At 44.8% G+C, this 59,356-nt stretch overlaps 1 protein-coding gene, 1 long non-coding RNA gene, 1 other non-coding gene and 2 pseudogenes across 5 annotated transcripts; 1 reads left to right on the top strand and 4 right to left on the bottom strand.

Moving 5' to 3' along the window:
- Positions 2,697-4,006, bottom strand: Ptmal5 (prothymosin alpha like 5; annotated as a pseudogene).
- On the bottom strand, positions 13,851-13,966 carry LOC120096440 (U5 spliceosomal RNA). Its single transcript, XR_015636463.1, has one exon. It is a non-coding gene; the product is annotated as a U5 spliceosomal RNA (small nuclear RNA).
- Positions 13,967-14,172: 206 nt separating this feature from the next.
- Positions 14,173-40,199, top strand: Itln1 (intelectin 1). 3 transcript variants are annotated; one of them, XM_087581406.1, is made up of 11 exons: positions 14,198-14,337; positions 19,622-19,693; positions 29,010-29,063; positions 30,007-30,140; positions 30,341-30,404; positions 31,052-31,150; positions 32,759-33,006; positions 33,315-33,473; positions 34,043-34,163; positions 35,319-35,422; positions 39,926-40,199. In XM_087581406.1, exons 4-11 carry the CDS (start codon positions 30,075-30,077, stop codon positions 40,076-40,078), a joined length of 1,014 nt encoding a protein of 337 aa, XP_087437532.1. In that variant the 5' UTR covers positions 14,198-14,337; positions 19,622-19,693; positions 29,010-29,063; positions 30,007-30,074; the 3' UTR covers positions 40,079-40,199. The 3 variants fall into 3 exon arrangements, with proteins under 3 accessions (XP_087437531.1, XP_087437532.1, NP_001030118.2); XM_087581405.1 differs by lacking the exon at positions 29,010-29,063 and having other exon boundaries at positions 14,173-14,337; NM_001034946.2 differs by lacking the exons at positions 14,198-14,337; positions 19,622-19,693; positions 29,010-29,063 and having other exon boundaries at positions 30,081-30,153.
- A 4,882-nt stretch (positions 40,200-45,081) lies between these two features.
- Mif-ps9 (macrophage migration inhibitory factor, pseudogene 9) lies at positions 45,082-45,609 on the bottom strand (annotated as a pseudogene).
- Positions 45,610-45,894: 285 nt separating this feature from the next.
- On the bottom strand, positions 45,895-47,809 carry LOC148001811 (uncharacterized). Its single transcript, XR_015636148.1, has 2 exons — positions 47,136-47,809; positions 45,895-46,070 (listed from the first exon to the last, which is right to left on the bottom strand). It is a non-coding gene; the product is annotated as an uncharacterized LOC148001811 (long non-coding RNA).
- Between the last annotated feature and the right edge of the window lie 11,547 nt (positions 47,810-59,356).

Here is a 59,356-nt window from a genome sequence, read left to right on the forward strand (position 1 = left end):
CCTTCTGGGTGCTAGGAATGGAACCTCAATTTTCCTTTCTTTGTGTGTTTTTAAGACAGTGCTCACTAAGTAGCCCTGTCCTGATTCACTATACAGACTAGGGTGGCCTTGAACTGGAGATGTGCCTGCCTTTGCCTCCAGAGTGCTGGGATCAAAGGTGAGGGACGCCATCCGAACTATACTCACTTCTTTTTTTCTTTTTTTTCCGGAGCTGGGGACCGAACCCAGGGCCTTGAGCTTGCTAGGCAAGTGCTCTACCACTGAGCTAAATCCCCAATCCCTATACTCACTTCTTGATGGGAGAGTGCTTGTGTGTGGGTGTGGGGGTGTGGGGGTGTGGAGGTGTGGGGGTGTGGGGGTGTGGGGGTGTGGGGGTGTGGGGGTGTGGGGGTGTGGGGGTGTGGGTGACATCCTTGGATTTGACTCCGTCTATATTAGGTGAAGCCTAGTTGCAAGAGCAGTGAGGGGGCACCTGGCATTTGACTAGTTTTGAATGGTAGACTTCGAGCAAGACGGACATATTTCATTAGTAAACTCCATGTTCTTGCAGATCTGCAAGGCCTATGGTTCACTCCCTTCCGCAAACCCAAAGGCCTCAGCGGGAAGTGAATTGAGATGGTTTCCCTGCAGGATCAAGCAGACCTGCTTGCGATGCCGTTGCATTAGTAAGCACAAAAGCCCTGTCGTATTAAGTCACTGGGGTTTCGAGTTTGTCTGGGCAGCATATTTAATGGGCCCATTCCTGTTGCGGCAGGTGGCTTACATTCCTACCTGACCCCTGCCTCAGTCACCGACGCTGCTCTGACTTCCGGCTTCCTCTTTGGGTTTGTCTATTCGTGTAGCCTTTTCTGTCTTCTGTGGATCAAGTCTGCCCGATCCCGTGTCGGTGCGCAATATAGCTTCCGCCTCGGGTGTTTTTCTCGAGCCAACTATGAACCACCATGGTCTAGGAACATGGACTTCGGTTGCCTTGGAAAACATGTTCTAACAGGAAGGTAGTTTCATGAAGTTTTTATAGTTCATGAAATTTTTATGGCCACGAAACAAAAGAAAGTTATAAAGACACCTTTCAGGCAGGTTGATGGGAACCCCAGGCAGGCAGATTACAGCACGGCAGGAGGCCGTGTTACAGGTGTTAGATGGTCTCTGCTTTTTATTTAGGAAGCTACCGGTTTGCTAAATTCATATATTTTAAAGGGTTTATGGTTTTTTTGGACTGCTAGTTGAAAAGATGTTAGGTAGATACAGATGTGGGCAAGGAAGGTCTGTATAAAGGGATTGAAGATAGCCCAGGATCATTTGGCTTTGAATTTGCAGCATTCTAACTCTCCATAAGCTGGGAGTTCTGATATGACGACCGGCCTGGAGGGATCTCAAGTTAGGTTCACTTTTCAATCTGGAAACTTCAGTCTTTAACAGCCTGGCTTTGGAACTGTACAGCCTTGATGGGTTGGTTTTAGACTCCACTAGAACCTGGTGTAACCTGGTAATTTGTTTCTTGTGACTAAGTAAGACAAAGGTGTCCCAAAGTTGTTTTTATTATTATTATTATTATTATTATTATTATTATTGTTATTAATTTTATTGTTTTCAAGATAGGGTATCACTATGTAGACCAAACTGGCCTTGAACTCACAAAGATCTACCTGCCTCCACTTTCTAAGTGCTGGGATTAAAGGCATGTGCTGCTACATTGGACCTTGTCCCAGGGTTTTTTTTGTTTTTTGTTTTTGTTTTTTTTTTTTTTGGTTCTTTTTTTTCCGGAGCTGGGGACCGAACCCAGGGCCTTGCGCTTCCTAGGCAAGCGCTCTACCACTGAGCTAAATCCCCAACCCCAGTCCCAGGGTTTTAATGTGAAGAATAATTTGGACAAAAAAAAGAACGGGGTATTTGAAACAGATCTGTGCCAAGGAGGGGCACAGGGAGTAGTTTGCTGATGGAAGCAGGGCACATGGCAGATATACTGCAGACTGTGGGGTGAGGCTGAAGAAAGGGGGATCAGTTAGGATCATGCAGTTCTTCAAGCTGAAGGCGCTAATGATTAGATTTGTGTAATCTTTTAAACCGAACTTTCACTGCATCGTCAATGACTAATCCATGTAATCCTGTGCGATATTGTTCCTTCTTTGCAGCTCGAAAATCAAGTCCTAGGCTGGTGACTGTCATTACCAAGAGGCAAAGCCGGCACTTTGGTTTGTTCAATCACACGCTCTTCATCCATTGATCCATCCATCCATCCATCCATTCATTCTTCATTCACACCGCCTTCTCTTAAATCCTGCTGGACTGATGCTTTCAAACTTTTGCATCATGGAGCATGTATACAAGCCTCATCTCTTCCTTCTGTTTCTGGGAGTTTCTTGGTGTAGCCAATGAAATACAGCCTTCTGGGGTGAGTGTGATGCCTGAAGACTTTTGCCAAGAATGGACACAAAGTATATAGAAGGATCCATTTAAATAATATTCAAATACTGGTGGCTTTTTTTCCTCCTCCTGGTGTTGAATTGAGGGACTTGAACCCGGTAGGCAGATGTTCTGTTACTTAGCTGAACCTAGCCTCTTTTTTTTTTTTTTTTCCGGAGCTGGGGACCGAACCCAGGGCCTTGCGCTTGCTAGGCAAGCGCTCTACCACTGAGCTAAATCCCCAACTCCTGAACCTAGCCTTTTAAATGAGAGTTTTTTTTTTTTTTTAAAGGAAAAAAAATCTTTTTATCTTTGGCCTTTTTAACCATCTCATACAAACCAACTACTTATAGTACAGCTAGGTACATACACAAAAAAAGTTACTGGAATGCTCAGAATAAGATTTTTTTTTAAATATTTTATTTATTTATTTATTTATTTATTTATTTATTTATTTATTATGAGTACACTGTAGCTGCCTTTAGACACACCAGACAAGGGCATCAGATCTCATTACAGATGGTTGTGAGCCACCATGTGGTTGCTGGGATTTGAACTCAGGACCTCGGGAAGAGCAGTCGGTGCTCTTAACCACTGAGCCATCTCTCCAGCCCAAGATTGTTTTTTTTGTTGTTGTTTTTGTTTTTTTTTACAAGGTTTTTTTTCTCCTTTGAGAGTATAATGAACATGGTCACACCACAAGTAAAGTCTGAAGTAGGACAGAAAACGCTCTGAAGGCTGGTTTGGTCACCCGTTATCATTAAAAATGGCTGACCCCTAACAATATGTACAAAAATATAAAATGTAAATAAAAAAATACAAACAAATTTTCCTTTTAAAGTATTTTTAAGAAAAAAAGCAGGGCCTGGGAAGTTCTGGTTCTTTTCTCCTCCCATGTTGCCAATTCATGTTGTGGTTTTGGTGGGGTGGTGAAGAGCGCATGTCATGTGTGGGTGGCACTGCCCGCAGTGGGCGGGCGGGGGCCTGCTTCTCTACTCGAAGGTGACCACGTTTAAATTCTGAGACGGGAAGTGGAGGGTGAATAGGTCACGGTGCGTAAGGTTAGCTTTTCCTTTTGCTGTCTAGTCATCCTCATCAGTCTTCTTCTGCTTCTTGGTCTCAACATCATCATCCTCATCATCCTCAGCTACCCGCTTGCCCGTAGGAGCCTCAGCTTCCTCATCTTCATCTCCATCTTCTTCCTCACCATCACCTTCTTCTTCCTCCTCCTCTTCCTCCCCACCTTCTTCCTCTTCTTCATCTACCTCATTGTCAGCCTCCTGCTCCCCATTTTCCTCATTTTGAGCGTTCCCATTGGCAGGTGCGTCTCTTCCATTCTCTGCCTCCTCCACAACTTCCTTCTTCTCCTTCAAGTCCTTGGTGGTGATCTCGGAGCTGGTGTCCACTGCCGCGTCTGACATGGTGGGGCACGCCGGTGGTCTGATGCTACGCGTAAGGAATTAGTGGAGTTTCGAGGACTCTGGCGAGAAAGCTGCCGGAGTCCGCGTTGGAGGAGACGGTGGGCGGCGAAGGTGGCTGCAGTGAGCGCGGAGCACGACCCGGGAACAATGCAAAGATGGCTTTTCGGAGCAGCCAGTGGGGGGGGGGATGAGAGTTTTTTAAAAATATATATTTACTATAAATAAGTACACTGTCCCTCTCTTCAGACACACCAGAAGAGGGCATCAGATCCCATTACAGATGGTTGTGAGCCACCATGTGGGGGCTGGGATTTGAACTCAGGACCTCTGGAACAGCAGTCAGTGCTCTTAATCACTGAGCCATCTCTCCAGCCCTTGGCTTTGATTTTTCAAAACCTACTTTTCATAAGTGTTCTTGAGTGCTTTAACCTCTCTTCTAGCCCACCACCACCAGAGGTAGTGGGAAGGAAAGGTTATTAGGATGAAGGGAAAGTGGAGCTGTTGAGAAACAGTCTGTGTTGGAGCAAATCAAGTCTGCGTTGTCAGCCGTCCAGTTCAGTAGAGTCAGGATAGCAAACAGGAATCAGCAGCAGTGGTGCAGCCCAGCAGAAACAGCCGCGCCTCTGCCAAGTCAGCACGTTAGCAGGAGCAATCAGGACCACCAGGGATGCCGGGAAAAGTTCTCTGCCTCTCTCAACCAAGTGAAGATCGTTGAAGACTGAAGAAGCATTTCAAAGCCAGCTATGCAAGCTCGCCATCACTGTCCGTTGAGTCCTATTTAAACTCCCTCCAAACAGCACAGGTCCTCCCACGGTCTTTCCTTAGCAAAACACCTTGTGAGTCTGTCTTAGTAAAACTCCACGTGAGTCTGTGTCAGCTGACACCACTCTGCCAATCAGCTCAAGTCCTCAGAAGCAGTGAGAGAAGCCTCCGGAGAACACCACCAGAAGTTTTTTGGTGTGTTTCCATGAAGTCACGACAAACGATGACTAATAAGGAATGGCCCGGCATCCTGCGCCATCTGTAGGGTTATATTTGTATTCCCCCCCCCCCCCCCCCCCCGGAGCTGGAGACCGAACCCAGGGCCTTGCGCTTGCTAGGTAAGCGCTCTACCACTGAGCTAAATCCCCAACCCCTTGTATTCCTTCTTAACGTCACGTGTCCGTTCACATGTTTGCTTTAGCAAAACATCTTTCCATTTGCGTCTGCTTCAGTGAAAACACTCCTTCACATGTTTGCCCCAGCAAAACACCATCCGACGCAACCAACTTCCCAAAGAAACCCTAAGTTCCCACTTCATATCGTTATAAGAACTTATAGCCAGCAGTGTCACTGATGTGAGCCACAGGAGACTCGGCCTGGAACTTGTGCCAGCATCGGAGAAGTCTCTGATTGTTTTCAGACTGTCACTCAGTAAAGCCAGATCCTTGGCTTTGTCACAGAAGAGGATTTCAGGATGAGTCAATCCAGTGCAGAATTGGAGTTTGTTTGTTTATTTGTTTATAAAATATTTATTTTACTTGTGTACGTGCGTGATTATGTGTGTGTGTGTGTGTGTGTGTGTGTGTGTTTATGTGTGTGTGTGTGTGTGTGTGTGTGTATGCGGATGCTCTCAAGGGCCAGAGGATCCTCCTAGAAGGTGCCTTGGAACTGGAGCTACGGGAAACTGTGGGCTGTCTCAAGTGGGTGCTGGGAACTGAACTCCAGTCCTCTGCAAGAGCAGCCCGTGCTCTTAACCACTGGGCAACCCTGAAGAATTCAGTGAGACGTGATCTGGGCCGTGTTTTAGAGTTTACAAAGTGTTACTCAAATTGTTCCGTTGGGCCTCAGCCTAGCTCTGTGAGGCGTGTCACTATCCCCCTTTACACAGAAAACATTTTCCCTAAGGACAGGCAAGGGTTTGCTCTCCTAACCCTGTCCCGCTGCTGTCTCAGCTGCGTTCTTACTTCTTGGCCTTGTTCCTGGGTCCATGCGCCCTCGCATTCCCGCTCAGGGGCCCCTGTTGCTTCTGTATCTTCCCTTGTTTATTACCCAGGAGTGGGTGCTTCACCTTACTGCCTTACTCCTCAGTGAGGGGCCCCTTTGGTCAGGCATTAACAAGCTCTACAGATTTTAACTTTTCGGCTACTCTTTCAACGTAGACAAAAATGGAAAACGAGTCTATCAAGGCACTGAGATTTTCTTCAGGAAGAGTGACAAGGCTTCCTGGGGTGACAAAGAAGGCCTGACGACTAATTCCTGGGTTCTCTGGTGTATTCTTGCCTGGCGTTTTCCTTCGGTCTCTCATCAAACCACTCTTCTCATTCATTCTGCCGACCCCCAGAGAATCGCGATCCCTGGCAGAACGCATACATCCAGCCAGAAGCAGGTGTAACTGCTTGTCTTCCCAAGCAACCAGGCTGTGAAGGAAATGTGCAGAATCAGGAGGAGAAACGGACTCTCAGGGCAATTTAATTTTTGGAGCAAAGAAACGAGCTTTATTTCCTGGATTTTCAGGGCATATTTAATAATTTAGAACAATTGGGATTACCCAGTTTTTGTCACAGATAACAAAGCATTGACATTAATAATTAAATATAGTTAATAATAAATGCGCTCCATGGAAACACATGCCATGTGACGATTGTTATTCTTGCTTCTCAGGCAGTCCTTATTCCTTTAGGTTTTACAAGGATTTTATATGACTGAGTAACCACGGAGTTTGACTCCTGTTAAAAGTTTTTATTACTGGAGAATGACACAAGACAGTACTGTGGAAGTTTACAGAAGGTACTATCTTACAAACTTGTAAGACCACCTGGTGATCCCTCAAAATAAGGCATTGTGGTACGTTGTCCCATTGGTGTTCTTTTGGTTCTTTTTTTTTTTTTTTTTTGGAGCTGGGGACTGAACCCAGGGCCTTGCGCTTCCTAGGCAAGCGCTCTACCACTGAGCTAAATCCCCAACCCTTCCCATTGGTGTTCTTGTCAACTTGTCCCATGCTGCAGTCATCTGGGAAGAGAAAGCTCCATTGAGAGAATGTCTCCATAAGACTGGTCCTTAGGCAACTCCACGGGTCATTTTCTTTCTTTCTTTTTTAAAGATTTATTTATTTTATGTATATGAGTAAACTGTATCTGTCTTCAGACACACCAGAAGAGGGCATCAGATCCCATTACAGACGGTTGTGAACCACCATGTGGTTGCTGGGAATTGAACTCAGGACCTCTGGAAGAGCAGTCAGTGCTCGTAACCTCTGAGCCATATCTCCAGCCCCACGGGTCATTTTCTTGATTAATGATTGATGTGGGAGGGCTCGGCTCACCAGGGCTGGTACTACTGCTGTGCAGAATGCCCTGAGCAGCCCATAGGGAGCAAGCCAGCAAGCAGTACTCTCTACAGCTTCTGCTTCAGCTCTAGCGTTCAGTTTCCTGCCCTGACTTCCTTTTGTGTTGGACTACCACTGTAGTCAGAAATAAATCCTTTCCTCCCCAAGTTGCTTTTGGTCATGGTGAGTGTAGTGGCTATCCCTGGTGGTCAACTCCACTACATCTGGAATGAACTACCATCCAGAAACGGAGAATCCAGATCTTGAGGCTGGAGAACACAGGTTTCTGACCTGGATCTTGGTGAGGAGATCTTGAGGCATAATGGCCGTGAAAAGCTTAGGCCCAGGCAAGGGAGTACACACCATTAATCTCAGGAGACTGAAGCAAGCAGATCTCTGAGTTCAAGGCCAGCCTGGGACAAAGCAAGTTCCAGATTCAGGCCCGGTGGTCACCTTTAATCTGAGCTACACCTTCTGCAGGAATAAGAACCATAAGAACCATGGGAGATTGTTATATGTTGGAGCATCTTTTTGGGTATATGCCCAAGAGAGGTATAGCTGGGTCCTCAGGTAGTGCTATCTCCAGTTTTCTAAGGAACTGTTAGGCTGATTTCCAGAGTGGTTGTACCAGTTTGCAATCCCACCAACAATGGAGGAGTGTTCCTCTTTCTCCACATCCTTGCCAGCATCTGCTGTCACCTGAGTTATCTCAGGGGTCCAGGTTAATTGAGACTGCTGATCCTCCTACTGGGTTGCCCTCCTCCTTAGCTTCCTCCAGCTTCTCCCTAATTCAACCAGAGGGATCAGTAGCTTCTGTTCGTTGGTTGGGTGCACATATCTGTATCTGACTCTTTCAGCTGCTTGTTGGGTCTTTTGGAGGGCAGTCATGGTAGGGCCCTTTTAGTGAACACCCCATAGCCTCAGTAATGGTGTCAGGTCTTGGGGCCTCCCCTTGAGCTGGATCACACTTTGTGCCTGTAGCTGGACCTTCTTTTCCTCAGGCTCTTCTCCATTTCCATCTCTGCCGTTCTTTCAGACAGGGAGAATTGTGGGACAGAGCTTTGGCTGTGGGTTAGCAACCCCATCCCTCACTTGATGTCCTGTCTTTCTGCTGGAGGTGGATTCAATAAGTTCCCTCTTCCCACTGTAGGGCATTTCATCTAGAGTCTCCCACGTTGGGTCCTGAGAGTCTCTCACTTCCAGGTCTCTGGTACATTCTAGAGGGTCTTCCCAACCTTCTTCCTCCTGAGGTTACCTGTTCCATTCTTTCTGCTGGCCCTCAGGGCTTCAGTCCTTTTCCCCCTCCCATTACCCGATCATGTTCCTCTCTCTCCAAACCCCAAGCCCCTTTCCTTCCCCTGACCCTCTTTCCCCCCCTTGTAGTTGCTTTCTTCTCCCTCCCAAGTGGAACTGAGGCATCCTCACTTGGGCCCTTCAGCCTGTTGCCCTTTTTGAGTTCTGTGGACTGTATCTTGGGTATTCTGTACTTTTTCTTGTGGCTAATATCCACTTATTAGTGAGAACATACTGTGCATGGTGCATGTCCGTTTGGGTCTGAGTTACCTCACTCAGAATGACATTTTCCAGTTCCATCCATTTTCCTGCAAAACTCAGGATGTCCTTGTTCTTAATAGCTGAGAAGTATTCCATTGTGTAAATGAACCATATTTTCTGTATCCATCCTTCTATTGTGGGACATCTGGGTTGTTTCCAAAATAAGGTCGCTATGAACATAGTGGAACCTCCAAATTGATTTCCAGAGTGCTTGTACCAGTTTGCAATCCCACCAGCAATGGAGGAGTGTTCCTCTTTCTCCACATCCTCGCCAGCATCTGCTGTCACCTGAGGTTTTGGTCTTAGCCATTCTCACTGGTGTGAGGTGGAATCTCAGGGGTGTGTTGATTTGCATTTCTCTGATCGCTAAGGACTTTAAACATTTCTTCAGGTGCTTCTCAGCCATTCAAGATTCCTCTGTTGTGAATTCTTGGTTTAGTTCTATACCTCATTTTTTTGATTGGGTTGTTTGTTTGTTTTTTTTTTTTTGGTGGTTAGCTTCTTGAGTTCTTTATATATTTTGGATATTAACCCTATATCAGAAGTGGCATTAGTGAAGATTTGTTCACAATCTGTAAGTTGCCGATTTGTCATACTGACTATGTCCTTTGCCTTACAGGAGCTTTCTAGTTTCATGGGGTCACATTTGGAGTTCTGTTCAAGAAATTTCCCCTGTGTTGTGTCAATGAGTTCCAGGCTCTTCCCCACTCTCTCCTCTATTAGATTCAGTGCATCTGTTTTTTTTTTTTTTAAAGATTTATTTATTTATTATATATAAGTACACTGTAGCTGTCTTCAGATACACCAGAAGAGGGCATCGGATCTCTTTACAGATGGATGTGAGCCACCATGTGGTTGCTGGGAATTGAACTCAGGACCTCTGGAAGAGCAGTCAGGTGCTCTTAACCGCTGAGCCATCTCTCCAGCCCCAGCGCATCTGGTTTTATGTTGATGTCCTTGATTCACTTGGACTTGAGCTTTGTGCATGGTTACAAATATGGTTCCATTTTCATTTTTCTACATACAGACAGCCAGTTAGACCAGCAACATTCACTAAAGATGCTTTTTTTTCCATTGTATATTTGTGGCTTCTTTGTCAAAGATCAAGTGTGCATAAATATGTGCTTTTATTTCTGGGTCTTCAATTTTATTCCATTGATCAACCTGTCTGTCTCTGTACCACTGCCATGTAGTTTTTTTGTTTGTTTGTTTGTTTGTTTTTTGTTGTTGTTTTTATCACTATTGCTCTATGGTAGAGCTTGAGATCAGGGATGGTGATTCCCCCAGCCGTTCTTTTATTCTTAAGAATGTTTTAGGTTGGGGATTTAGCTCAGTGGTAGAGCGCTTGCCTAGAAAGTGCAAGGCCCTGGGTTCGGTCCTCAGCTCCAAAAAAAAAAAAAAAAAAAAAAAAAGAAAAAAAAAAAGAATTGTTTTAAGAATGTTTTAGCTATTCTTGTTTTTTTTGCCTTTCCAAATGTTTTAATAGGGGTTTATGTCCTCTCCCCCAGTTCGCTCCCAGTTCTTACGTGGCCCTTGGAATTTTCTCTTTAAGGATCCATCTATTCTTTTAGTTAAACCAATAATCATACTTCTCTTTCAGATCACAGTCATTCTTTTTTTTTTTTTTTAATGGCTGAGAAAATGAGGCCACCTCATGAGTCATTGACAGTTACTATTGACTGTGGTGGGTTTTCATGAGTGATAAGTTACAGAACATGTTCCGTTCAGGATGCTGAGCTATGTTAACTGCGCTCAGGAATATGTATCATTTAAAAGAGTCTAACATTTTCTTCCTTGTGAAAAAAGTTACACTGGAAAATTTCAAGTATGTACAAACGTAAACAACACAATTGTGTCAGTCTGTCTTCTACCGTTATAATTGACACTGTGTACTCAAGTATCTGTACTTGATTGTTTCTGTCCTAAAGTACAAATATAGTACCACCTTTTCATGAAACAGTGTCTCTTTTATAGGCAAAACTATTCTTTTTTTTTTTTTTTTTTTTTGGTTCTTTTTTTTGGAGCTGGGGACCGAACCCAGGGCCTTGCGCTTCCTAGGCAAGCGCTCTACCACTGAGCTAAATCCCCAACCCCTAGGCAAGACTATTCTTAAAACATAACTGCACCCTATTATCACATTAATAATTAAATTAACTTATTTTTGTTTTTTGAGACAGGGTTTCTCTGTGTGGCCGTGGCTACGTGGAACTCACTCTGTAGACCAGGCTGGCCTCAAATTCAGAGCTCCACCTGCCTCTGCCTCCTAAGTGCTGGGATTAAAGGCATGAAACAGGCCAGGCTTATTTCTTAATACCATTAAATATTTAGCATTTAGAATTTGCTATTGTCACACCACCTTTACTTTTTCTGTCTTCCCTGGTCTGTTTCTCATTTCACACATCTTTGATCTCCTCACCTCTTTTGCTTGTCTTTTCCTCCTTCTCTGCTTAACTCTTCTCTTTCCCTCCTTCTCATTCCACCTCCCCCTCTCATATCCTTCCCTCTCTTTTCATATCCTCTTTTATATTTCTTCCTTTTCCTCTCTCCCTCTTCTCCTCTGTCCTTTCTTATCTTGAATTTCCTTGAATAAAGTTGGTTGGTATGAAGACAGTATGGTTTTTTTGGATTAATTTTTTTTTCTGGGTGGCTCTATCACTAACAAGAATTGGGCTGGAAAGATGACTCAGCGGTTAAGAGCACTGACTGTTCTTCCAGAGGTCCTGAGTTCAAATCCCAGCAACCACATGGTGGTTCACAACCATCTGTAATGGGATCCGATGCCCTCTTCTGGTGTGTCTGAGGACAGCTACAGTGTACTTATAATAAATCAATCAATCAATCAATCAATCAATCAAGCTTTAAAAAAAAAAAGAACCATGGGAGAAGGAAGAGTCTCTCTTCTTCAACTGTTTGTACTTACTTGCTAGCACATCTGTTGGAACCTACTTGTACAGAAGACCAGCCAAACACACGGAGCCTCGTGGGACTGACTAGATTCCTGAACGTCCCACCCACAGCTGACCGTTGTTGGGTCAGTTGGACTGCAGACCGTAAGTCATTACAATAAATTGCCTTAATCTATAGGAACATCCCGTGATTTCTGTGACTCTTAGAGAATCCTGACTAGTGGTGTTTTATCACAGCCATAGGAACCCTAACTAAAACTTGTAGAGTAGACCTTGGGTGTTCTCTGACCCATGGCGCTCCTTACTGACATCTGGCCCCTCATCTCCAACCAAGAAGTCTTGCTTTGGCTTTCCTTTAATTGTATTTTTAGCCATGGATCAGGTGCTAGAGAGCAGGTGATGAGGCCAACACTGAAAAAGCTAAAAATGATCTCACATGTCCTTGGTGTGGCACACTGTACAAAGTACTTGTCTATCCTGAATTTGTAAACCGTAAAACAACCCTTAGAGGTCAACCCAAGCTTACAGTTCTCCATAGAAGAACCACATGCCATTACTGTGGTGGGTTGAGTGGGAAATGTCCCCCATGAGCTGGGGTACGTGAACACTTGGTCTGTAGTTAGTGGTGCGGTGTAGGGGAAAGATACAGAACCTTTCGGTCTGCCCCTGTTGGTAGAAGGATGTCAACTGAGGGGTGGGCTTTGAGAGTTTATAGCCTTGCCTCGGCTTATTCTCTCTGCCTGTGTTAAAGGTGAAGATGTGGTCTGCTTTCTGCTCCATGCCCCTGTTGCTGTGCCTCCCGCTACGGTTATGGACTCTCCCTCCAGATTCCTAGGCCAAAACGAACTTTTCTTTGGCTTTGGTCAAGGCATTTTATCGGAGCAACAGAAAAGGAACTGATGCGATTATGAACTTTTGTTTTCTGCCTCACATGTTAGGTTATCCATGGTGTGTCCATCCTGGGTTTTTATATTTACTTTCCCTTTAGGCAGGTATCCCAGGCTGGACCTCGAACTCCCTGTACTCCTGTCCTGACCTGTTGATGATACCGAGGATGATAGAGAAAAGTGGGGTGTCCTTGGAAATGACAACTGCCTTGCTCCTTGGAGTATTAAGGTACAGGACAATTAACAGTCACTAGAGTCACCAAAACCATGACCTTCAGGTCCTTTGTGTTGCAAACTCAGAGAAGGAATTCCAGAGAGGTAGAAGGGAGATTTGTTATAGGGTTTCAGGTGGGAGTTGTAAGAGAACTCGCAGAGCTCCTATCCAGCACAAGTGGGCCCTAGATGGGCACTGCCGAGAGCTTTTTTTGTAGAAACAGAAGTGAGGCACAAGGAGGGCAATGAGCTGGTCGGTCCAGGAGGCATGCAAGAGCCTTCCCGTTCCCACTGTGTTTCCAAGTCTGTCCTAGGCAGGGAGAAACATCAAACCAACTTCCTCTCCTGCGTAGGCTGAGGGGAAGATAGAACTTCCAAGCAGACCAGGGCGTTTCTGGCATTTGAGGTCCCTGCCCTAAAACTTCTGGCCACTCTGTTACCTGTTCTTATAGTCTCTGTCCTTAAGGGAAAGGACTTGGGTGGGAGGATAGGCTCTAGTTGATGGTAATTTTCATTTTTGGTGGTGGTAGCAGCATGGGGAATTGCATCCTGGGCCATTCCCTCCCATAACCCTGAGGGTAACCTGCCCCTTTTGCTTGAGTGTCTTCTGCACTTCTTTTTTTCCCCAAAATGGAGAGGCTTAATGAGAGAAGAGTAGGAGAGGAACAAAGGAGGCCGACCACCAGCACGTGGAGGGAAGTGGGGGACGAGGAGAGAAGGGACAGGGAAGGGGGCCTTTCTTTTTTTAGATTTATTATATATAGGCACACTGTAGCTGTCCTCAGACACACCAGAAGAGGCCTTCGTGACCCATTACAGAGGGTTGTGAGCCAGCAAGTGTTTGCTGGGATTTGATCTCAGGACCTCTGTAAGAGCTATCATTAGTCTTAACTGCTTGTCTGTGTACATGAGCGTTGCTTGGTGCTGATAGAAACCAGAAAGGGGCGTTGGATCTTTGAGCTATAGAACTCTGTTAGCCACTATGCGAGTGATAAGAAGCTGCCTGTCCTAGGCCCTTAACATATTTTAAACAAGTTAAGTAAGAAATTAAAAACTAGGCCATATAGACGCTACTAACGAGATAACACAAGGTAGCCCACCATACAAGGCTCAAACCAAAGAACTAAAACTTATCGTCTACCTTTTTAACAGCATTAGTAGCCTTACAAAAGTAAGGCCTCAAAAAATTGGTTTAAGACTCAGAATTGTTCCTCTCCACGGAAATCTTTAGTAAAAGGCGAAAGATTTATACGATCTGAAGAGAAACCAGAGTATGCCAGATAACGTTTGGGGTACAGTACTCGGCCGACTCTATCTCATAGATCACCAATGGTAACTACTACGTCCCAAAGACAGTGACTACTTTATTTATATCAGATAAATCTCAGAAGCTTCTATCACATTAACGAATAAGATGAATAAAACAGAACAACAAAAAAGCACGTTACTCTTTTAAATTATGTAACCGCCTGTGCGCACTGCATTGTGGGTATGCAAATATCGCCGAGAAGCCGCGTGTCTGCCTCGGTTTCCGGAAGTGCCCTGAAATTGTCCCAGATGTCGCTAGGCGCTGGGCCGCCACCAGAGGTCAGAACAAAAGCCAAATTTACAAGCGTGCAGACTTCCAATTTCAAAGTGTGGTTTTGGTGAGTTTATAATTCCAGCACTGGTAGTAGAGGCAGAGTCAGAGGCAGGGGAATAATTGAATTTGAGGCCTATCTGGTTTGCGTAGCGAGTGTCAGGCCAGCCAGGCCTTTACATAAGAAAAAAAAAAAAGTAAACATAAGAAAAATTTACAGAAGAAAAAAATTAAAATCAAAATATGACTTTTATGGGCAGAGCCCACTATAGAGCACGTGACTACCATGCACGAAGAAACGAGGTTCATTCACATAAAAATAAAACAAAAATTGAAAAAGAATCCCACTTGCTTTTAATACAGCTCAGCGGCAGACTGCCTGTTTGCCACGCAGCAAGGAAGGAGATGGGTTTGATTCCACTGGAAATCTTATTTTGCCTGGCAAGGGGTGGAACATGCCTGAACTCTCGCCATTGGTAAGGCTGAGATGGAAGGACTGTGAGTTTTAGGGACATACGACTAAAGTAAAATCAAATGCAGGGGCGGCAGGGGCGGCAGTGGTGACGGTGGTGGCACACGCCTTTAATACTAGCACTCAGGAGGTAGTGGCAGGTGGATCTCTGAAATTGAGGCCAGCCTGGTCCTCACACCAAGTTCCAGGTCAGCCAGGCTTCACAGAGAAACCCTGTTTGAAGCCCCTCTCCCCAGACCCCCCTCCCAAAACAAACAGCAACAACAAAACAAAAACAAAACACCAACTTTCTTTTTGTCAGCCTAATATTTTTATTATTTGGGAATTTCACGTCGTGTACCCTGATCAAGCTCACTCCCCAGTCCTCCCATTGTATCTTTAATTTTTTTCTTTTTTCTTTTTCTTTCTTTTTTTTTTTTTTTTTTAAAGATTTATTTATTTCATGTATGTGGGTACATTGTCACTGTCTTCAGACACCAGAAGAGGGCATCATATCCCCATGACAGATGGTTGTGAGCCACCATGAGGTTGCTGGGAATTGAACTCAGAACCTCTGGAAGAGCACTCGGTGCTCTTAACCACTGAGCCATCTCTCCAGCCCCCCTTTAATTTTTTTCAAATCCTATTTTTAATGATGATTTTTTAAAATGCTTTAACCTCCTTGTAGCCCACCGCCCACCAAGGTAGTGGAAAAGAAAGGATGGGGGCCGGGCAGTGGACCTTTTTAGAAAGGTTCTTTGGAGCAACTCTCACCTGTGTTGTCTGGAAACCAGCAGTTCAGCTCATAGGTCAGCAGGGGCAGGGTAGAGTTGGCTTATCGATGTCGGTGACATGCCCTAGCAGAGAGAGCTAGGCCTCAGCCTTGGCTTGAGTCAGCAGGAGGGACCAGGAGGAACACCAGGAGAAGTTCTTAGCTGTGCGCCTCTCTCTCAGGGAAGTGAAGATCAGTGAAGACCTGAGACCCACAAGTCAGCCAGCCAAGCTCAGCCTTGGTCGCTGTCAGCTGAGTCCTATTTATTCCCTCCAAATATCACATGTCCTCCATATGTCTTGCCTCAGTACGTGTGCTTGTCTTTCTCAGCTGACATCACTCTGCCAATCAGCCTGAGTCTGCAGAAGCAATAAGAAACTGCGGCACACCACCAGAAGTTTTTGGTGTGCTTCTCTCAATGGAGTCCTCACAAATGCAGCTCAACTATTCAGTGTAAGGCAGACCAATATGTGCATGTTAGCAAAGAAGCCATTAACACGTGCCTTTTCACATGTTTGCTTTAGCAGAACATCCTCTCTCCTGTGTCTGCTTCAGTGAGACATTCATGACACGAGTGTGCCTTAGCCTTTCACACCTGTGTGCGCCTCAGGAAAACACTCCATCACTTGCTTGCCCCAGCCAAAACACCATCCAATTCGGCTGACTTTCCAAAGAACCCTTAAGTTTCCATTTCACATCCCATGTCTGCTGGATCCTCCTTGGGTCTCAAAAAAAAAAAAAAAAAAAAAAAAAACCAAACTTGAAGAAACCAAAATCAAAACAAAACAAAACATCAAACCCACAGAATCAAGTCCATTTGGTGCTGTCCATATGCTCACTGGAGCACAGTGAAAGTCCCAGGGGCAGCCCCTAAGGAAAGCTGAGTCCTTCACCTGTACCCCCGTCACCTGCACACCCTCAGCTGTGGAGAGCTTCTCTTCAGCATCCCTCCCTGTCTCACAAGTTTTAAGTTCTCTTTGATGGCTTCCTTTTTATGTTTTCACTTTGGGGTGTGTGTGTGTGTGTGTGCGGAGGTAGGTGTTGTCACAGAAGTGTCCCTCTTTCTCAACTGTGAGTCTACAGTCATGATACCTCTGCAAAAGTAGCTTCCCTACCCTTGCAGTCAGCTTAATAAGCATGGGTCCTGAGCTTCTAGGTGGTTTCTGGCAATGAATGGCACAGGCCACGAACATCCACAGGGCCTCCAGCATCGGCACCAAGGACCTTCGCTTGGTCTCTGGTGGCAGTATGGCCCCCAGACATCAGCATGACCCTCTGCTGAAGCATGGGCCATGGACCAGCACAGCCTCTTTGAGAAGAACAGACCAGGGATGTCCTTCCAGGAAGTCCAAGCCAGTAAATGAGCCATTCTTCATCTGAAACCTCTTGTTGCTGTTCAGAGCCAGGGAGACCACGTGGCCCAGCTCTGATGACTCTGTGAAGGCATAGATGCCCTGTGAAGTTGCTACTATTGTTATGTCTCTTATTTTTGGCACATTGCTTTTTTCTGCTCACACTCTAGAGCGTTAGCAACTGTATGCTTCCCTTAATAAAATTTTTATTTTATTATTTATTTTTTTTTACTTTTAAAAGTTTTGATTCTTTGTGAATTTCACATCATGCTCATCCCCTCATCTCTTTGTATTTGCCCTCCACCCTTGCAAACACAGCCCCCCCTCCCCAAAGAGAATAAAATAAGATAGGATTTAAAAAAGATCTTGTCCTGGAAGCTGGAGTATGTCACAGGGGGTCAGGGAGGACACCCTTTTCTGCACCCATCTTTAGCGAATGTTCATTGCTGTGAGTCATTGGTCTGTCTTGAGGTCCTGGCTTGTGCTACACTTATCTATACTGGATAACCACAGATACTCCTTCTGGATATCTTCTTTCTGTTTTGTGTCAAGGAGATTTAGAGCTTTGGATCTGCAGGACCAGCCCTTTCCCCTGTCCCAGCAGGTCACAGAAGGGGTGGGTGTTAGGGTGGGTGTAGGCATATATTCTTTTTACAGTCTAAAAGGGTTCAACCTCTCCTCTAGCCCACCACCCACCAGAGGCAGTGGAGAAGAAAGGTCATTAGGATGTGGGAGATGAGGACCTGTTTAGGAATAATTCTTTGGAGAGATTCCAATCTTCGTTGTTCTTAGTCCAAACACCAAACACGAATCAGCAGCTGCAGCCCAGTCCACTTGGCGGACACCACACACGAATCAGCAAGGGCAGTTCAATCCAGAAGAAACTGGAAGGCTCATCAATCAGCCAGAGTCCATGCACGTGGCAAGAAGCCACAGGAAACACCATGAGAACTTCTTGGGCAAGTTTCCCTGTATGAAGTCACCACAAGCAAAGCTTAGCAACACAGTGTAAGACAGAGCAATGCACGTGTGGTCAGAGAAGACTAGCGAGGTGAAGCGAGGCAAACCGTGGCTCCAGCTCCCACCGTCTGTGGGGCCACATTTACATTCCTTCTAAACATCATGTCTCCCCTCTCACATGTCTGCTGTAGCAAAACATCCTCTCACCTGTGTACCCCAGCAAAACGTCACTTGATATAACTGACTTTCCAAACAAACCAGACGTTTCCACTTCAGGAGGGCCAACTTAAGGCCCTGAACCTGGGCCTGGGAGGTAGCTGAGTTGGGTCTGCCTGCCAGCTCTTCTGGGTCCTCACCACCAGGGTGAGTTCAATTCACCCAAGGCTCCAACCAGCAAGGAGCAGGGTCAGTTCTGTTCTTGTGTCCTCAGGGCCAGCTTACCCACACCTTCATCACCAGGGCCACCTCTGCTGTGCTGCCCAGGTGAGGTGCAGGGCCCCACTCTTCCTAGTGCTGCAGCCAGTGAAGGGCAGGGCCAGCTCTCCTGCTCTTACAGCCTGGGTGGGGCAGCTCGACAGTCTGCCCCAGGTGAGGAGTGGGGCCAGCTCCCCCACATTCTCATGTTCTCTGGGTCTTAGGTGATGAAGTTCCAGGGCGGCCATTCAGGAATTTAAAAAAAATACTCATTTATTTATTTTATGTATATGAGTACACTGTCGCTGTCTTCATGCACACCAGAAGAGGGTATTGGATCCCATTACAGATGATTGTGAGCCACCATGTGGTTGCTGAGAATTGAACTCAGGATCTCTTGAAGAGCAGCCAGTGCTCCCAACTGCTGAACCATCTCTCTAGCTTTCAGGTTTTTTTTTTCTTCCCAGACCCCCCCCCATCCCCATCAGGTTTTTAAATAGAATTATTTTTCATATTTCTGGAGGGTGGGAAATCCTAGATTAAAGCACTGGCAGATTTGGATTCAGATGTCTTCCTCAGGCACAACTCTTGTCTCACCTCATATGGTAGACGATGTGAGGTATCTCGTTGGAACCTCTTTTAAAAGGGTAAGAATCCCACTAAGGAGGGTCCTTCCCTATGACCTTTTCTTAGACAGCCACACCCTCAAAATATTACATTGGTGTTAGGTTTCAGCATATGGATTTTGAGGGGGACAGAAACATTCAGACCACAGCAGACCTGGACACCAGAAACAAATGTGTGACTTCCGGGGGAGATATGAACAGATGCCTATTCACTCCAGGTAGGCATTGATGATAGACCAAAGATGATTCTATGCAAGTCCAGTTTATCAAACAACTGAGTTTATCTGAGTCTTGCAGGAACGGGTAAGGAATTACTTATAGGAGTGTAGATGACTCAAAAAGGCAACCGTACTTCGCCAAAGCTCCCCCTTCCCATCATGGTTGACAACTCATAAATCTGCTTCTTATAGGATCCCTGCTTGAGTCTCTGTGTCATTATTTGGGAGCTGACAGTCCCAAAGAAAGCCACATTGTACATAACTTCTTGTGACTCCGGATCCAGGGACTTCAGTGCCCTCTTCCGGATTCCATGGACACCTGCACTCACCTGTATTCATTCCCACACCCACATATATATTTAAAAATTCTTGAAGAGACATTGGATGATGACTGTTGGTGCGTTGAATCGTGGTTTCCAGTAAGGTATGTCACAGTCCTTATCCTAAGTGTGCAATGATGTAATTTTATGTAGAAACAGGGATTTGGAGATGCAATTCTTTTAAATAGGACTATGCTAGATAAGGGTTCTAATTCCAGTCTGATTTATATCCTTTTAGGAAAACAGAGGAGACACAGAGACACATGGAGGTGGAGGATCACATGACTGGTCCAGGAACCAATCTCATCAGGTTGGACATCAGAATTCCCAGCTGTTGCGCTTCCTCTTTTCTTTTACTAGACCCCATTGCAGGATATTTGATCACACTGTGAACACCCGAGATTGTGTTATTTATTGACTAAAACCTTTTTAGTTGAAGTGTGGCTCAGCCTTATATACCTTTAATCCTTCTGGCTAGAATAGATACACCCTCAGCACACCTTTTCATCCCAAACAATGAAGGTAAAGTGAGTTTGTAGAAGGAAGCACACATGTTTGTCTAATTGAGTGGCAGACAAAGTGATGAACCAGAGAGAGATTTGACAGAGTAGGATATGTCCAACTCTCAAAAGACAAGGGAAGAAAGGGAACCTACATAAGGGGCCATGCAGAGAGAGAGAGAGAGAGAGAGAGAGAGAGAGAGAGAGAGAGAGAGAGAGAGAAAGAAAAGAAGGTGGTTTTACAGAGACAGGTTGCAGAGCTCTAGCAAGCTAGACACAGGTGAAGACAGAACAAGCCAGAGAATGAGAAGGAGCCAGAAGATTAGAACAGATTTCCAGAGTTGGTTTGAGGCCAAACAGAGCAAAAAGTTAGAGACTGACAGATTGAATCAGTGTGGAGAGGAACTTGATTTGAATCAGCCAGTCAGAGTTCAGAAAGAATTGGGGAGGAGTGCTTTTATTCAGCAGTAAGTCTGAGAGGTTGGAAACATTCTAGGCCTGGATGAGATTGAATGGAGGGTAGAGACTTTCAGGTCTAGGCCTAGGTTAGCAGATCGAGGCAGTGAGCCTTGGGTATGACAATTATTATAGAAGAATAAAAGTTACTTATAGGACCTTACTTCCTAAAATTTCCAGAACCACCCCAAATGGTGTCACTACTAGGGCCTAAGCATGCAACACATGAAGCTGTATTGGACATTTTATTTTCAAACTGTAATACTTTGCCTCTTTATCAAGGGTCAAAATTCTGGGCCACAACATCCAATTGATAAACTTAGCCCACTTACATATATTATGGGCTGGCAGTGGAGGGTGTTGTATGAACAAGAATCGGCTCCTCCAGCTCCAGAGGATCTATGGCCCCTTCCAGCCTCCTTGGGCATCTGCACATGTGAGGCACACAGGTGCTCACACACGTAAGAGTAAACCTGAGGGGACTGGGATGGCTCAGCAGTTAAGAGCACCGACTGCTCTTCCAAAGGACCTGAGTTCAAGTCCCAGCAACCACATGGTGGCTCCCAACTATCAATCGTCTGTAATGGGATCTGATGCCCTCTTCTGGTGCGTCTGAAGACAGTGACAGTGTACTCATATACATAAAATAAATAAATCTTTTTAAAAAAGGGGGCAGGGGCTGGAGAGATGGCTCAGAGGTTAAGAGCACTGTCTGCTCTTCCAGAGGTCCTGAGTTCAATTCCCAGCAACTGCATGGTGGCCCACAACCATCTGTAATGGGATCTGATGCCCTCTTCTGGTGTGTCTGAAAATAGCAACAATGAGCTCACATACATAAAATAAATAAATATAAAAAAAAAAAAAGAAAAAAAAGAGTAAACCTGAGATCTGCCAACCAGCTATCAGAATAACTGCAGGAGGAACGTTTTCACTGGATAGAAAGTCAATGTGGAAACCAATTGTATCTAATTAGTATCAGGCCTTGGATTGGAGCTCCAGTCTTCAGGCTTGCAGGATGTCCTTTTCCTCATTATAGCGACCCTCTGTGATGTGAGAGTTACCAGCCACCAAATCTAAGAGGTCATGGGTGAACTGAACGGCACATTGCTTCATATATCACATGCACACTATGATACGCCACTGGACGAATGTGAAAGTGTAATGTGTTAGGTTACAGGAGGTATATGTTTTATTTGAACACTGGTCACAGACCCAGAGTCTATGGAGCTGTGTAAATATACAAAGAAAATATTGGGTTAACAACTACATAAAGGTTTCCTGGAACTGTCAAAGGAGCCATGTGAACAATGCAACAGCCATGCTATGGCACTGAGACAACCCTGTGCACAAGCATGAAACAGCACCTAGGAGGAAGGGATCCATTCCACTGAGGGGAAGTAGCAGTGATGCTCAGGAAATGATGGAAAGACACGGGGCAGGAGAGATGGCGCAGGGAATGGAGCACCAGGGAGACGGAGCACCAGGAAGATGGAGCACCAGGGAGATGGAGCAGGTGATGGAGCACCAGGGAGATGGTACAGGTGATGGAGCACCAGGGAGATGGAGCAGGTGATGGAGCACCAGGGAGATGGTACAGGTGATGGAGCACCAGGGAGATGGAGCAGGTGATGGAGCACCAGGGAGATGGTGCAGGGAATGGAGGACCAGGGAGATGGAGCAGGTGATGGAGCACCAGGGAGATGGAGCAGGTGATGGAGCACCAGGGAGATGGAGCAGGTGATGGAGCACCAGGGAGATGATACAGGTGATGGAGCACCAGGGAGATGGAGCAGGTGATGGAGCACCAGGGAGATGGTGCAGGGAATGGAGGACCAGGGAGATGGTGCAGGGAATGGAGCACCAGGGTAAGTCTGCATTGGTCAGTGATTAGACATGTACTCTGGGGACCAGTGCCACTTGAGGATGAGTCCGTTACACCACTCAGCCATCTTCTTCTTCACTTCTTTTCCAAAGGTGCTGGGCTCTGTCTCCTCCTCTGCTAGGAGCAAACCAAGCGCATTATGTTTAATAGCTTGTCCCCTCCGCTTGTCCCCTCTGCAGTGGGGAAGACGGTGGGGTGGGGTGGGTGCTGTCCAGGAGCACTCAGAACTCTGTGGTGTTTCCAGCTGGAGTTGCAGGGTCTAGAGGCAGGGCTGTCCCTCAGCTTAGCATACAGGGGGCGTCAGGGATGAAGCCTCCCCGTGGTACCAGAGAAGCACCCCTGAGCAAGGGCTCCTGAGTGTTGGCAGAGCTCAGGGAAGTGCCATAGGTAGGTGGTGACGGGAGGCGGGGAGGGGCTGCGGGGAAAATGGGCATTACTCAGGCTGAGCAAATGCTGTGTTCTCATCGGACAGGTGTTGTAGAAAATATCTAATCAGTTGGGGGTGTCTGTCCTGCCTTTGATCATCCGGCTACCAGATAAAGACACAAAACTTTTATTATTATAATAAGCTTTAATCAGCACTACAGTGGGGCAGGTATCTACCCTCTGTGCTTTAAAATCTATCTCCCCATCATCATTCCCGTTTTACAGTTTGCCGCGTTCCATCTGGCCAGCTCTTGGTTCCAATTGGCTAGTCCTTTGATCATGTTTTTATGACTGGCTTACCCTATGGTGACTTCTTCCTCTCCCCACCTTCTTCTCTCTCCTGTGGTCTCCTCAGACTCCAAGTCCAGAAACCCAAGAACCCTGTCCGTTTCCCTTCTTCCCAGCTATTGGCTGTAGGCATCTTTAATTACCAATCAGGGCTAACTTGGGGGCAAGGTTCCCTAAGTCTCTTGGGTATGTATGTGCAGACTCTCTCATCCCTAGGGGCAATTGGAGGCCAGTACTTAGCATTATAATACAGGCAAAAGACAACCTCCACAGACAGGCACTGTTTATGGAAGGGCTCCCTGGCACCCAGGCCCTGAGTTCTCCCTGAAGTGGATTTGAGGTCACTCAGACCATCCCCTGGGGGTTTTTGCTCCGTAGCCTGCAGCAAGATTACCAGAGTTCTGGGTCTTGCAGACAGAAAGTTAAAACTCGTTGTCTCATGGGAAAGTAGGGATAAATGCAAAGTGAGAGGAAAGATAACATGGTCATTGATAACTCGCTCACTATCAAAAAAAGGACTCATGGGGGCCGGGAGGTGTCTCCCTTGGTAAAGGGCTTACTGCGCAGGATCCCCAGGACCTGTACAGAGGCGCGTTCCTGTAATCCCAGGGGTAGGAAGGCAGAGGTGGGTGGATTCCCAGGCTTTGCCAAGTTGGTTCCAGGCTAGCCACACTAGCTCAATGTGACATTCTGTCTCCAAAAACAAACAAACAAACAAACAAACAACCAACAACCAAGGTGGAAAATGAGTGAAGGAGAAAGCCCATGTCTGCCTTCGGTCACTAAATGCACGGATACATATGCACTCAGGAACAAGTAGACACAGCACACAGGCACAAATCCATCAATAAAAAATTGTGGAAACTTTCAAAACCCGATAAAGGTTATTCATAATAAATTCATAACAAATAGGCAGCACTGGGTAGAGGGATGGCTCAGTGGTCAAGAACTGGAGTTCAGTTCCCTACATCCCTGGTCAGTTGTCTCACAGCTGCCTGTGTCTCCCACTCTGTGGGATGTAACACCCTCTTCTGTGTGTGTGAGGATACCTGCACACACATGCACATATTCGCACATATATGCATACACTTAAAAATGAATCTTAGAAAGCTATAACAACATTATATTTAGCTACACAGCACTGAAATATTTCCTTGCATGATAGAAAAGGATGTCATTTTGTTCTGCTATTCAACATGATACTGGAGACATTTATGAGGTGATACACACGACAAAGAAAGGCATAGGAGGGCTGGAGAGATGGCTCAGTGGTTAAGAGCACTGACTGCTCTTCTAGAGGTCCTGAGTTCAAATCCCAGCAACCACGTGGTGGCTCACAACCATCTGTAATGGGATCTGATGCCCTTTTCTGGTGTGTCTGGAGACAGATACAGTGTACTTATATATAATAAATAAATAAGTCTTAAAAAAAGAAAGGCATAGGAATTGATAAGGAAGAAACGATAGTTATTGTTTCTTGATAACTGTTACATAGGAAATCTGAAACAACCCACAGACCAATGAACAAGAGACTATTTTTGCTAGATACAGAGTGTACATGAAAACAAGCATGTTTCTCCATGTGTACATCAAACAATAGGAAACTGAAATTTAAAACAGGTCCAGGCAGCTGTGTACGCCTTTAATTTCAGCACTCAGGAGGCAGAGGCAGGCAGATCTCTGTGAGTTTGAGGCCAGCTTGATCTACAGAATGAGTTCCAGGACAGCCAGGACTACATAGAGAAACTCTGTCTCAGAAAAAAAGAGGAAACATTAAAAAAGGAAATGCATACAAAAATATAAAATTTCAAGTAGTTAGCAATCCCAGCATCCAGGAGGCAGAGGTAGAAGGATTATGAGTTCAGGTCTAGCTTCTACAAAACACCCAAATCAAGCTACAAACGCCACCACAACAAAGGCAGTAATTTTGGCAGTGTCATACAGGTCCAAGGAACTGATGCACACTGGCCTGGTGGTTCCTTTAGAGGGAGGAAAGGGCTCATAATGGGGAAGGAATGTACTTGATGCTTTTGAGGCACTCATAAGATTTTAGTTCCTGACCTGACTGGCAATCCGCAGCTATTTGCTTTTCTATAACTCATTATGTGTGTATTTGTCTTCACTCACTCTCTGTATGCGCATGTTTGCTGAACCATAAAACACACATTTATTGTAAACACAGCAAAGCATGACTGTCACAGGAGGTACAGATGATGGCCGGATTGAGGTGGTGTGCGAGTGAGGTGTTTTCTTCACAAGATTCCCCCTCAGGGCCCACCTATACTTTAAATCCCTTCCCCACACCCTGTCTCCCTCAGCCACTTTAAACTGGAGGGACCACAGATGCTGAGCTAAAGTCCACAGAAAGCAGCACTCTCAAAAGAAAGCTTCCTCTCTCCTCTCCTCTCCTCTCCTCTCCTCTCCTCTCCTCTCCTCTCCTCTCCTCTCCTCTCCTCTCCTCTCCTCTCCTCTCCTCTCCTCTCCTCACTCTCTTCCCCCTTCCCTCCACTCCCTGCTACTCTCCTCTTTTCTTTTCGGAGTTGGAATCAAACCCAAGGCCTTAGTTTTTTGATATTCCTGCCATCACACCTCTCCCAAACTTCCAGCTTGTCTTTCCACTCAACAGAGACGCAAACTCTGTCCAGCATAGTCTGTAGCCTAAACTGGGGCGATTTCTGTCTCCTGACCTTGCTCTCATCCCCCTCCCCCCAAGCCCTAATCCGGTTCATCATCACCCACAGTTGATACAGAGCACTCACCCGTTCTGCAGTTGCACTGTTGACGCCTCTTGACTCTGCTGTTGCATGAGGTAGTTCAGTGTAATGGGAGGTCGATGTAAATTATGTGAGTTCCAAAGAGAGCAGGAGAAAGACTGGGGAGAGCAGCCGTCAGACATTTATTCACCCACGCTGACCACCAGTGATTGGGATCAGCTTGCCCTGCTTCACAAGTACTGCTCAGATTGTAGCCTCATACACAAAAACGATTCTTGTTTCAAATTCCTGAGTTGTGGAATGGTCTGTCATGTGTCAGCAGGTAACTGATACAACCTCTAAAATATGGGCTTTGAATCTATTTCACTTGCTTCTGGATGACAGGATGTTTGAATGAGGTTATAGTAATAACTTTGTGTGTAAGCTTTATTTATTTATTTTTTTAGAAAAAGCAGAGTCTCAGGTAGCCCAGGCTGGCTTTGAACTCACTTTATAGACAAGGAGGACCTTCAGTTACAGAAAATCTTACCCCTATCTCCAAATGCTGGGATTACAGATATGGGCCACAACTCCTAGATACAGATTGTATTTTGTAAAGATTCTGGTTGGTATCAGTGTACAGAGGGACTTGAATAGACCAATACTAGAGATAGAAGAGGGCTAAAGAATATTCAAAAAGAGGCCAGAGGAGAGCTTTGTCACAAAACCAACCAGCATCTGCCCCATACCCTCAAGGCAAATGGGGTAGTTCCATCCCATTGGCCAGAAATTAGTTCAGGAATGGACATGTGTTGGGGTGAATTATGGTCCTTTCAATTTTAAGTGGAAACCCTAGCCTGCTGTCTCAGAATGTGATCATATTTAGATAAAGTTTTTTTTTTAAATAAGGTGACTAAAATTAAGAAACTAAGATGGGGGATTTGGGGATTTAGCTTAGTGGTAGAGCGCTTGCCTAGCAAGCGCAAGGCCCTGGGTTTGGTCCCCAGCTCCGAAAAAAAGAAAAAAAAAAAGAAAAAAAAAGAAAAAAAAAAGAAAAAAAAAGAAAGAAAAAAAAAGAAACTAAGATGGGCCTTGATCTAGTATTCCTTTTTTTTTTTTTCTTTCTATTTTTCGGAGCTGGGGACTGAACCCAGGGCCTTGCGATTGCTAGGCAAGCGCTCTACCACTGAGCTAAATCCCCAACCCCTTGGTCCAGTATTCCTGATATCTTTGCGTGCATAAATAAACTTTTCATATATATATTATGCTATTGGTTTATTTATTCTATGTGTGAGTATGTGCACATATGGGTGTATGTCTTTAAGTGTTCGTGTACCATGGCGTGAGCCTGTGAAAATCAGAGGACAACTCGTGTGGATCAGTTCTCTGTCTCTAACACAGGGACCGTAGGAATTGACCTCGGGTTGTCAAGTTTGGTGGCAAGTGTCTTTCTATGCTAAGCTGTCTTGCTGGCTCTTGGCTGGTATGTTTTATAGAAGAGGAGATTTGAGCACAAGAGGACATACTGGGGATAGATGTACACAGAGATGAGACCATGAGGAAACACAGTAAGAAGGTGGCAGAGATGTCTCGGAGTGGTGAAGGCTTGCTGGCTGGCACATTTATCTTGGACTCCAGTTCTCCAGAACTTAGGTAAATGGACCCATCACTTTAGGCCACTTAGTCCGACAGTTCCCCGAGAAGCACCATTGCAGTAGTGGAGTATGTGTCTCATTTCTGGCCAATGAGGAGAGGCAAGCTGGAGGTCTCTGGGTTAAGAGCCACAGGAAGAAATGAGCCATTCTCCATTGTCTTGCAGTAATGCCTGGAGCAGCAAAAGCCAGCCATTTTGGATTCAGTGAAAGGATAAAGTCAGGGTAGAGACTAAATGAGCCCATACACTCAAAGGGGTGGATGAGCTGCTACATCAAGTAAACCTGAGCCTTCTCTCTTTCTAGAATTATTTCATCAGATGATAGATTCACTTTTCTTTCCTTTTGTCTCAGCCAGTTTCAGATAAAATTTCTATTAGTCACAGCTTAAAAAAAGTCCATATCTGAACAAAACCACAGTCAAGGATAGTGGGGTTTGGATGAGGTGGTTTGAAGAACAGATGCAAAAGGACATGGAGGTAGACTCTGTGGGACACAGAGACTCATGGGATGCTGTTGGTCACGAAAGGTGATATCCTTCTAATAGTCTAGATTTTTAGAGTCTCTTAGGTCTAATTAGTTGTAGTTTTTTCTAGGATTTACAGTAAGAATGTATAATACTAAATATGTCAAATATCACAAAATATATCTAGGAATCAATAAAAAGTACTAAAAGAAGTCTATATTTTCTTTGTGTGTGTATACAATCTTTTATATATAATTTATTTATATGACTACACTGTCTCTGTCCTCAGACACACCAGAAGAGGGCATCAGATCCCATTACAGATGGTTGTGAGTCACCATGTGGTTGCTGGGAATTGAACTCAGGACCTCTGGAAGAGCAGTCAGCGCTCCTAACCACTGAGCCACTTCTCCAGCCCACAGTTATTATTATTATTATTATTATTATTATTATTATTATTATTATTATTATCTTTAGAAACAAGGTCTTGTGTATCCCAGACTGGCCTCAAACTTTCTACAACGCTGACGATGATACTGAATCTCTTCCTCTCACTTCATCTTTTTTTTCACTCAACAGATTTTTCTCTGAGGGAGTAGAGCTTAATTCTCTGGGGCTGGCAAAAAACTGTCTGGGACCAGAGAAAAGGGTGAAGGAACACACACACACACACACACACACACACACACACACACACACGGTGGATGAAGTGAGGTTCTACAAGCTCTAACAACTGTATTTCTTCTCTCATAGCTTATATATCCCAGAAATATCTTTCAAGCAGTTAAAAAAAAAATTACATGACTCCACACTCCTCCTCATTTTCCCTACCTGTTGAAGCTGGTTTCCATAGCCTACCCTGGCTCAAACTCACATACGCTTACATTACCATGCGTAAAAAATCATGTTCTCTAATACCTTTACATGATTAAATGTTTTGTGTAATATAGGTAAAAGACAAATAATTCCCAAGATCCCATCTATAATCATATTTAAGAAACGTGTTATAGATTAACAACGTATAAGCAAGCAAGATTTTTTTTTCTCATCCAGTTTCTCTTACTGGCAGGCTGCAATTTGCAGTTACAATTAGGGACCAATCATTTTATTATTTATCTTAGAAAGCAATCTTATAAAAAATCTTAAGAGAATTGCAAATCTTATATATTGCAAATTTTATATATATAAAAATTAGACCTTTCTATTTTAAGCCTAAGAGTGCACATCCACTCACCAACATTTTTTTTTTTTAAATTATATCAGGAAGCCGAGGGCAAGAATGGGTGCAAGAAATTAACCATCACCCCGACCATCAAGGCAAGCAAGGCAGGGCAGCGGGTAGTAGTTGGGCTTCCATTGTTCTCATTCCCTCAAAAAACAAAAACAAAAACAAAAAAACCCCTCCCTCTGTCAGTTATTGAGAGTGTGGCTTTCTGAACTTTAAATTGTTCCCTGGGGTTGGGGATTTAGCTCAGTGGTAGAGGGCTTGCCTAGGAAGTGCAAGGCCCTGGGTTCGGTCCCCAGCTCCGAAAAAAAGAACCAAAAAAAAATTGTTCCCCAAGATTTTCTATGTCAAGGCCACTGACAAAAACACCTTAATTAATTAATTAGCCTTATTAACCATCTGCATCTCTAAATTCTTGCTAAGGGTGGTGGTTGAATCATTAATCTGCTCCAGCTGCAATGCTCAAAGATCGATCACTATTCTTGTGTCAACGACACTGTCCAGTGAGGGACTAGAAAGCCCCTTAAAGTTTTCATACAACCCATACATTAAAAGGTTCATGTTGACTGCAAGGGCCACAGGAGAGCAAAACTCCACAAAAGCATAAAATCCTCAGGATAAGTAAGCCTCGGGGCTCTGCCTCTCCAAGGCACACCCATTGTGATTGTGCTAATAGGCAGGCTGAATCCCGTGAGTTCTACAGCCTTTTTGCTGTTCCTTTTGCATGACCCCCAATCAGTGGGCTACGGGAAACCTAGTCTCAAAAACCACCGCCGCCGCCGCCACCGCCACTGCCACCAATACCAATACTACTTGTAATAATTTCCTTTTCTTATAAATGATGATTATGGTAGATGTTAGGATTTAAAAAAAAAGAAATATATACTTTATAGGAAAGATACAAACTGAAAATCAAGTCCAACATCACGTCTTGGAATATGGAACAATCCAAGTAGAGCTCACTGAATATTTGTCTTCTAGAGCTCACTAATTTCAGAATTACCCTGTAATAAAACAGATGCTCTATCTACACAGGGCATTTTGCCAGAAGGAAAGCTTGCGCCTCACTGGGTTTTCCCTATAAAAGGACCAAAGTCTCACACATGCTTGAGCCTCAGCAAAGAAAGGTTCCTGTCATTAGCCGGCTAGCAACTCTCAGCTCCTGCCAGGTACAGAGGGAAGGTGACTGCTGTTTGCGGAATAGGGGGGAAAGAAGTTTTGGCTCAGGTCACAGTTTAAGCCAGAAGGTGCTGAGTTTAAAACCGGAAAGGTGCCTTTGAGTATTTGAAGGACTAGGTAGGAGCCGAGACAGGGATAAGGGGAAAAGAAGATCAGGATAGAGAGTGACCTTCATCTTGCTTTTCTATAGATGACTATGACCCAACTCGGCTTTCTGCTGTTTCTCATCGTTGCCACCAGAGGGGGCAGTGCGGGTGAGTCTCGCTACAGGAACCCAGTTTCTTCAAGTCACTTTAAGCTTTAAAGGCAAACAGCACTAGACTGTTTTGCTCCCAGGATCTGGGGGTCTCTGAGGGCCAGAGATCATGCTCCCTCCCAATAGAATTTCTCTGTGTAGCTCTGGCTGTTCTGGAACTCACTGTGTGGACCAGGCTGGCCTCAAACTCAGAGATCTGCCTGCCTCGGCCTCCTGCATACTGGGATTAAAGACATGCACCATTGAAGATCGCCTGATCATGCCTTTTGAAAATATATTTTTTGAAATTAAAAATTAAAATTAAAGTAATTGTGTTATTTTCTCACTCATTTTCCTCTTCCCTTCCAGCCCTTCTCAACTATGCCCCGCCCCTACTCTCTACCAAAATAAATGCCTTTTTTCCTTAATTGTGGATATATAATTTATATTCCTGAACATATAAAGACGTCCGTCCCCACTGAGATGATGCCTTTGAGGTGTAGACTGGGTGCTTATTACCTCTTGAAGAAATTGGCCTGTGGCGGTGAGCTTCTGAGACAGGTCCTGGTCCAGGCTGTCTGTCTGTCTGTGGCACTAGGGACACGGTTCTTGCAGACAAGGGGAGACTGGGTGTTGCATAATGGCGAACCTCTGTGTTTTCCCTAGCTAAAGAGGACCCGGAAACCAACAAAGGGACCCATTCTTTCTTTGACTCTCTGTTCAGAAGCTGCAAGGAAATCAAGGAGGAGAACACAAGGGCTCAAGGTGAGTGACAGGACATTTGAAAAGTACGCTGTCATCCTAGTGCTTGGGAGCTGAAAGCAGAGGATTGTAAGCTCCAGGACAGCCTGGGGGAGACCCTGAATCAAAAACACAAACAAAAAACCCAGTTAGGAAATCAGGCTTTTGTCCTCTGGGACAGTCTTTGTATGTATGTATGTATGTATGTATGTATGTATGTATGTATGTATCCATCCATCCATCCATCCATCCATCCATCCATCCATCCATCTAAGTACACAGTGTTCTGCACCTATGCCTGCAGGCCAGAAGAGGGCATCAGATCCCATTACAGATGGTTGTGAGCCACCATGTAGTTGCTGGGATTTGAACTCAGGACCTCTGGAAGAGCAGCCAGTGCCCTTAACCGCTGAACCATCTCTCCAGCCCAAGGCTTTATTATTACTTTTTGCCTTTATTTTTTAATATAGAAAATATGATAAAATATACATAGTGGGTGAAAATTGCCACCTAATCACTTATAATGGTTTCCGGAGGAAAGAGCAGCTTTCACAATGGTACGGATCCCCACTACCCATCTCCAGAATGTTAGATGGTGACTCCATAGCCACCAAGCAGTGCCTTTCTGTAGTCCCTGGAACTGCTGTTCTGTTTCCTATGTCTATGAATCTGTTCATTCTTGCTACCTCATATGAGTAGTGTGCTCCATGGCTCATACACTTAACTTATGTAAATTATTATTATTATTATTATTATTATTGTTGTTGTTGTTGTTGTTGTTGTTGTTATTTACGTGTCTGTGGATGGGAAGGTGTCCGTGTGTGCATAGGTACCTGCAGAGTCCTGAAGAGGTCATCTAGTCTTCTGGAGCTGGAGGAACAGGCACTTGTGTTAATGCTGGGAACCCATCTCAAGTCCTGTGCTAGAGCAGTACTTGCTCCTAACCACTGACCATTTCTCCAGTCCATCTCATTCTTTTTGATCTATTGGATATATGGGGATGGACACAGGACTTACTGTGTATCATATACAGCACAGTATGTTGCTTATTACTTTTTAAATTTTCATTTATTTATTTTAGATTTATTTATTATATAAGACACTGTAGCTGTCTTCAGACACACCACAAGAGGGCATCAGATCCCATTACAGATGGTTGTGAGCCACCATGTGGTTGTTGGGAATTGAACTCAGGACCTCTGGAAGAACAGTCAGTGCTCTTAACCACTGAGCCACCTCTCCAGCCCTCCCCTTCTCCTTTTTTTAATAGAGAGAGATCCTTAGGTTGTTTCTGTTTTTCAGGTCTTGTTCAGAGCTGTAACGAGCATGAATGTCCCTGTTCCCAGTTCTTTGTCTATACTGAGTGGAGTTGCTAAGTCCTTTGTAATACTATGTTTAACTTGAGGAGAAATATCACTGTCAGTTTGGGTAATCCTGTGTTCTGCCTTACTCACTGAAACTTGGCTTTCTGAACTCAGGTAGATCCCAGTATCCCCAGGGACACATTCGATAGGACACTCAGGGTAGGAGGCATTAGCCATGTTTGTAGTTCCTAGAGCCATTTTGCTTCTGGAACTGTGATGGCCAAGGAGTCTGCATACAGGATGACTGTGGGACTGGTTTTCTCCACAGATGGCCTCTATTTCCTGCGCACGGAGAATGGTGTCATCTACCAGACCTTCTGTGACATGACCACTGCAGGTGGTGGCTGGACCCTGGTGGCTAGCGTGCATGAGAACAACATGGGTGGGAAGTGCACAGTGGGCGATCGCTGGTCCAGTCAGCAAGGCAACAGAGCAGATTACCCAGAGGGGGATGGCAATTGGGCCAACTACAACACCTTTGGGTCTGCAGAGGGTGCCACAAGTGATGACTACAAGGTTGGTGCACTCTGTGGTACATGCTGGGAAAGTGAGAGGATGTGGGTGTGACTCAAGCACGCCAGGGAGAGGGCTGGAAGGTTGCACCTTGACACCAGGGCTGACAAAGTGAAAAATGCTGATCCTGAATCCCAAATTCACCCACCTAGGCGCATAGGTGGCAGGGGGCCATTATTATCCTTGGAACTGGGGGTATCTGAGCATGGCTGGAGCCCAGAGAGATCAGCTCTGCTGAGCGCTGTGCACGTGGGTCTTTTGCTCAGTGAAGTCTCCTGCTCTGGTCAGACTCAGGGTTGGGTGCTTTCCAGAACCCTGGCTACTTCGACATCCAGGCTGAGAACCTGGGCATCTGGCACGTGCCCAACAACAGCCCCCTGCACAACTGGAGGAACAGCTCCCTGCTGCGGTACCGCACCTTCACTGGCTTCCTGCAGCATCTGGGCCATAATCTGTTTGGCCTCTACCAGGTACTCAAGACTCCTGGCTGAGGCTCCTTCTCACGGGTGTGGAGAGAGGCGGGTGTTTGAGGTTGGGTGGGAACCATCATTCTACAGGCTTGTGTTCCATGTTTCCCTAACTCTAAAGAATAATGTGGTTTTCTTAGGATGTTTGAGCCAAGGAAGGCAAGGGTTAGGGATATGTAGAAAGCTGAGGAGAGGAGAGGAGAGAAGTAGGTAGGGGGAGAGAAGGGAAGGGAAGGGAAGAGAAGAGAAGAGAAGAGAAGAGAAGAGAGAGAGGCAGAGATAGAGATAGAGACAAAGACAAGACAAAGACAGACAAAGACAAAGGAAAGCATTCCTTCTTGTGTGATTGGTTTGGAAACAATCTCAGTTACTGGACCAGTGCTCCTCCATATAGGGCAGCGTTCATGGGGGTTCCAATGCCATAGTCCTTTTTTTTTTTTTGGTTCTTTTTTTCGGAGCTGGGGACCGAACCCAGGGCCTTGCGCTTCCTAGGTAAGCGCTCTACCACTGAGCTAAATCCCCAGCCCCCAATGCCATAGTCCTTACCCAGTAACTTCTTTTGTTCCTTGTAGAAGTACCCGGTGAAATATGGAGTAGGAAAGTGTTGGACTGACAATGGCCCGGCGTTACCTGTGGTCTATGACTTTGGTGATGCTCAGAAGACTGCCTCTTATTATTCCCCCTACGGCCAGAGTGAGTCTCTAATGCTCTTCTGAACTCTCGGTCGGACAGACGATCAATTCATTTGCCAACCATCGCAGCAGTGAGACAGCCTGTCTGTCTGTCTGTCTGCCTGTCTGTCTGTCTTTCCTTCCTTCCTCCCTCTCTCCTCTCTCCTTCCTCCTTCACTCCTTCTTTCTTTCTTTTTAGTTTTTGAGACTGGCTTTCTCTGTGTAGCTTTTGTTGTCCTGGAACTCACTGCTCTTCCTCTATGTTTGTGTTTTGTTTTACTTCATTTGCATGAGTACCCTTGAGCTCTGAACTATTACTAACCAGTTTTAGATACCAGGATACTGGAGCACTGAAGGTTCAGGAACTTGGCTGAGAGCACAGGGGATAAGCAGGAGAATTGGCATGGAGTTTGATTTCTGTGTGAGAGGTGACTATTGTGTTGTTTGATATAAATCCAAAGGTGGCACATACCCTTCATAGAGGTTGAGCCTATGTTGTGTAATTTCAAGCTCTTATTATTCGTGGTTGGCATATAAAAGTTTAAAATGAACAAGAAGAGCGTGGCAGTACAAGAGTCAGTGTACTGGCTAACTGTCCCTCAGAGGTCAGTGTCGCCTGTGTTATTCTTCATAGAAGCCTTCAGCAGATTGGGGTCTTTTGAAGACTAACTCCTGGACTCTGGAGTTTGGAAAAGGCTCCTCCTGGTTACATTTGTAGGTGGGATGCTTCAGCCATGGGTCATGGTAGGGTCACACTCCACCAGCCAGCCAGCCAGCCAGCCAGCCAGCCAGCCAGCCAGCCAGCCAGCCAGCCTGCCTGTCTGTCTGTCTGTCTGTCTGCCTGTCTGTCTGTCTTTCCTTCCTTCCTCCCTCTCTCCTCTCTCCTTCCTCCTTCACTCCTTCTTTCTTTCTTTTTAGTTTTTGAGACTGGCTTTCTCTGTGTAGCTTTTGTTGTCCTGGAACTCACTCTGTACTTTAGGCTGGCCTTGAACTCAGAGATCAGCCTGCTTCTGCCTTCTAAGTGCTGAGACTAAAGGCATGCCCCACCACCCGACTGCCATCAGTGTTTCTAATGTGTTGAACTAGAACCTGTGCCTTGCGTTTACAATTTCTGGGTTGACTTTAAGACAACTGTTTCTAGACCCTTCCTTGAATGCTTTCTACCTTTTCTTTTCAGGGGAATTCACTGCAGGATTTGTTCAGTTCAGAGTGTATAATAATGAGAGAGCGGCCAGTGCCTTGTGTGCTGGCGTGAGGGTCACTGGATGCAATTCTGAAGCTGTGAGTCTTTTTAAAAATACTTTTTTTTATTATATTAAATTATGTATACACCCGTGTCTTTCGTGTAGGTATACGCATGTGTGTACATGTACCCTTGGAAGCCAGAAGGTGTCAGATTCCCTGGAAATGCAGTTACATGTGATTGCGACATGCCTGACATAGGTGCTTGAGGAACAGCACTGAGATCCTCTGCAAGAGCAGCAAGTGTTCTGTACTGTTGAGCCATTTCTCACGGGTCTTATTAGGGACCAAAGGGGTCTGTGAGTAAGACTGAGTTTTTTCAGTGTCTGTTGAGCATGGGAGACTGTCACAGTAGTGTGAGCATGTAAGTGAGAGTATGATCTTTCTAGGTCTCAGGGATCAGCACTTCTGTGTAGAAACAAATATCCTATCTTGTAGAAGACCAGAGTCAATGTTAGGAACGTCTAATGCACTGTGGCTGTTAGCTTAGATTTTATGATAAAACACCCGCTATATAGACCTAAGATGACACTTGTGTTTAAGAAGATCTGTAGAAGCCTTTTGGGGCTTAAGGTCAATACAGAGATTGTCGATGCCTTTGGGCTTAGAGAGATGACAGGTGTTGTCACTTTCCACCCAGGGTTTAGCCTTAGCTTTCAAAGTGTAATATATCCTCTCCAGGGCTTTACAAATACTCATTGTGTTGAGAAGTGACTAGAAGAGTTTAGACATCTGGTAGACCTCACTCATGCTATTCTCCTCCCTACTACAGGCACTTTCTCTGGTTAGAGATCAGAATGTATATTGATTGTGAGGTCAGGTACACTTAGCTCCCCTGCAGCTACCTGACATTCTCCTAAGTCTGGGATCATTAGATTCTTCCTGTTTATTTATTTTTCTAGTTTGTGGCAAAAAGCAGAATGAGGAGGGAATCTTTGGGTAGTCAATAGTAGGAATTAACAAGAAAACCAGATTCTCTTGGAACCCAGACATCCTCAAACTAACAGTCTGAGAAAAGTGTCCTCAGCTCCTGACAGGTGGCCCTGTTTCATGGTTTCATTCTTTGGTCATCAGAATATCCATTCTCCAGAAAGGATGTGGAAGCTTTGCTGACTAGGAGGCCCTTGATTGTGATGGAGGGTGATGAGTACACAGATAATGAAAGGGAAGGTCTCTGGGAAATCCTGGATCCTATTCACCTTTCAGTCATGTTGAAGAATATGAAATGTCATACACATAAGTGTTAGTATGTATTGTCTTATTATTCAGCATAGTCTGCTTTGAGCACCCAGACTGTAACAGTACAGGAGATATGAAACACCATGTTTGTACCTTGCTAGCACTTAGGAGTTTAGACATTCATACAAATGTATAACTGTTTTATGACGTATTTTAACTATAATAGAAATAAAATCTAAGGAGCTTGGTTATGGCTTCAGTGATAGGACATTTGCCTAATGTGTAGGTTTTGGTTTTTAGTGATATAAAGCAAAAGAAAGCAAAACACAAAACAAAACAATATTTCTAGGGCCCACAATGAGCACTGGAAATGGCAGAGTACTCTGACTGCAGGCAAGGATTTTTGGTTTTGAGACAGGTCTCATGTATCTCAGGTTAGTCCTCAACTACATGGTAAGTTGAGTGCTAACCTTGAGCTTCTTATCCTCCTGCCTTTACCTTCCCAGTTCTAGGATTAAAGGTATGTGACACCACACCCAGTTTATAGGAAAGGTAATTTTTGAGTTGAGTCTTGGGAGATGGACAGAAGCTTATGATGCAGAGCCAATTTAGGGTGAGTGAATAGTGTGTTTAAGTTTACCAGTGTTTCTAGCATGTGGTATTGAGGGAAAGCAAGCTGTGTTTCAGCTTTGGTGTATGGGATGGATGTAGGGTAGAGGCAAGAGCTGATTTAGGAAGTGTTAACAGGAACTAGAGCAGGGAGAGACTTCTACATTACCCTGGTGAGTTTGTACTGTATATGTAAATGACGGGGGCATTTTAAAGGGAAGACTGGCTTGATTATCTGTGTGTTTCAAAGATGACACAGTACGATAGATTTCAGTGGGGGGAGAGACTAAGCACAAAGAGAGATGGTTTTCATGGTCCAAATGAAACCGTAAAGCAAGGCAGTATCCACATATGGGGCTAATGAACACCAATGATTTAAAATTTATGACCAGATGAGTACACAGCATGGGAAGAGTGTCTAAGATAATCTTATGGTTTTCACTTGGGGGAGTGAATACCATTTTAAAATTTATTAAAGTTAAGTTTACTTAACTGATAACACAAAAGTTATGTGTTAATAGGATACATTGTGATGGCTCAATACAGGGATAGATCACACAATGTTTAAATCATCCTGCATCCTCAAAAAATATGCATTTCCTTATGATGAAGACGTTCTATTTTCCTCTCATACTAGTAATTTTATGAGGGACATTTCTGCCCCACTCTATCTGGTTTAGCTCCTATTTTATTAACAAGCTGCTGACATTACACTGGGCAGTTTCTGAACTATTTTAACCGACTAGGCTATCAATAGCCAGATAAATGCCTCAGCACTTTCCAACTGAGTTGTGCTCTGTTCCACGTGTGTCCTCAGGTCTAGCTTCTGTTAGCCACGAGTTTATGATCCATCCTGCATCATGGCGACCTTTTTTTCCCTTCTCCTTGTCTTTCCTCTTATGGCTCCTTCCTGAGATCCATTCACTCCGTCTGAGGATCTGACTTCCTCTCTCCCCTGCCCAGTCAGAGACTCTAGCTTTCTATTTACCAATCAGAGATAATTGGGGAGCGTTTTTTACAGCACATTGGTTAATACAATGCCCATATCCAGACTGCAACCTGATCTTGGGGCAGAGAGCTCAGCACGTGGTCTAGTCACAGTGCACTAGACCAACCCCAACATCCTCTAACTTTTGAATGTTGAAACTACTATCATCATTATCACAATCATTCTTCTCTGAAATAGCACACTAGTATTTCCTGTTCCTATTTAACTGTAATCAATTTCTTTACTTCCCTTATTTTTATGATAGTGTCAGCAAGTCCAAAGCCACTGAATACCATTTATTAAGTTACAATGTCTGAAAGAAGTTAGGTTTGGAGTCAAGGAGGGATTTACACACATACTGTGCATGATGGGCCAATGATGGATTGTTTATATGACAGTGGTTCCATGTGGTATTATTGCTGCTTGAGGACACCCTATGATGTGTCCAGAAACTGTGGCAGAACAGCCAATGAATTTCTCACAATAAATCCCCATTGCTAAGTGGCACATGGCTGTAACTCTGTAACTAACTCTGCCACCCCCGCCCCCATGTGAAGCATGAAATGTTGGTATAACAATTTGAGTGGCAGATGAATTTAAGATCTTTAGCCCAAGAAACATCAGGGCTGGAGACAAACAGTTTGAGGCATTGGCGGATATTTGGTTAATTGAAGGCAGAGGGGTGGCACAAAGTAGGAGAATTATAAATGTCCCCTCTCTCTCTCTGAGAAGTAGCACTTAAGGAATTCATGAAGGAAAAGTCTAACCAGCGAACCTGAGAACAGAGATTCAGAGGAGATGAAGGAAAGGTAGGAAGAGACAGTCATGCCACTAAAGCTACTGGAAGGGCCTTTATAGATCAAGTAGATCAAGGCTGCCAGTGGAGAGGCTGGTGAGGGACAGAGTCCACTGAATTTGGCTATTAACGTGTCTCTAGATTCATTAGGTACATTAGTCAGTCTTTTGTCTCTGTGATAAATACTCAAGAAAAACACCTTAAAAGGTTTTATTTAGTTTCTTAGGTTTTAGGCTATGGTCAATTGACTCCACTGTTGTTAGATCCATGGTGAGACAGAACCATCCTACAGGAAGGGCATATCCAAAGTGTGGCTTACTGAAAAGTGACTAGGAAAGTGAGAGGCAGCATGAAAGGCCAGGGAAAACCATCTCCAAACACATGTTCCTCTGTGGCTGAGGAGATAGGTGGCTTACCGGATAAAAGTCCTTGGGGTGCAAGTTTGGTGACCTGAGTTCATATCTATCTCTAGAACCCATATGCCATCTGCACACAGTTGTGGAACTATCTATAATCCCAGTGTTCCCTAGAGAGGAACGGGCAACAGACAGGAGCTTCCCCAGAAGCTGGTAGGTCAGCTTCACACAGTGGTGAGGAGAACCAACTTATACAAGGTGGAAAGGCAAGGCCCGAGATCTGAAGACTGCCCTCGAATGCCTGCATTCACATAGATACATTTGTGTCACGTGGGTGTGCATGTGCACCCCAAACCACTTCCTTTCCCAGTGACCTATTTCCTCTGACCAGACCCCAACTTCCAGAGCTCCTAATAGTCAATTCAGAATCATGACCACCCCAATGACTAAGCTATTGCTGATGTAGGTAGGGTCATCTCATTGAATCCCTTCCCCTGCGTCTGAATCTTACTTTCATTGGGACCTGGTCTTCAGTGCACACACCTTTTAGGAAGGTGCTTCATATCTGAATCGTCTCACCAGCTGACCTCCCCTGCTTTTCCTGTGTTTTCCAGCACTGCATCGGTGGAGGAGGATTCTTTCCAGAAGGTAACCCCAGGCAGTGTGGAGACTTCGGGGCGTTTGATTGGAACGGATACGGAACTCACACTGGGTACAGCAGTAGCCGGGCGATAACTGAAGCAGCCGTGCTTCTGTTCTATCGCTGAGAACTCTGTGGGGTGGACCCAGACTTCTCCAATCTGCAGGCTCCCAGGCATGGAGACACAATGACCTAGTAACTAGAATGCTAATGACCAGAAAAGCGGAATAAATCATGTTCATTGAAAACTTGGTGTCTTCATGAATTCTTTCTGTGCAGGGATAGGAGATTTCAAAAGAGTTTCTGGTTCCCCTCGACGGCTGTTCTTGGAACATCAGGGCTGGGAATCCTGATACATTGCTAGAAAACACACGAGGAGTCAGGAAGTGCCTTCCCGGAAGGTGTGTGTACTGAAGACCAGGTCCCAGTGAAAATAATATTCAGAGGCAGGAGAAGGGATACAATAAGGGAATCCTGCCTACATAATCAGTTGATTAATCATTGGTGTGTTCATGAGTTTGAACTGACTTTTGGGAGGTGGTGGAGCTGTGGAAGTTGGGGTCTGGTTAGAGGAAACTAATCACTGAAGGAGTGAGTAGCTCACTTTTGAAGGGCACCTTGCCTTGGCCTTTCCTGGTCTTTCTTGGCTTCCTTGCCACTGTGAAGTGAACTATAGTGCTTTGATAGGTCTTTCCTGTACATTTCTGCCTCACTCTGGACTTAAAAGCAATGGAGATAAATGGCCAGGAGTTGAAATCTCGGAAGCCATCAATCTAAAGAAGTCCTTTGTCTTAGGATTACTGTGATGAAACACTATGGCCAAAGCAGCTTGAGGAGAAAGGGTTTATTTGGTTTGTACCTTCACATCACTATTTGTCATTGAAGGAAGTCAGGACGAGAACTCTCACAGGGCAGGAACCTGGAGGCAGAAACTGTTGCAGAGGCCAAGGTAAAGTGCCGCTTAATGGCTTGTTCCTCATGGTTTGCTTAGCCTGTTTTCTTACAGAACTCAGGACCACCAGGCCAGGGATGGCACCACTCACAATGGGCTGGGCCCTCCTTCATTAATTACTAATTAATAAAATGCTCTATAAGCTTGCCTACAGCCTGATCTCATGGAAGCTTTTTATCAATTGAGGTTCCCTCACTTCAGATGACTACAGTTTGTGTCAAATTGATAGAAAAGTAGCCAGCACGCCCTTCTTCTCTTAAATTAATTTTCTCAAGTGTTTATCATAGAAGCAAAATACTAAGATAGCTGATGAGTCCAGAAACACGTTAATAGCCAAATTCAGTGGGCTCTGTGTCCCTCACCAGCCTCTCCACTGGCAGCCTTGATCTATTTGATCTATAAAGGCCCTTCCAGTAGCTTTAGTGGCATGACTGTCTCTTCCTACCTTTCCTTCATCTCCTCTGAATCTCTGTTCTCAGGTTCCCTGGTTAGACTTTTCCTTCATGAATTCCTTAAGTGCTACTTCTCAGAGAGAGAGGACACTTTTATTTGTAACTCTACTTTGTGCCACCCCTCTGCCTTCAATTAACCAAATATCCACCAATGGCTCAAACTGTCTATCTCCGGTCCAACTGTTTCTTAAGACTTAAAAGACAAGACTACCATTTAGAACCACTCTCCAGGGCCTTCTATTGCATATGACAACAAACAAACAGCCAACAGAAACAACAACAAAACCCAGTTACTTACAGCCACACACAACTTAAGGATGGAGATTTACTTGGGGGAAATACGTAGATAATTATATTGTTGTGAACATTATTGGACATGCTTACACAAGCTAGGACGACTATGATATTAGTAGGCAATACAAATCTTGTTGGACTACCATCATATACAAAGTCCATCATTGATCAATGCATGTAACCTTGGGCTTGGGAGACAGCATTTACTGCTTTTGCAGAGGAACCAGTTTGATTCCTAGAACCCTTATGGGGCTCACAACTGTTATAACTCTAGTTCTAGGGAATAGAATGCCCATTCTGGTTCATAGGAACCAGAAACTTAAGTGACACATACACACTTGTGCAGGCAAAATACTCATCCCTATAAACTTATATAAATACATCTAAAACAAGACAAAAGAGGACCCCACCCTAGTAAGTAAGTAATGTGGGGGCTAGGGGGACAGTTCCAAGATTAAAACGTCTCACTACTCTATCAGAGATCCCAAGTTCAGATCTCAGCACTCAAATAAAAGACTTTAATTCAATTCCTAGGGATCTAATGTCTTTCTTTGACCTCTGTGATTACTTGAATACACATGTGCACAGATACAAACACAATCCAATAGATGTTTAAAAATACCAGCATCATATGACTGTATATCCTCCCTCCCATCCCAAACGTATTCGGCATCCAGACATCTTCGCTTACTACCTGATACTCACTTACTCAAATGACAATCTCGAAATTATTCAGCACCTTCCCTTCCTATTCTCTGTATTCAGCTATTAATAAATTTAAAATCTTTGAAAGTCTTTAGTGCTTACCACGCTCCAATTTTATCACACTACCCCAGGCTTTCATTTGAACCATGGAAGCCATTTTAATACTTGTTTCCTTGTGCTCAGTCTCTCTTCCACTAGAATATGTTACCTCCAGGTCACCAGTGTGATCTTTGAAAAGAATGCTTGACTCACTCTTTTTTTTTTCTTTTCTTTTTTTAGGAGCTGGGGACCGAACCCAGGGCCTTGCGCTTGCTAGGCAAGCGCTCTACCACTGAGGTAAATCCCCAACCCCCTTGACTCACTCTTATCTCCCCTTTAAAACACTGAGGTGGTGCCCATCACTTATATAGTCCCAAAGCCACGACATGGAAGTCTTTTCCTGAGTTAATGCGTGTTAATGTTTCCAAAATGAGCTCTTCCTGTATCCTAAATTATGTACCAAAATTGAAAACAGCTTGCTACTCTCTCAACACTACATACTCTCTGACTTCTGTCATTCCCCACCATAGTCTCAAGTTCCTCCTTGGCAGCAAAGCTATCTCATCCTGAAGGACATGCCTTGTCCTGGGTGAAGGACAAGATAATACTGAGGAATGAATAAATACTGAGGTTTTCAGGAGGGCTAGATCTCCCAAACCATGCCAATTTTTTTTTTATTTGAGACGGGATCTTCTTTTAAAATTTTATTTATGAGAACACTGTAGCTGTTTTCAGACACAACAGAAGAGGTCAGATCTCATTACAGATGGTTGTGAGTCACCATGTGGTTGCTGGGAATTGAACTCAGCACCTCTGGAAGAGCAGTCAGTGCTCTTAACTGTTAAGTCGTCTCTCCAGCCCCGAGACAGAGACGGAACTTACTATGTAGAATAGGATGGCCTCAAACTCACAAAGATCTGCCTGTCTCTACTGCTTGAGTGTTGAGATTAAAGATGTACACCACCATGCTTAGCAAGAACATGCTAATTTGTTACAGCTTTCACTGTGGCAGTAAAAGTCCTCCATCCTCAACCTGCCTCTGGTCATAAATTATTTAAAAAACAAAACAAAACAAAACAAAACAGTATAAGTCTAACAATCCCAGGCTCGGGGTACATAGGTTGCTTCACCTGCCTTTGCAGTAAGTTGATATGCCAACATCCAAACATCCAACAAGAGAAATTCCTTGTGATAGGAAGGAAGGAGAATAGGAATGGGTGAGGTCTACCAGATGTCCAGTACCTTCCTGGTAACCCCTCAACACAATGAGCATCTCTGCAAGCCCTGAAAAGGTTATGGTTTTTTTTTTTTTTTTTTTTTTTTTGGAGCTGAGGACCGAACTCAGGGCTTTGCGCTTAGCTAGGCAAGCGCTCTACCACTGAGCTAAATCCCCAACCCCGAAAAGGTTATGTTTAACCATTAAAGCTAAATCCTAGGTGAAGAGTGACAACACCTGGTATCTCTCTAATAATTTCAACCCTAAAGGCTTCCATAGGACTTCCTTTTTTTTCTTCTATTTCTTTTCCTTTCTTCTTCTTTTTTTATTGGATTTTTAAAAATTTACATTGGAAATGTTATCCCCTTTCCTGGTTTCCCGTCCATAAACTCTCTATAACCCCCTATACATGCCCCCATTCCCCGACCCGCTTCTGTGAGGGTGTTCCCCCACCCACCCCTTCCCGCCTACCAGCCCTGACATTCCCCTACACTGGGTCATCAAGCCTTGGCAGGACCAAGGGCTTCTCCTCCCATTGATGCCCAATAAAGCCATGCCCAGGCACACATGCAGCTGGAGCCATGGATCTGTCAATATGTACTCTTTGGATGGTGGTTTAGTCCCTGGGAACTCTTGTTGGTTGGTATTGTTGTTCTTATGTGGTTGTAAATCTACAGGACTTCCTAAACAGAAGTGTCATCGTAACTCTATGTAAGGGGTCTTTTATCCTAAAATCCCAGTAAACATCAACAGTGCAGTAGAAGTTTGTAATGGTCGTCAGCAAGAAAGGATATCTTTATCTAGAAAGAAGCTCTGGTCCCTGAGACCAAGCAAGGTATAAGAGGTCACATTCTCCCATATGTACACATCCTAACACGACAGTCTTCCATGCTTTGTATACACAGATACATACTGGCAAGCTCAGTATTACGCATGAGCTTTTTTGGTCAATACATAGAGTCACAGATATCCAATGACCTTTACTCCAGCACTAAACACTCTGAATTGGATGTATCCTACTTTGAATACCTCTGAAAACAAGAGATAGAAAATAGCATTCATGGAAAGTGCTAGAATAGCTATGAATCCAGAGTTTGGTGATGTCAGGCTCAGGATATATGACCTAAAACATCAGACACATTGAAAAATCCTCACCTATTCCCACTCCCAGACTCAAAAAAGTCCTTAAAAAAGTCCTCATCTTCAAGAGCTTGAATGGAGAAATTTGTAATTCAGGAAGGTCTCTGTTGAATATCTCCAAGGGCTTGTCATAGCAGTTAGCGAATGCGTCCACGCTTGGCCTGTTCATGTTTATCTTGCTAACTTTTCTTTTAAATCTTTATAGCCCAAGCATAAGTAAGAATAGCCTTGACATACACAGTGTAGGCTCAGCACTTTGATGTGCTACCTTTGTATTTATTTTAAACAATTCAACCAGCACCCCTCATGACAGAAGTAAAACTCTATTTTTTTTTTATTTTTATTTTTTTGGTCTCAAACCATTTATTTCTCCCGACCGGAATGTGGCCATCATTACGGGTGGATAAACACAGAACGCTGCGTGCAGCAAGGCTCGAAGAACAGCGGTGCAGGTAAGTGAGGCCCGGGCTCAAGCGAAGGTGGAACCGTTCCAGTCTACGTTGGCTGAGTTCATGTCGTAATAGTTGATGTAGACCCGGTCCGGGCTGATGTGCAGGCGATCGGACAGCAGGCCGCACAGCAGCTTGTTGTAGTTGCGGTTCTGGGCGCCACCGATCTTGCCGATGCTGTGCAGGCTGCAGAGGGCGCAGGGGTCGTTCGTGCGGCTAAAAGTCATGAGCTAGTCCGGGACCACGTGCACTGTGATGTCCTGTGCCAGCTTGCCGGTGGCCTGTGTCAGCTGCTGGGAGAGTTTGGAGAGAAACCCCTCTGGCACGGAGGCACGGGGAACATTGGTGTTCATGATGAACATAGGCATGGTGGCGGAGAGACTGAGAGCGACGGCTGGAGGATGGTGCAAAGCGCGGTGTCTCTATTTTTTTCTGTTGCTCTGCCTTGTATACATGAACTTGTACTTGTCCTTAGGCACCTGACTGATATTGGGATCACTAAGAGTAGACCTTAGAGCCAAGCTTCCCCAGTGCGTATGCCAACTCTCCTGAGGATCCCCTATGCTCTCAGCCAAGTTCCCAAACCTTCAGTGCTCCAGTATCCTGGTTAGTAATAGTTCTGAGCTCAAGGGTACTCATGCAAATGAAGTAAAACAAAACATTCATAGAAGAAGGGCAGGCTGCTGCGATGGTTGGCAAATGAATTGATCGTCTGTCCGACCGAGAGTTCAGAAGAGCATTAGAGACTCACTCTGGCCATAGGGGGAATAATAAGAGGCAGTTTTCTGAGTATCACCAAAGTCTTAGACCGCAGGTAACGCCAGGCCATTGTCAGTCCAACACTTTCCTTCTCCATATTTCACCGGGTACTTCTACAAGGAACAAAAGAAGTTACTGGGTAAGGACTATGGCATTGGACCTCCCATGAACGCTGCCCTACATGGAGAAGCACAACATTGGCCCAGTAACTGAGATTGTTTCCAAACCAGTCACACAAGAAGGAATGCTTTCCTTTGTTAATCCTTCCTTAGTTCAAAATTCCTAAGGGAAACATTTTTTGTTGCAGGATATTTGATTACACCATGAACCCCAATATTGTGTTGTTTACTGGAGCAACCTGTTTCTAGTTGTGGTGTGGTTTAGCCTTAGCATACACCTTTAATCTCTCTGGTTGAAATACCGACACACCCTTAGTATACACCTTTAATTCCAAACAATTGAAGGTAAATTTAGTTTGTAGAAGAAACTTGAAGATATTTGAAAGTGATGTCTAATTAAGTGCCACACAAAGTGATGAATCAGAGAAAGATTTTATAGAATAGTATATGCTCAACTTTCAAGAGTACAAGGAATAGAGGCTTCTGAAGAGTACAGAGAAGGCGAGAGAAAAAGGAGGCAGTTTTACTGGGACAGTTGTACAAAGACAGGTTGAAGAGAGATAACAAGCAAGACACAGATGATGACAGAACAAGCCAGAGAATGAGAAGGAGTCAGAAGATTAGAACATGTTGCCAAAGTCAGTATGAGGCCAAGCAGAGCAATTCAGGAGAAGCCGAGAAAAGCCAGATTGAATCAGGCAGCGTGGAAAGGAGCCTTGAGTCAGAACAGCTCAGTTGAATCAGACGGCCGGAGATGAGAAAGAACCAGGTGAGCTTAGCTTATTCAGCAGTAAATCTTAGAAGAACATTCTAGGCCTAGATAAGATTGTACAGAGGCTAGAAGCTTCCAGGACTAGGCCTTGGTGAGCAGATGGAGGCAGTAAACTGCCTAAATGAAAATTACATCAGGCAAATAAAAATTATTTTTATATCCACTATACTTTAGAGTTAGGGAAACATGGAACACAAAGCCTGTAGAATGATGGTTCCCACCCAACCTCAAACACCCGCCTCTCTCCACACCCGTGAGAAGGAGCCTCAGCCAGGAGTCTTGAGTACCTGGTAGAGGCCAAACAGATTATGGCCCAGATGCTGCAGGAAGCCAGTGAAGGTGCGGTACCGCAGCAGGGAGCTGTTCCTCCAGTTGTGCAGGGGGCTGTTGTTGGGCACGTGCCAGATGCCCAGGTTCTCAGCCTGGATGTCGAAGTAGCCAGGGTTCTGGAAAGCACCCAACCCTGAGTCTGACCAGAGCAGGAGACTTCACTGAGCAAAAGACCCACGTGCACAGCGCTCAGCAGAGCTGATCTCTCTGGGCTCCAGCCATGCTCAGATACCCCAGTTCCAAGGATAATAATGGCCCCCCTGCCACCACCTACTCACCTATGCGCCTAGGTGGGTGAGTTTGAGATTCAGGATCAGCATTTTTCACTTTGTCAGCCCTGGTGTCAAGGTGCAACCTTCCAGTCCTCTCCCTGGCGTGTTTGAGTCACACTCGCATCCTCACACTTTCCCAGCGTGTACCACAGAGTGCACCAACCTTGTGGCACCCTCTGCAGACCCAGGCTGCACAGTGATCACCCCTACTGCAACCCACCCCCTTCCCCATAGCTCCACCTCCCAGCCCTGTCATCATCCAAGAGCTCTTGCCTAGAGTCACCTCTCTAGTGCTACATAGGACGTTCAATTCCCGAGGCTTCTGGCTGCAGAGGCTGGGTAATCCTCTTGGTTTTACTATCCTATAACCCTAGCTGGAGACATCCTAGAATTCTGAATGGTATGGACACACCCTTCCCCACCTTCTTCCCCATGCAGAGGAGACAATAAGGACTCCAGAAGGAACACGGGACTTGTTTGTCCTGCTAACAGGAAAGACAGTGAGCTCAGTGGAATTCTGGGAGGGATGGGGTACTGTTTGGGAAGAAACATATCACCATAAGTGAATAAAAATTTTGGAATAGTTTAATTTTCAAATGACCGCGAGGTTGGGAATATAGACTCCTATAGCCAATAGAAAGCCTTTATTCGCTGGCTGGTGGGCCAGGGAATCCATTATGCAGACCAAATCATGTAGCCACAAGATTTATTGTTGGCTTTTTATGCACAAAAATGGATCCTGGTTGACACACTTCAATTACCAAAAGCAGTTAGCAATAGGCAGAGCTACAGAAGCCAAAAGGTAAGGTTAGTACACTTAGGGACTTTCCCAAAACTGTGAGCTATGACTTAGGTCTCACTTTTGCGGGTGTAGGGGTTTATGTGATGGGCTCTTAGGTCGGGATGGTGCCTGGGAGCATCCAACATGGTGTCAGTTGTGTTAAGGTCTGACAGTCTGTTACAATGGTCCGAGAATCAGTGTATAATCAGTATACACTTCTCTGGTGCTCCATTCCCTGCTCCAAATCCCTGGTGCTCCATCACCTGCTCCATCTCCCTGGTCCTCCATCACCTGCTCCATGTCCCTGGTGCTCCATCACCTGTACCATCTCCCTGGTGCTCCATTCCCTATGCCATCTCCCTGGTGCTCCATCACCTGCTCCATCTCTCTAGTGCTCCATCTTCCTGGTGCTCCGTCTCCCTGGTGCTCCATTCCCTGCGCCATCTTCCTGGTCCTCCATCACCTGCTCCATCTCCCTGGTGCTCCATCACCTGCTCCAACTCCCTGGTGCTCCATCACTTGTACCATCTCCCTGGTCCTCCATCACCTGTACCATCTCCCTGGTGCTCCATCACCTGCTCCATCTCCCTGGTCCTCCATCACTTGCTCCATCTCCCTGGTGCTCCATCACCTGCTCCATCTCCCTGGTGCTCCATCACCTGTATCATCTCCCTGGTCCTCCATCACCTGCTCCGTCTCCCTGGTGCTCCATCACCTGCTCCATCTCCCTGGTGCTCCATCACCTGTATCATCTCCCTGGTGCTCCATCACCTGTACCATCTCCCTGGTGCTCCATCACCTGCTCCATCTTCCTGGTGCTCCATCTTCCTGGTGCTCCGTCTCCCTGGTGCTCCATTTCCTGCGCCATCTCTCCTGCCCCAGTGTCTTTCCATCATTTCCTGAGCATCACTGCTACTTCCCCTCAGTGGAATGGATCCCTTCCTCCTAGGTGCTGTTTCATGCTTGTGCACAGGGTTGTCTCAGTGCCATAGCATGACTGTTGCATTGTTTACATGGCTCCTTTGACAGTTCCCAGGAAACCTTTATGAGGTTGTACTTGTTAAGCCAATATTTTCTCTATGTATTTACATAGTTCCATAATTTCTAACAAAAGAGATTTGAATTACATCTGGGTCTAAGACCAGTGTTCCAATGAAATGCATACTCCCTGTAACACTAGACTTAGCACTTTCCCATCTCTAATGAGGGTTTAGGTTCATCTGGTGGCATATTGCAACTTGTGACTCATCCTGCACACTACAGTTCTTCAACAGGTCTTAGGTTTCATGAAGAGTGAAGCAAGTTGCTAGATTGGAAAGAAGAACTTCCTGCAAGCTGAAGACAGCTCAAGACATGGATCTGTTACTACTTAGATTCAACTGATTTCCACCTCAGCTTTGTATCCAGTAAAAAACGTTCCCCTTTTGTCTTCTGATAACTGATCTTCAGCTGTAGTTTAGACTTTCTACCTAAACATTCTATCTCCTGGAGAAAAGAACGTCTTTCTCCTCCTGTTTCATCTCTCTGAACCTCAGTATTCACACCAAACATTTACAACAAGCTCTACCTAAGGGAAGGCTGAGGAGTGAGCGATGCAGAGCAAGAAGTGAAAGCACTCACTGATAAGTGGAGCCCAGAAGCTCAGAAAAACCACGATACAACTCACAGACCATCTGAAGCTTAAGAGGAAGGAAGACCAAAGTGTGAAAATGCTTCAGTCCTTCTTAGAAGGGAGAACAAAATAATCATGGGAGATAGAGGGAGGGAGAGATGTGGGAAGGAGAGAGGAGTGGGAGGGATAAAGGGGGAGGACCAGATATGGGAAGAGGCAGGAGAGAAGTACAGATGGCCAGGAAAGTGTAGCAGGGGGAATGGGGAATGGGGATAGCCACTAGAAAGTCCCAGATGTCAGGGAAGCAAGAGGTTCCCAGGACCCAACAGGGATGACATTAGCCAAAATACCCAACAAAGGGAAGCTGTAGGGACCACCTCCAGTACATAGGTACGACCCCTAGTTGAGAGATAGGGCCACCTACCCATCTCAAGAATTTTAACCCAGAATTTTTCCTAACTAAAGGAAATGCAGAGACAAAAAATGGAGCAGAGACTGAAGGAAAGGCCATTCAGAGACATCCCCACCTAGGGATCCATCCCATCTGCACACACCAAACCTAGACACTATTGCTGATGCCAAGAAGTGCTTGCTGACAGAAGCCTGGTATAGCTGTCCCCTGAGAGGCTCTGCCAGCACCTGACCAATACAGATGCAGGTACTCATAGTCAACCATTGGACTGAGTCTGGGGACCCTAGTGGAAGAGTTAGGGAAGGACTGAAGGAGCTGAAAGGGACTACAGCCCCATAGGAAGAACAACAATATTAACTAAGCTGACCATCCAGAGCTCCCAGGGACTAAACCACCAACTAAAGAGTAGACATGGAGGGACCCATGGCTCCAGCTACATACGTAGCAGAGGATGGCCTTATCTGGCATCAATGGGAGGGGAAGCCCTTGGTTCTGTGGAGGCTTGATACCTCAGCATAAGGGGATGCTAGAGTGGTGAGGTGGGAATGGGTGTATGTGTTAGGGAGCATCCTCATAGAGGCAAAGGGAGGGAGAATAGGATGGGGCATTTGAGGAGGGGAAATCTAGAAGGGGGGGAATACTTGAAATGTAAATAAATAAAATAACCAATAACAAATGAAAAAATTATTTATTTTATATATGTTAGTAAACTGCTGCTCTCTTCAGACACATCAGAAGAGGGCATTGGATCCCATTACAGATGGTTGCGAACCATCATATGGTTGCTGGGAATTGAACTCAGGACCTCTGGAAGAACAGTCAGTGCTCTTAACTACTGAGCCATTTCTCCAGCCCTCACTGCTGTTTCTTAACTACCTAGTTCTCCGAATAAACACACAGAGACATTTTAATATTTCAGAGCTTAGGCCTTAGCTGGGCAGACGCTCAGCTGGCTTATCTAAATTAACCTGATCATCTAGCCACACCCAGCCATGTGGCTAGCTACAGTTTTCAGTAGTCATGTCCATCTTCTCTCATCTCTCCTGGTGAAAACTCTTTCTTCTTCCCAGAGTTCCTTTTTCCCTCCCAGGAAGTCTAGCCTTTCATTTCCTGCCCAGCTAATTGGCCATCATATTTTTATAAAGCCAATCAGAGAATGCCTTAGGTAGGTGAAGGACAGAGACACAGCTTCATGCAGCATACTCCACCAGACTACTACTACTAATAAAGGAAGGTGACCTCTAAAACATAATTTCTATGTTCTATCTGTGATGTCAGAGCAGCTGGAAAAAGCTAAAACCAAAATATGGTCAACAAATGTGTACAGTACACATATTGCTCACAAGTGATACCAAGAGATAGCAGTTGTATGAAAGAGTTTAGGAAATACTTACTGTGTTGCAGTAAATCTCTAACCCCAATAAACTCATGTAAAAATGCAAAACTCAGTTATAATAGTTATGAGCTGCATTCCTAGATTGGGCAGATTCACCACTATTCACTATTCGCTATTCGCTATTTGCTATTTGCTGTTCACTGTTCACTATTCACTATTCACTATCCACTATTCACTATCCACTATTCACTATTCACTATCCACTATTCACTATTCACTATCCACTATTCACTATCCACTACTCACTATTCACTATCCACTATTCACTATCCACTATTCACTATTCACTATGCTACGCCACTCCCCAGCTATGAGATCCCTTGCTACTTGCAACTTCTCCAGGCCACGTGGTTCTGCTCCATCTTCCTTCTAACTCTTCTTCTTCCTTCTCCTTTCTTCCTCTCATTCCCTACTCTCCCCCACTCTCTCAAACCTCTAGTCCCACCTTTCTCTTCCACTGCCCAGTCACAGGCTCTAGCTCTTATTTGACCAGGTAACATGGGAAGAACCTTCACATGAAGGTTACATGATCCACTCCTTGTGGGGGCAGCCCATCTTGAGGAAGCAGAATTAACATCAGAATACACACAGCACCAGGGGCAACCCCACAACATTTCCCCCTTTTTGTCCAATTAAAAGACTCTTTTCTTTCAGTTACAAATTGAGCATAACCATTACAATTATGTAAATTGTAAAGTATAAAATACACTTGTAGGTTGATGTGATTGTGCAGGTGATGGCAGACAAGATAAAACGAGGTCTGTCATTGGACGAGAAGGAAGGGAGGTGGGAACAGAGGTTTTAGAAGGGAGGGAGAAGCAGAGAGAGGGGGCTGGAGCAAGGAGGAGGAGCTGGGAGAACATGGTGACAGATGTTAAGATTCTTCTCTGCACATAGATACAGGTTATGAATATTTTTAAGGGATGGGTGTGTATAGGATTTTGTGCTGTCTAGATGGGCAAATTATATCTTATCAGTTGAGTCAGAGGTTATTGTGTGGTGTGTTCTTTCATGGGCTACTTAATTGAGTTCAAGATAGTGTGTGGTGGTGGGATGTACTGGGCCCACCACAGAAGTGGGATGTGTATGCCTGGTGTGGTGGCAACCCACCAAAGGAATTGTGAGTGAACCACTTGCAGACTGCCCGGGTCAGAGGGAGCCTGGGAGAGAAAGAATGCCCAGCAGTACATAGGGGAGAAAGTGCAGAGTGGTAGGTAGGCCATATGCAGGAACCACAGGAACCAGTTGCCAAGCACGCCTTTTTCTTTTTTACCACAAAATGCACTTAACGCTCAGTTCATCATATTTGTCAACTTAGATAAAGCACTCTAATCTATCCTAATTGAAAGAGCTTATAATTTTATACCTGAATTATGTTCTAGTTTTAGCTTGTATTACCATCTGCAAACCATCTTCTCAAATCTATATCATCTCTCTCAATGTTAAACAACTTGAGTTGACTATGACACTATAACTAGTCTTCAGCCCCATCAGAAATCCGAGAATGACTTAAATATTACCTGAAAATATAGGAAGCACAAAACATAGCTTCCAAAACGTAACCAATTTGTAGAGATGTCTGACTACCTGGGCAGTCCTCATTCCTTAAAACATTGGAGCACCAGTCTTTGGCCTTTTGGCTCAGGATCATCTGATGGACTCTTGTAAAGCAGAATTTTGAAGAACTGCTTACCCTGTCTTGGCAGAGTTATTGATCGACTATTCTGCATAGTGTGTCCTTTATTTTTTGGACAGTATTTTTGTCTGTAGATGAACTGAAGCAGTTCTTGCCTAGTGCCTGTCTTGCGACAACTGGAGCAAATCTGTTGATGCTCAATTTCTTCTTTGAACCAAGAAGGGGGTGTTGTCAGGAGCAGACATGTTTCTAGTCAAATAATCTTTAATAATGAAATGGCCTTATGTGTCATATTCTGTGGACTTTTGACATTTTTGAAGACTATTTATGTAAAGTATATCTGAAATGTTACACCTTAACTCTTCTTATTCATTTTGATTTGAGTAAGTTAAAAACACTTTATTATAATTAAATCAGAATCTGGCATAACCATGAGTTTACTACCTGGCCCTTAACTTGTGTTACTTAATCATGTTAAACGAGTTTGTAATAACAGCTATAGAAGGACTGGGTCTAAGCCTTGTATTTTTAGTGAGTTGTATAAGTACAATGCCTGTCAAAGAGTAACAATATTAATCTCAAATTTTGTATCAATAAAGAAATTCACACCAATGAATCCAAGTCTCTAGTGGCAGCTTCTCCTATTAAGGTCTATTCAGGCAAACTGGTCTAAAATCAGCTGTATGTCTAATCTACTGTCTATTGATGCTCACTTTGCCCTCAGAAGTCTGACTACTTCCTTGCACTCAGCATTTGAGTTTTTAAAGGCTAAAGACTTGACCATTGTCTTTTTTGTTGATGGTTCTTAAATGATTCAACCTCCCTTGTAGCCCACCACCCACCAGAGCTAGTGGAAAAGAAAGGATATGGGGGAAGTGGACCTGTTTAGAAAGGTTCTTTGGAGCAACTCCATTCTGTGTTATCTGGAAATCAGCAGTTCAGTTTGCAGGTTAGCAGGTAGCAGCAGCTCCGTCAGCCTGCAAACACCTTATGGGTCCACCAGCAGTCCAGTTTGGTAAAGTTGGTTTAGCAACAGAGGTGACAAGACCTAGCAGAGAGAGCTAGGCCTCAGCCTCAGCTTCAGTCAGCAGGAGGAACCAGGAGGAACACCAGGGGAAGTTCTCAGCTGCGCCTCTCTCAGCGAAGAGATGAGACTCACAAGTGTTGCATAGCTATCTGTTCCAGCAAGTCAAGCTGTCTCTGTCACTCTGTGGAATCCTATTTAAACCCTCCAGACACCACGTTTCCTTCACAGCCTTGCCTCAGCGCAGGTCCTGCCTCAGCATGTGCATCCAATCAGCCTGAGTCCTCTGAGTCCTGACAAATGCAGCTGAACTACACAACATAAGGCAGACCAATATATGCACGTCGTTAGCACAGAATCCTTTGTCACATGTCCTTTCACAAGCTTGCTTTAGCTGAACATCCTCTCTCCTGTGTCTGCTTCATTGAAACATTCCTTCAGGAGTCTGCCTTAGTCTTTCACCTGTGTCCACTTTAATGAAACATTCCTTCAAATGTTTGCCCCAGCAAAACACCATCCAACTGACTTTCCAAAGAACCCTTAAGTAGTGCTGGTCTAACATTTCTCTATCACTTATAAACATGTCGCCAAGATGACTGCTACTTTGTTATCAATCTGTGGTGCTGTTGGCAGGGGGTGAAACCATTCAGAAATGAAGTATTGGAGGAGGAAGTTAGGACACAAGGGGTGTACCCTTGAAGGAGGTGTTGGGGGGCCTGGCCTGGTGCCTTCCTTTTCCTCCCTTTGCTTTGTGGTCACCATGACTACCACATGTTTTTCACCGTGATGTTTTCTCCACAGGCCCAAGCAACAGTGCCAATTAACCACTGATCAAAACTGCAGCCCACATAAACTTTTCTTCCTTAGCAATTGATTGTCTCAGGTACATTGCCACAGTGACAGAAGGGTCAGAAACACCACAAATGCTATACATTTTAGGAATTTATTGAGTTTGGAAAAGAGGTTGATAGATGCCTTGTCTTACTCAAAGGCTCTAGCCTCAAAGTGACTATGCTTATATTTTGTGTCTAGAACAATTGCACAATTCATTTTAACTTCAAAGAAATGAAGTAATATTCTTTGCACCTTCTAGGAAAAGGACTGAATATTAATGATTGCCTGAGAAGATTTATGGTGAGGTAATATTCTTCATGGCTGGGAAAAATATTAGAGATGTATGATAGAACGGTCCACAGCCCCTCCCTTTTTCCTCCCTCCCTCCCTTCTTTTCTTCCTTCTTTCCCTCCTACCACACTTATAAGCCATGTCACAACCCGAAGAACTAGAATGCTATTAGTAACAGTATTATTAGTCAGGGTTCTAGAGTAACAGACCTTATAGAGTGAAGCTCTCTCTCTCTATCAAAAGGGATTTATTAGAACGATTTGCAGGCTGTGGTTCAGCTAACTCAACAATGGCTGCCTATGAACAGAAGGCCCAGGAATCCAGTAGTTGTTCAGTCCACGGGCTGGTGTGGGCCTTCCTGATCAGATGGGAAGGTGTCCTGGGACTCAGCAGCCTAGGAACCACACAGTTCTGAGGTGGGACAGTGTTCCAGTGGAAGAGAATCCTGAGACACGGGAGCCCAGGAACCAAATAGCTCTTAGCAGAGGGGTTACAGCTCCCAAAGGAGGACTCCTCAGCTGAGCTGAGGTGCTCAGGAGCCTCAGCCCTGCTCTACTTCTTCCCTTCACTGCTGCCTGGCTTCTTCTGATGACAGAGTCATACCAGGGAGCAAATCTTATAAAAGAGATTTATTAAGGGGTTAATTTAAGGGTGTGGAGGCATGAGTCCAGGGGTGGCCACCTCTGCTCCCAGAAGTGTACAGCAGGGTGTAATTTTAATTTTTTAAATCATTTTTAATGATGGCTTTTAAACACTTTTAACTATTTTTTTCTTTTTAACCTACCACCCACCAGTGGGAGTGGAAAAGAAAGGATATGGGGGAAGTAGACCTGTTTAGAAAGGTTCTTTGGAGCAACTCCATTCTGTGTTATCTGGAAATCAGCAGTTCAGTTCGCAGGTTAGCAGGTAGCAGCAGGTCTGTCTGCTTGCATCAGTTTGTTGGTTTAGCAACAGAGGTGACGAGACCTAACAGAGACAGCTAGGCCTCAGCCTCAGCTTAAGTTAGCAGGAGGGACCAGTAGGAACACCAGGAGAAGTTCTCGGTTGTGCCTCTCTCGGGGAAACAAAGATCAGGGAAGCAAAGATTATCGAAGACTCTGTCACTCTGTGGAGTCCTATTTGTACCCTCCAAACACCACGTGTCTGCCACACGCCTTTCCTCAGCACAGGTCTTGCCTCAGCTTGTGCATCCAGTCAGCCCGAATCCTTGGAAGAGGCAACAAATTGCTGCCCATCACCAGAAGTTTTTTGGAGCATTTCTCCCTAGGGCGTCCGGACAAATGCAGCTCAATTACACAGTGTAAGGCAGACCAATACATGCATGTCGTTAACACAGGATCCTTCATCACCTGTTCTCTCACGTGCTTGCTTTAGCAGAACATCCTCTCTCCTGTGTCTGCTTCAGCGAAGCATTCCTTCATGAGTCTGCCTTAGTCTTTCACCTGTGTCCACTTTAATGACGTGCTTCTTCACATGTTTGTCCCGGCAAAAACACCATCTAACCGACTTTCTAAAGAACCCTTAAATTTCCACTTCAGCAGGGAACTGAGCAGAAACAGCCTTTATGTGAGACTTGGGGGTGGGGTGGGGTGCAGTGCAGAGCTTTTTAGATTGCCAGGGTGAAGGTTGGTGAGAGTTCAAGTCCTGCTAGGGGGAGCTCAGGGATTGGTGGGTTTCCCTGTTCAGACTTTTCACCTAAAATTAGCATAATATGGGGAGGGTCCTATGGAGGGGCCAGAGATGACCTTTTTGACAGTTACCTAGGCTGGCAATGTCATTATGACAGGTGAGGTCTAGGGGAGCGGCTTGGCTGCTGGAGCACCGACCCCTTTTCTGTATTGAAGGTACAAACTTGGGGGTTGGGGATTTAGCTCAGTGGTAGAGTGCTTGCCTAGAAAGCGCAAGGCCCTGGGTTCGGTCCTCAGTTCCAAAATAGAATTCAAAACATTGAAGGTTTACAAACTTACCAAGTATATGACGTTTACAAAGGGAGACCAAGGCTTGGAGGCTTTCCCCGCCATTGAGCCACGTGTGTAGCCAACAGCTGGATGTCTCAGGTGGTCTTCAGTACATGCTGAAATCTCAAAGAAGTAGACTCTAATATTACTATTCCTTCTAATAATGAAGGAATGGTCTTGCTAGTGAGGACCAAAGCAAGCAGGCAAAAAAGAGAGTTTCCGTCTTTCATGACCTTATGTGGGCTGCCCATAGAAGGCGTGGTTCAGACGTTTTCCACAGTTCAAAAGATGTGGATTAAAGGTGTGTCTTTCCGCCTCAAAGATCTGAATCAGAAGTGGATTTTCCTACTTCCGATTAAGCAGAAATCCTTTATATATGTGCTCCTTCACTTTTGGGTTTTAGTTAATTACAGGTGTAGTCAAGTTGACAACCAAAAGTCGCCATCACTGTGATCTATACCTCCCCAGTGTCCCAGGCTCATCTCTTGGTCCTTCCACACTCAGGCATTGTCTTTGTCTCAATTTGTAGCTATTCTATTGTTTATGTTACCTTTATCTGTCCTGGACTTTGCTACTTTGTGGGTTTTTTTTTCTCACCTGTTATCTCCCAGTTTCACCTCTTAACCCTAGAGAGGAGAGAAAGAAGGATGTGTGTGTGTGTGTGTGTGTGTGTGTGTGTGTGTGTGTGTGTGTGTGTGAGAGAGAGAGAGAGAGAGAGAGAGAGAGAGAGAGAGAGAGAGAGTTCTTGAATTTAATTTCTTTCTCAACTGTTCCAGTTTCCAGTCCAGCCTCCTTAAATGTTTCTTCCAACGGTTCCTCCTCAGGTCCCCAACAGGCTGCTTAAACAGTCCCTCCTCCCAGTTTTCCCAACATTAGCAGCTCCAAATTATAACAGCTTTTCTAGCTTTTCTGCTCAGCTCAGCTTCTCCTGGCTCAGCTGACTCCTACCAATATCCTCTGCACCAACTGCCTTCTCCTCTCACTCTGGGAGCTCAACTCTCTCTCCCAGCTTCAGCTGGCTTTTTCAAATAGCTTGTGGTCCTGGTGTTTCATCTCAGCATTGATAACCCTAAACTAAGATACTATGATTCTCAGGTCCTGGGATTAAAGGTGTGTGCCACCATGCTCGGTGATTCTAGTAGTTTTTATTACTTATAAATTATTATTGAGACAGGTCTCATGTATCCCAGGCTGTCCTCGAACTTGTAATATGGCTAAGGATGACCTTGAACTTGGATTACAGGTCTGTACGACTATCATTGGGCAGCATTCCCCAGCGCTAAAGATTGAACCCAGGCCCTCTTACATTCTAGGCAATCATTCTTCCAATTGAGTTACAACATAGACCCTGGTGCTTTAAAACTTACTTTTGTCTTATTTTATGTGTATGGGTGTTCGCCTGTGAGGATGTCTATGTCCCCTGTTGTCCCCTGTGCCTGTTGCCCATGAAGGTTAGAATAGAGCATCAGATCCTCTGGAACCCGAGTTATGGATGGTTGTGAGCCACCATGTGGCTGGGGATTGAACTCAGGTCCTCTCCAAGAGCAACAAGTGTCCTTAACCACTGAGCAATCTTTCAAAACCTCTGTTTTGTTTTGTTTTTAATTATAAACAATGTGCTATATTCTAGGTATAGATGAGTCTAGATTTCATTTGAATATATGGGTCTATAACTAGAAGTCAAATTGCTGGGTCACTAATTTTGTGAATATTTAGCTTATTAGAATATTATTAAATTTTATAAGGTAGTTTTAACTTATTTCCAAAGAATGCACCCATTAACACTCCCATCACCAGTATATTATTGGTTCAGTTAATCCTTATCCTATCAAATACTTGATGTTTTCAGACTTGATTATTTTTGCTAATTAAGTGCTCTGGATTTGCATGTCTCTTAATTCTCAGTGAGACTGAATATCTCTTTGTGTGTGTGTTTTGTGTGTGTGTAGTATATGCATATGT

Source organism: Rattus norvegicus, chromosome 13 (assembly GCF_021556685.1).
Source record: "Rattus norvegicus strain SHRSP/BbbUtx chromosome 13, alternate assembly SHRSP_T2T, whole genome shotgun sequence".
NCBI lineage: Eukaryota > Metazoa > Chordata > Mammalia > Rodentia > Muridae > Rattus > Rattus norvegicus.

Coding starts and splice junctions, on each gene's coding strand:
- Itln1 (XM_087581405.1), top strand. CDS start 30,075: ATGCTTGAGCCTCAGCAAAGAAAGGTTCCTGTCATTAGCCGGCTAGCA. Junction 30,141..30,340: donor CAACTCTCAGCTCCTGCCAG/GTACAGAGGGAA, acceptor GCTTTTCTATAG/ATGACTATGACCCAACTCGG. Junction 34,164..35,318: donor TTATTCCCCCTACGGCCAGA/GTGAGTCTCTAA, acceptor TTTTCTTTTCAG/GGGAATTCACTGCAGGATTT.